Genomic DNA, 70,764 nt, shown 5'->3' with positions numbered 1-70,764 from the left:
ATTACCCAAATTTCCACCTAGAAAGGTCTTCCTGCTAAGATCTCAAGAAAAACATAGCTAGGAGTTTTTGTCATTTCTCTTTTGCACATACCTGAAGGTCAATGTAGCCATCATCTGTGCTGGAAAGCCGTGAGTATTTTACTTTACTACTGGGGATTCCAGTAGCTAGGTTGGTACGAGACGGCATCATAACACGGTAACACGGCTACGGTCTGCAACAAAAGGATGGTTATTTTCTGTAGGTGACTAATTATTACAGGCAATGACTTTAGGAGTTCTGGGCTGCCTTGTCATACTGTACCTCACAACATAGGTTTCACTGTTCCAATACAGTGAAAACCTCAATTCCTTATCTACTCTGGTTTGTCCCCAGTAGTTTGTCATTGCTATCAATGACAGCCAAGACATTCACCAAAAACTACACCCAGTTTATTTTTACCATCATTGTTCCCTGCCTCTTATTTCTCCCAGATACACAGAGTAGCTGGAAGAGTGGAAATTTTTATTCAGGTCCCTTGGATTTTTATTCATCTCATTTTTATTAATTTTATTCTAGATAAACTAAATAATGCTACAAAGCTCTGGATTTACAAATAAAATTTGGAAATGGAATTGGTTTGAAATCGTTCTATCAATGTCTGCTTCACCAAGGTAGAGCCCAATGGGACTCAGATGAGGCTACTTCTTGTTGCTCCTTCTAATTTCCAGTGAGAATTACTCCGACTTCCACCTAGAATTTTATCAACTCCATTGTAGTGCTACCTTTTTTCCCTGCCCCTCTTTGCATATACTCTTTGTAACTTTGTGGTTTGTCAGGAAGCATAAGGAATGGAACACATTCTTATCAGTATTTTGCCTGTTTCTCCTGGAGGGACATCCTCCACCCACCCACCATTTTTCTGGCAGTGTGGTGATTTGAACTTAGGCAAGTGTTCTACCACTAAGGCATACCTCTAGACTCTTTATGCACCAGCTATTTTAAGCTAGGGCCTCACTTCTTGCCCAGGAATATACCTGGACTGTGATCTACCTATTTTATTTTAGATTTCCCACAATAGCTGGGATGACAGGTATGTACCATGACCATCCCTGGCTTCTTCCATTGAGGCTGTTTCCCTGCCTTTTCTGCCTAAGGCTGGTCTAGAACTGCACTACTGCAATTTCAAGTCTCTCCTGAAGCTAAGATGACAAGCTGTGCTATCACACCAGTGATGGCTTGAGAAGGGGTCTCCCTAACTTTTCTGTATGGGTTGGTCTCAAACTTTGATTGACCTGTTATGGGCAATTGAGTGTGAGCCATTTGAACTTGGCTTGCACTCAGGTCCCTTACTTTCCCACTCAAGGCTAGCACTCTCACTTAAGCCACACCTCCAGTTCCAGCTTTTTGTTGGTAATTGGAGAGAAGTCTCTAAATGGTTTTGAGCCATGATCCTAAGATCTCAGATTTCTAAGTGTCTAGGATTATGGGTGAGACCCACCAGCAAACTCAGCTGACATTCTTTTAAGACAAAAGGCCTGCAAAATTTCTTGTAAATTTGTGTAACATATTAGTAACTTCAGATATACCTCCCTTTCTGTCTCAACCAAAAGCAATTTCACCTTCTAGACCGTGAAGCTACATAAAAACACTGAATAAAAGTTTGGTTATTGTTAAAAATATTTATAGTAACCATGAAACCTCAGCTCTCATCTAGCTTGAGAGTTGGGAATACTTTACAACAATGACTTAGCCTAAAGAAAACTAAGTACTTCAATTAGGACTACATAAAACAACAAAACAAAGGTGAGCTTTTTCTTTGGTCTACTTCTGATGAACATCATCATAATGGCAGTATTCAGTCTTGGTTACTTGACAGGCATTATTGTGCTTTCTAAGTAACTCCAAAAATTAGCAAGCTGCTATACAGTTGTCATTTCAGTAATGCTAATAATCCACATGCTTTTCTAAAAGGAGTTCAAGCCAAACACTGGTAACTCAAGCCCATAATCCTAGCTACTCACAAGGTTGAGATATGACCATAGCCATGAGATGCACAGGCAGTTAAAGTCCATGATTCTCTTATCTCCAATTAATCTCTCACACACACGATGTAGACTTGTGGCTCATGTGATAGATCATGAGCAGTGAGCAAAAAAAACGCAGAGACAGCACCCAGGCCCCGAGTTTAAACCCCAGGATTAGTACACACACATAAGATTTTTAAAAAAAGGGTTCAGTCTACACTATTAGATTTTTAGTGTTGTGATCACAATGACATACCTCTTTAAATTTTAAAAAGTTCATAGGGTATGTGAGATTTTTAGGATATTTAATCACACCTGATTTATATTAACCTTTTTAAAAAAAGTTAATGTGCCACTCGCCGTATATATACGAAACAAAATCACAGTGAGATGGGTTTTTTCTTAAGGAAAATAATTTACAAAGAACGGAAAACTCAAAACGTAAGAGTATTTTCAAAGTATCGGTCTAAGTTTCCAACCGGCTTTTTGCCAGCGCAAACGCAACACCCTTATTATCAGCACCAGGGTGCTATCAAAGAATTATCAAACCATCAGTAAACCCAGAGCCGCTTCTGGCCTCTAATCCTAGCTACTTAGAAGGCTAATTATCTGAGGGCTGTGGTTCAAAGTCAGCCCAGGAAATAAAGCCCGTGAGACTCTTTACCTCTAGCCGGCGCAAAGCCAGAAGTGGAGTTGTGGCTCAAGGGGCAGAGTGCTGGCCTTGAACACAAAAGCTAACGGACAGCTGCCAGACTGAGTTCAAGCCCCAGACAGACAGACAGACGGACGGACAGACAGACACAGACAGACAGATACACACACACACACACACGCATGCATCAGGGAAGCGCCTGGAACAGTGCCTAGCATTAAGAGCCTTTACATACACTAATTTTCTGCCAGTCTCCAGAGGTTGCCAGGGACTGAAAAAAGACCCGACGAGAACTTAGACGTAACACAAGCAAAACTGGCTTTTGGGCGAGGCCAATGGTGGCTGCGCAGGCAAACGCATCACACCGAGGCCTCAAAGCTGCTGGCAGGGAAGGCGCGTCCGCTCCGACTCGCTACACGCCCGCTTTACCGGAGCGCGGTGCCAGGACGCCCGCGCGCGGGGATCTCGCTCACCGTTGCCAATCGAGGCGGGCCGGGATGCATGTCACGCACCGCCTGCGGCGCCCGCCTAACTGCCGCTCGGACACTTACGCCAGCGCAGCCTATCGCCGGAAGTCACATGCGGGTGGAGACGCGCCGGAAGTTGCGTCACGGGAGGCGCCGACGTTTCATAGGCTTCCTGGGCAAGTCGCCGGAAGATCTTTCGCCAGGGTTGGCGTCTTGCGGGAGGTGTCGGGGCATGTCCGAGTTGTACGATCTGAGGTTCAGAAGCCATTTCTCTTGCGGCTGGTGGGTGGGTCTCGAGGCCCCCCCGCCCCCACCGCCTACCTGGGTCATAGTCGGCCCTCATTACGTAGTTCCTTCCCTAACTGCTGGGTCACGGCTCAGTTTAAGTCCCTGTGGCTGAAGTGAAAGTACCTAGACTGCCAGAACCCAATCCCTTTCCTGTGGAAGGCACAGCACTGTGCTGTCAGCACTCTACTGCGGTGGCCTATTTTCCCTCTCTTGGTTATTAGACCTCCTCAGCTAAGAGAGTGGTTTGCCCAAAAGGGATTTTTTTTTTTTTGCCAGTCCTGGGCCTTGAACTCAGGGCCCGAGCACTGCCCCTGGCTTCTTCCCGCTCAAGGCTAGCACTCTGCCACCTGAAACACAGCACCCCTTCCGGCTTTTTCTATATATGTGGTGCTGAGGAATCGAACCCAGGGCTTCATGTGTACGAGATGAGCACTTTACCACTAGGCCATATACCCAGCCCCCAAAAGGGATATTTTAAGTACAAACTTTTCTGAAAGATCAAGTACAATTGGATGAGTTTTGACAAACGCATAATCTTGGAATCGCTACCAGTCTAGATAAAACATTTCCATCACCCCAACAGGTTTCCACCAGTGCACCTTCGCAATTGGTATCCCGCACTCATTGCCATAGTAACTACTGGATGTGGTTAATGCTAAATAAGCTAGAATTCAATCCAAGTACAAAATTAGTTGGCCCAACAAGATTGTGACTTTACTGGCAGTAGTTACCAGTTTTTTTTGGTGCGTGTTTTTTTTTTAAACAAACGCAGGCCTTTGGTCTCAACATCCTTGAAATTTATGCCAAACAAGAATTTTCATGATCGACAACCAAGTTTCTTAAGTCCATCACAGATCTACCAAAGCTTTCAAGATGGGGGGGGGGGCGCGCATTAAGCCTCTGTAAAGTGTTAATCTTGCTAATTAAAAAACACAAGTGACATACTGTTCCTTTTCATTCTACTTGGAGATAGAATAGCAAAGTAAGTTTGGTAATGAACTCATCCAACTCACTGGTCACCTACTGTACTTGAAATACTTGGCTGGGTTTTTTGTATTTATGCCAAATTGCTCTAAGCTGGAAAAAAATACATTTACATAAAAGGGGATAATTATAGTCCAAATGAAGGCACTGTTCAGTGACATTTGAAATCCAGGTAACTTTATTTAAATTGGAAAACACTATGACCCTTTTGTTATACAAAAATCACCAGGAATATTTCTAAGTAAGGTAAAATGATTTCTAGGTTAACAAGATTTGACTTTGGATTTTAATTTTTAAACAAACTCGAGAAATGGAGCAAAAAATAGATATTTACAAAGCAGTATCTACATATGTACTCAGATACAAACTTGGTGACAGGCAAGACTTCAGTAGGTGCTGTGTCTCAGAAGCAGTTCTTAAAGGTTGTAATTATTTTCTTGGATTTTATGATTGCTTAAGATCCTTCTTCGTCCTCAATCTTGGGAGCCAAATAGTACTTCAAATGTCCCATGTCAGCAATTTTATACTCCACAACTGAAAGAAAACAGTTCATTACTGAGGAGTGTCACATATACTACCTAAAAAAACAATGTTCAAACTTACTAGATTATCTTACCAAGAGGTACATCAGCAGACATACTGAGTGTCACTGTAGGAGAGAGTGGAGTGGCTTTTGTAAAGAAGTTCAGATACCTCAGTGCAAAAGTTAGCTGAACTGGCTCGTTCATCTCTATGGCAACCTACAGGAGAAAATAGGATTCATTATATCGAAGAAGTTGCATTCCATTTAATTCATAATATATATTAGAAGGCACACCAAAAAAAACTTTACTACAGGGTGCTATTAAACTTTGAAGAAAAAACAAGCATTAGCCCCTTTCCTATATGAAATGTATTCAAGCAATCAAGTATATGTGTAATAGAAAAGCTGCTCTTCAAGGCCTTGGCTGTTCACAACTCTAATACACTCTGCTAAATGTGAATGCTACTATATTTCATCCTAGTGGTCTGTCCTATTAATTCAGTCTTCTAGGTACTCTTAAAAAGGTATGTTTTCTAGCCTTAGCAATGAACCCCCCTCATTTAAATTTTAATTTCCAAAGCCTACGACTAGGTATCAATTGTCACTTTATATCTTGTTTTTCTACTTTTGTACACATAAAACGAATCTAAGGACTATAGGCTTTTACCAACTTTTACCCCCTAACCATATATATTTATTGTTTCTAGCCTGTCCTCATTCACTTGGCAAAAGCAGTCTATATCCAGAAAGCTAAAGGCCAGACACTAGCATTTTAATCCTATCCTAAGAACATTTTGGTTTTAACTCACAAATTTATTTTCTATGTTTTGGAAAAGTGTTGAATTTGCACTCCCATTTCAGACATCATTTTAAGTTAGATGACAAATCACTTGCAGAATTCAACAGAATCTTCCAACTTTCAAATTACTTGCAATGCAACTGTTTATTCTTTAATATTAGCAAATAATCTAGTGCCAAACAGTAGTGCCACCAGTGGTCTTGCAGAAGTTTCTATTTAAACAGAAAACTATAGTACTTACAGCTTCCTCCTCTTTATCAACAGTACTTGTTTGTGACAACTTAATATTTCCATTTCCAAGTTCTCCACTTGCAGAAAATTTCACTCCATCTTTTGCACAGGATATTACAACAGCATCTCCAATATGACTGAGGTCTCGGCATATACGTGCAAATTCACCAGAAGGCATCTTTATCACACAGCTGTACTCTTGTTCCTAAAAAATAAAAACATTTTTAAAAACTAATTTAGCTGGGTACTAGTGGCTCACGCCTATAATCCTAGCTACTCAGGAGGCTGAGATCTGAGGATCACAGTTCAAAGCCAGCCAGGGCAGGAAAGTCTGAGAGTCTCTTGTCTCCAATTAACTACCAGAAAATTGGAAGTGGTGCTGTGGCTCAAGTGGTAGAGTGCTAGCCTTGAGCTCAAGAGCACAGGGACAGCACCCAGGCCCAGAGTTCAAACCCCATGACTGACCAAAAGAAGAAAAAAAGACAAAAAAAAAAAAACCCCACAAAAAAAAACCCACAAAAAACTTGTGCTCTCAGTTTTTCTTAAGATGCTCACAACTTTAAATAATCCTAGATACCCAGGAGGCTGAAATCTTGAGGATCTGAGTTCAAAGCCAGCCCAAATAGAAACTGCAAAACTCCCACCTCTAGTTAACCAGCAATAAAAGCTGGACTGGAGGCATGGCTCAAGTGGCAGAACACTAGCTGCAAGCAAGCTGGGCTAAGTGTGAAGCTTTAAGTATAAGCTCTGGTACTGGCCTCCACCCAAAAGCTGTAATTTACAATGTAATACTTTTTAATTACACTAAACTTGTAATCTCTGAACACATTCAACTATCCAGGAACAAGAGCATCCTTATCATTCTCCAGAGCTAAATCAAGAGGACTTTAGGATATGACAGAATGATGGTACAAACATACTCATCTGCTTTCTAAAAGAAATGGATACATTAAGCATCTTAAACACCCCCAATGTTTTCCCTTCCCTTTTATGTTAATAAGAACCTTAATAAATGTCTCCTAATGTAGCTTTAAAACTACTTAGAACAAAAAACAAACATTCCACAAAAAAGAACAAAGAACTCAACCATGTCTGGAAGGGTAATGCAAACAGGCAGCTGGCAACAAGCAGTGATTTTGGTAGAATCCTGTGGTTTAGTAAAATGACAAGCGTCATTCAAAATACTAAAAGCCCACTTTGAAACATGCATGCAGCAGCAGTCTTCTACAAAAACCTATTAGGAAGTAGGCATTGTATTACACAAACCATCAGTATGTAAGTAAGATATGTGCAGTGTGTCCCTCAATTAGAAACTGATACTCACTGGAATTCCAAGTTGTTCAACATCTAAGTCCATTAGCTTCATTTCATAGTCTGAAACTTTCTCTTGATCTACCAAAAGAAAGCAGATGTTACTGAAGAAAAGCATGTGTTCAGAGCTAATTTATAGCCATCCAAAAATTCTGAGAAACACTGCGCTTTTCATTTTCTGTAACATAACTCCACTAAAAGGGTACCACTTACTTGGTGCTTCAAACACTAGTGCCAATGTGTCTGCATTATCTTCAGCCCTTAGTGTAATGATGTCTTCATTGCCAGCACATTTTAATATTTTGGACATGCTAGAACACAAAACATGGGGTTTAAGATCAACACCAGCTGCTCAAGATCTAGATTTCCAGATAATTACAAATGATCATTTTCATCTGTAAGAGGAACTGGTGAGAAGGGTACAAGTTCTTTTGGGGGAAGGTGTATGTGTCCTATGGTTCTGGAATGAATGCAATGGTAGTATTTAAACACTACGCCATCAAGCTAGAGACCAAGTACAAACCCCAGTACCACCAAAAACAAAAGCAAAAAAAGCCAAGAAAGCTGAAGCTAGTAAGCCCATTAAACATGCACATAGCTATGTTACTCCTAAATGGCACTCTCACAGACCTTATGTTTTTGAGACATAGTCTTGCTCAGAGGCTATACTAGCCTTACAGGGGCCAGCCTCTGGCCGCAGCCTCTCCAGTGCTGGACTACAGGTGGCAGCTTTCTCACAAATAGGTGGTACTAGTTGGGTGGTGATCTGTTAAGGAAAAGCCATTACCCTGGATAAATTTTACACATGTTCAGAATGCTCACTGTGACTCCAATGAAAGGCTGGAAACAACGTAGGGGCCCTATAAATGGTGACTAGGGACATTCTCATTAGAGCAACAATGAGGACGAAGGTTTGCCATCCAGGCTGCTAGCATTTAATGAACTAAGAACACAGAAACAGTATTTTCCCCCGCCACCTCGCGCTTTGTGATTTTGGCGCGGAAAGGGCCGGTCCCCAAGGTTGCCAGCGCGGGCTTTTTCGGAATCGCGGGCTCCGCTGGGCCCCGCCCCCGGCATCCCGCGCCAATGAGAAAGCACGGATAGCCCACGCCAGCCAATGGGAGCCCGGGTCAGACGCTCTCCCGCCAAGAGCCGGCCCTGGCGAAGGGCCAGGGCCCGGAGCCCCATGACCCCGGAGCTCACCTGGTGAGGTTCACGCCCATGGCCAGGTTGCGGTCGCAGCGATACGTGTCGAAGCCTTCGGAGCGCAGGGTGAGCTGCACCAAGGAGACGTGTGACGAGTCCATGCTCTGGAGGTTCACGCCCCCGGAGCTGATGTCCCAGCAGGCCTCGTTGATGAGGTCTTTGAGCGCCTCCAGCACCTTCTTCAGGATGGAGCCCTGGACCAAGCGTGCCTCGAACATGGTGGTGGATCCGCAACGACAGCTACACGGATAAGGAGTGAAGCTTGCCTAGCTGGCTTAGGCTTCCCGGGGCTCCGAGCGAAGGCGACGGAAGCGAGAGTCAGAACTGGGGAGACAACCCGTCGCTGCGCCTGCAACCGTTTAATGCCGCCGTTCTCGCAAACGCGCGCTTCCCGCCCCTGCGCTCGTGCTCTACGTCATCACGTTGGCCCCGCCTACCATGTAAGCGGAGGAACTCTAGGACCAATCGTATCCCTTGCTTGCACAAGGGCCGCCCTATCGAACACCCATTGGAAGATGAGTGCAAGGCAGGGCGGGGCACTCGGGTAGCTAGGGGCCCGCGGCCTGGCCCGTGGCGTCCAGTTCTTCTCTGGCTTTCTTGTTTCCTAGGTGCGCTTCTTTCGTGCTTCCAGGCGTCCTGTGGGCAGGCGCTAGCTGGATCGCCGAGACCCAGTTTTGCGGTGCCTCCTCGGCTTCCCACTTCCTAGCAGTTTCCAGCTATGACTGGGAAAGTGAAACGGAAACGAGCCGGAAAAACACGCCTGGGCTTAACCTGAAGAGTATCATTGCTCAAATACGCACTTTATTTTTGCGTTCCGTTCCCTTAAAGGTTATCTCAGGCTGGGCGCGGGGGCTGGTGGCTCACTTCTGTAATCCTACCTCCTCAGGAGGCTGAGATCTGAGGATATGGCGGTTCGAAGTCAAAGTCTGTGAGACTTACTTCCAATTAACTAGCCAAAAGCTGCAAATGGAACCGTGGGTCAATTAGTAAAGTGCCAGCCTTGAGCAAAAAAGCTAAGGGATGGCGTCCAGGTCCTGAGTTCAAGTTCTAGTACCAGATCTGCCTTTTAACACCTCCAACCTAATACTCTTAAATTCTATAAATGCCTTAGTTACAAAGGCAGCTCATAAAGTACTTAATTGTATGTCACATACAATGAAGAATATTAGTACCTCTCAAAAAGATAATATCCCATGACATGTCTGGGTGAGGTACTGGGATCAATTTTCAGCACCAAAAGGTGTCTGCAAAATGAGTACCCTGTGATTTGGTACTTAACATAAATGTTAGCAATCGGGTTGCATGCATTTATAGACCCTCATTTCCCCAACCAGAACACCAGCCTCACCCATCTCCTAGTCTATTGGCCCCTTCAAATTTTGAGAAGCCTAAAGCACTGCACTGACAAGTACAATTCAGGTTTAACTGGCAAAGAACATAAACTGATTTAGATTGTATTGAGAATTTTGTAGGAGGCCACAGATTTGGACCAGCCACTAGCACTGGGCCCAAGAGACCAAATAATTATAGAATTTAATGATAGTAGCTGAGTTTTGATTGGTTACAGATGGTCTTGTAACCCAGGAGCTAATAAACTGTAAGCAATTAGTTAAACTGACACTAATTGCTGGTTGATTGACAAGGCTATAGCCAATTAGATGCTTGCTAGTTCTTGTCTTTTTAAACTTTCATTCTTTTCTCTCTAAATGCTGTTTGATCACATTGTTAGCCTGAATCCTCAGAACCTGCTTTGTTTCAGGGATCTCCCTGGTTGATTCTTTTTGTGTGTGTTGGTACTTGGGGCTTGAATGGAGAGCCTACAACCTCAGCTATGTATTTGTGCAGTGTTAAAAAGGATGAAGGTCAGAGTTTGGGGCTCTTCCAAATATGTTTTCCTGTGACTTAGATGCACTGTTGCAAGAACTTGAGAAAGTGCTCATAAAAATCATGAAGGGGCTTGGAATGTGGTATAGTGGTAGAGTGCTTGGCTTGCATGCATGAAGCCCTCAGCACCACATAAACAGAAAAAGCTGGAAGTGGTGCTGTGCCTCAAGTGGTAGGATGCTAACCTTGAGCAAAAGAAGCTCAGGGACAGTGCTCAGGCCCCGAGTTCAAGCCCCAGGACTGGCAAAAAAAAATCATGAATACATAATGTCCTCCTGGAAAGCTTAGAAATTATGCCCAACCCACAAATCAAAATTGTGGAAAGGGAGCTGGGGATATGGCCTAGTGGCAAAGAGTGCTCGCCTCATCCACATGAAGCCCTGGGTTTGATTCCCCAGCACCACATATACAGAAAATGACCAGGAGTGGTGCTGTGGCTCAAGTGGTAGAGTGCTAGCCTTGAGCAAAGAGAAGCCAGGGACAGTGCTCAGGCCCTGAGTCCATCCAAGCCCCAGGACTGGCAAAAAAAATAATAACAACAAAATTGTGGAAAGGAAATTGCAACTCCTCTTTGAAAGTGTCTCACATAGTTGGATTAACATAGTAAATAAAGTGGAGTGTCAGTAGTTCAAACCTAATCTTAGCTTCTTAGGAGGCTGAAATCTCAGGATCGTGGTTCAAAAGCACTTAGTAATTACTAACAGCCACAGCTTGGCAAAGCAAGGGAGGCTGAAGTTCGGTTTTACTCCTTATGTGACCTTCTGTAATCCTCCCCTTCTCCCTTATTTTAAGTTTGATTTTGAGACAGTATCTACCTAAATTGCTCAGCCTGGCCTGTGTAGCCTAGCTTGGCCTCCAATTTGTGATGCTTCTGTCTTTAGCAAAGTGCTGGGATTACAGGCATGAGCCCCACACCTGGCTTCATACCTTCCTCTTAACTAGGTCTTTCTGTGAGGCTCCCAAAGACAGGGCATTTTGAACATCCAGAAACTTAATAACTATGGGAATGGGAATATGGCCTAGTGGCAAGAGTGCTTGCCTGGTATACATGAAGCCCTAGGTTCAATTCCTCAGCACCATATATATATATATATATATATATATATATATATATATATATATATATAGATAGATATATATATATATAGATATAGAAAAGGCCAGAAGTGGCGTTGTGGCTCAAGTTGGCAGAGTACTAGCCTTGAGCAAAAAGAAGCCAGGGGCAGTGCTCAGGCCTTGAGTTCAAGCCCCAAAACTGGCAAAAAAAAAAAGTAATAACTAGGGCTGGGAAGGTGGCTTAGCGGTAGAGTGCTTGCCTAGCATGCGTGAAGGAAGCCCTGGGTTTGATTCCTCAGCACCACATAAACAGGAAAAGCCAGCGTGGTGCTGTGGTTCAAGTGGTAGAGTGCTACCCCTGAGCAACAGGAAGCCAGGGACAGTGCTCAGGCCCTGAGTCCAAGCCCAAGGACTGGCCAAAAAAACCAAAAAACAAAAACACACACACACACACACACACACACACACACACTACTTTTGATTGAAAATCATTAATTATTTTAAGATATGTGCATTCATAATGATATGGAAACACCATTAATCACCACGGATATTATTGCTAAAACGAGATGATGGGAAAGAATCAGCATTTGTCTTTTCTGTTAGTGCCTGTCCTGGGGCTTGAACTCAAGGCCTGAGCAGTGTCCCTGAGCTTTTGTGCTCCTCTGGCATTCTACCACTTGAACCACAACACTACTTCTTTTGGTGGTCAGTTGGAGGTAAGAGTCTCACAGACTCTTCAGATATAATATCTTTAGGATTACAGGCGTGAGCCACTGGTGCCCAGCTTTAATCAGGTCTTTAAATTTAGGGTCCGACAAACCCTCCTGAAGTGTGTGCAGGACGACAGATGAAGACAGCAAGTACGCACCAAGCTAGACCTCTGGGTGGCGCCTTTCACCCTCAGCAGCCTCAAGCGCCTTGGGAACTCGCGGCTGCCAGCCGCGACCTGGTGGGAACTCCCATTGGCTAACTCTTTCGGAAACGCACGCTTTTCCCCGCCCTCCTCACGCTATTACCCAGTGCGCACCTCTTCCTTTCTCTCCGTCCCGCCCCCATCGCTCCGCCTCGCTCTGGTATTCGCGCCATTGGCCGATAGCCCTGGCGGACATGGCGGCGGTGCGCCTGCGCGCTTGCTCAGAGCCCTCTTCCCTGGAGGAGGAGGAGGAGCCCGCGGCTGAGGCTGTGAAGAGCACACTGCGCGGTGCTCCGGTGAGAGGGCGGCGGCGGTCCTGGACAGGGCCGAGCTCTGAGACCCGCAGCCGGGCGGCGGAAGGGCCGCTGCGGAGCCGCGCGAGCCGTTCGGACCGGACTGAGGAGCTCCGCACAGCGGCGCTGAGCTGCCGGTTCTAGAGGCTGCGTTGCCGGCCCGAGGCGACGTCGCGCCGAGGTCTCCAGCATGACGGAGTTGAGGCAGAGGGTGGTCCGCGAGCCCGACGCACCTCCGGAGGACAAGGTGGGCGCGGCCCGGGCTCGGGGGGCGGAGGGAAGCGTGCAGCGGGCTAACCTCGCCCGCCAACCCTGGGTCTGGGCCACCGTGGCGCCGCGGGGGTCCGCAGCTCCCGAGCGGCGGGCACTCTGTGGGTCGGGGTTGAAATGACATCTCGGGGGGCACAGAAGGGAGCGCGCTGGGATGGTGCTCGGCTGGCGTGCTCCCAGGGCGGGGGGGGGGGTGTTCCCCATCTGCCTCTCCAGGTGGTCCTCAGTATGTCTCTGAGAACGGCTTAGCATCACCCTTTTAAAATGCGATTATCATTGTGATTACTGCTATGGTGATTCTCATCATTTGGGGTGCGGAGATCGAGGCCATTGGATTTGTCTCCTGGGAGATTTGAACCCCTCCTTGGAAGTTAAATCCGTAGGGTATAATCAGAGAGGTTTCTTGACTCTCGCAGTGAACCAGCCCCGTTAGTCAGCAGGTGTTGGAAGATCTTTCAGTGGTGGGCTTGATTCCTGCGCCTAGTGTGGGCATCGGTGGGGTGAAGGAAGAAGGTAAGGAGGCCATCTTGATAGGGACATAGCCAATTACGGGGGTGTGTGTGGGTGCACCGCTTTGGTTGGAGTGCAAGGTTTGTGTGTTCGGGTTAGTTTAGGCATTGAATGCCACCAATAAGGTTTGGCCCTTTGTGATAGTTTTTTTGCTTTTCGAGTTAGCAGTGGCCTGGAGCATCTTATTTAAAAAATTCATCACGCAGTGTTGTGTTGAATAGACAGGCCGAGTCTGGGCCAGAATGATGGAGACCCATTAACTCTGAAGTTGCCAACGGATGACCTGCACATGCAATCTTTGGCCTACATGGTCTTACAACCAATACAAAGATTTCTACTGTCAGAAATGTCTTGTCTGTGACATTGGAGGATCACTCACCACATTGTCACTTGATTAATGTTTTTCTGGAGCTTAGGATCATCTTTCCCCACCAGTTCCGATCGCCTTATACCATGCCCACAGCACCTGTTTATCAAGTCTGTTTGTTTTGATTACTATTTAAAGGGACCTAAGGAGACTCAGGAAAGAAGCAAGCACAAGATGTAGTGACTGGATGTCACCATAGCAGTTTTACTAGAAGAGATGCATGTGTATGCGTGTGTGTGTGTGTATCTGACCTGGAGCTTGAACTCAGGGCCTGGGTGCTGTCTGTCCCTGAGCCTTTTTTTCTCAAGTCTAGCACTCTACCACTTGAGCTACAGATCTACTTTTGGCTTTTGGGTGGGTAACTGGAGATAAAAGTCTCATGACTTTCCTGCCTGTGGTTGCCTTCAAACCATGACCATTAGATCTCAGGCTCCTGAGTAGCTAGGGTTTTAGGCATGACCTACTGGCCTTGGGCTGATAATGGGAATTTTGTTGTTGTTGTTGTTGTTGTTGTTGCCAGTCCGGGGCCTTGGACTCAGGGCCTGAGCACTGTCCCTGGCTTCTTTTTGCTCAAGGCTACCACTTTGCCACTTGAGCCACAGCGCCACTTCTGGCCATTTTCTATATATATGTGGTACTGGGGAATCAAACCCAGGGCTTCATGTATATGAGGCAAGCACTCTTGCCACTAGGCCATATTCCCAGCCCCTTGATGGGATTTTAAACAACTTTTTGTTACTGCTTTTGACAGTGGATCATGTTAAGGGAACTGCACAACTGAGTTTTAGAATATATTTAAATGTAGAGCTAAGGTACAGATGAGAGTTCCTTGCAGGGGTGAGGTATTTTGAAGTCTAAGCCTCCTGTTGGAATCTAATGGTGTGGCCTGGGAGATCTCTATTCAATCCTGCACATGACTGATGAGTAGTCAGATCTTTGAAGATTTAACCATGTTAGATCATGTTAGGGTGAGATCATACTTCTTGTTACTGAGACTCTGTGGATCAAAAAAAAAAAAAAAACTCACCAGGAAACAAAAAATGTAATGAGGAGAAAGGACAAATGATAGCTGGTGGGCTATACTTACTCCCCCCCCGCCCCAGTCCTGTTGCTTGGGACTGTGGGTCTGAGCACTGTCCCTGGCTTCTTTTTTTGCTCAAGGCTAGCACTCTACCACTTGAGCCACAGCGCCACTTCTGGCTTGTTCTGTGTATGTGATAGTGAGGAATCAAACCCAGGGCTTCATGCATACTAGGCAAGCACTCTACCACTAAGCCACATACCCAGCCCCTGCATTTATTTTTATTTTATTTTTTTGCCAGTCCTGGGCCTTGGACTCAGGGCCTGAGCACTGGTCCTGGCTTCTTTTTGCTCAAAGCTAGCCCTCTGCCACTTGAGCCACAGTGCCACTTCTGGCCATTTCCTGTATATGTGGTGCTGGGGAATCAAACCCAGGGCTTCATATATATGAGGCAAGCACTCTTGCCACTAGGTCATATTCCCAGCCCTGTCATTTATTTTTTAAAGTATTTATTATTTGTTTAAAGAGGTTTTGCCATAGTATTTCACATATGCATGTGCTTTGATCAGAATGACCCTCTCACTTATTCTCACTTCCCCTCCTGTAGACTGATTATAACTTTGCTATCCATGTTTTAGGTAGGGAGGACATGAGGAGCCATCCAGCCAAAGGTGCCTTAATACATCTGCTCTTAAACCACCTATACAATCAAAGGACGCCTTGTTTATGAGTTCTGCTAGGTGCAGGCTCTTCCTAAAATACAGCAATTATCCATTTTGTTAGTCTCTTGTGGGCCATTAGCTCCAAGGCAGTGAGCCCTTTACTCTCTTATTTAGTATATCTAAATTGTCATATATGGAAATTTTAGTAAGAGTACATTAAAAAACTGTGAAATACATTATTTGTTTTTGTTTTTTGGCCAGTCCTGGGCCTTGGACTCAGGGCCTGAGCACTGTCCCTGGCTTCCTTTTGCTCAAGGCTAGCACTCTGCCACTTGAGCCACAGCGCCACTTCTGGCCGTTTTCTGTATATGTGGTGCTGGGGAATCGAACCCAGGGCCTCATGTATACAAGGCAAGCTCTCTTGCCACTAGGCCATATCCCCAGCCCCACATTATTTGTTTTTGATGAATGTATCTATGTGTAATATTTTTTAAATTGGTCTTATTGGGTTGGGAATGTGGCTTAGTAGAAAAGTGCTTGCCTAGCATGCATGAAGCCCTGGGTTCAATTCCTCAGCACCACATAAACAGAAAATGGCCAAAAATGGCTCTGTGGCTTGAGCAAAAAGAAGCCAGGGACAGTGCTCAGGCTCTGAGTTCCAAGCCCCAGGACTGGGGGGAAAATGGACTTACTATATTTCCCACTTTGGAGAAAAATCTACTCCCATAATTCTGGCTTTGTCAATATCCTTGTGTTGCTATCTAAAAACCTTAGAAATAACAGTTCCATTGAATTGTTATGTCTTCTTAGGGAAATGAATTGTGAAATGAGAACTAGCTTACTTCATAGTAGAAGAATCCAGAGAAAATTCTCAGGTCAATTCTTTAAAAGTGCTAAGGACATATTTGAAAGAATCCTCAAGATGTTACAGTTGCTTGACTGCTGTGACAAACCTGCTTTGTTCATAGATAATCACTAATATCAAAATAATCTGGAAAATGTGTTTACTTATAAAAGTCTAGAGCTATTTTTGTTATATTTAGCATCCTAGGGTGGAATTTTTAAAGCCAGTTGCTAATAAAGGAAATGTTCTCTTCTGGGATCTGTGCTTATAATTTTAAAGTCCCAATGCACAGCCAAGTTGCCAAACTAAGAAACTTGGAATTTAAGCTTTAGTAGGAATGGTCATTTTGCTTAGACTTGTTTTTTTCCAGTGCCATTTAGGAAACAAAAGGATGAATCTGGACGGGACCAACAGATCAGCATCTTAGTGGGGAGGGGGGTGCTTTGTAGCTTAAACAGCTTATTTTCATTAGAGACCCTGGGTTCCACCCCCAGTACTGCAGAACTACCCCTCCCCCATACCCAAACTTAAAAAAAAACAAAAAAACAAAAAAAAAACCCCAGAACTTAATTGGGTTGACATTTTAGATTTTGTTTTGCCTTGAAGTTAAATAGAAGTAAGATGCTGAAGTACTACTTATATTAGAGCTTTAGCTGAGTGCGGATGGCTCATGCCATGAGATTTGAGGTTTAAAGCCTGACTAGGCAAGAAAAGCTGAAAGATTTTTTTTTTTTCTTTTTTTGTTGGTTGTGGGGCTTGAACTCAGGGGTACTGCCTTTGTTTTTTTTTTTTTTTTTTTTGGCCAGTCCTAGGCCGTGAACTCAGGGCCTGAGCACTGTCCCTGGCTTCTTTTTTCCTCAAGGCTGGCACTCTGCCACTTGAGCCACAGCGCCACTTCTGGCCATTTTCTGAATATGTGGTGCTGAGGAATCGAACCCAGGGCCTCATGTATACGAGGCAAGCACTCTTGCTACTAGGCCATATTCCCAGCCCCCGGGGTACTGCCCTTGAAGTTTTTTGCTCACTTTGCCACTTTGAGCTTCCACTTCTGGTTTTCTGGCATTTAATTAGAGCTAAGAATGTCATGAATTTTCCTGCCAGGGTTGGCTTTGAACCTCGATCCTCAGATCTCAGCCTCCTGATTTTTTTTTTTTTTCCAGTCCTGGGCCTTGGACTCAGGGCCTGAGCACTGTCCCTGGCTTCTTCCCACTCAAGGCTAGCACTCTGCCACCTGAGCCACAGCGCCCCTTCTGGCTGTTTTCCATATATGTGGTGCTGGGGAATCGAACCGAGAGCTTTATGTGTAGGAGGCAAGCGCTCTTGCCACCAGGCCATATTCCCAGCCCTCAGCCTCCTGATTAGCTAGGATTATAGGTATGAGCCACTGGTGCTTGTCTGACGCTGAGAGATTATTGTTATTATTATTATTTTTGGCAGTTGTGAGTTTGAACTCAGGGCCTGGGTGCTGTCCCTGAGGTTTTTCCCTCAAGGCTAGTGCTGTACCACTGTTAGCCATTTGTCATTCTAGTTATCTGGTGGTTTATTTGAGGTAAGAACTCAGGGATTTTTCTTGCTTGGACTGGCTTCAAATCACAATCCTCAGATGTCAGCCTCCTGAGTAGCTAGATTTTCAGGTGTGAGTCACCAACATCTGGCCCAGGCTGAGAGATTCTTACCTTCAAGATAACCACCATAAATCCAGAAGTGGAGCTGTGTTTCAAGTGGGAGAGCTGCTAGCCTTGAGCAAAAAAGCTAAGGGACAGCGTTTAGGCCCTTGAGTTCAGTTACAAGTGTATGCAAGTGCGGGTGCACGAGCACACACACAAAATCAAATATTAAAGTTTTACTTGTTTGAAGGCTTCCATAGTGAATTGATGAAACCAGTATGGAGAGAGACTAAATGACATCATCGGAAAATTTGCTTATTTTTTTGAGGTAGTCTCACTGTGTAGGCCAGACTGTCCTAAAAACTCAATCTACCACTTCTAAGTGCTGAATATACAGGTGTGTACCATAGCACCCAGCTAGAAAGAATTTAAATTTTAACTGAAGACACTGATTAAGATTATGGACCTGTGTTTATAAGGTCCATTTCCATTCTGGGCTCTGCCTCTTACTAGCAGATTAGGGACCTCTAAACTGGGAGAGAGAAAATATAAATGTGCTTCATAGGGCATTTGAGTGGATTCTATGCGTGTTATGTCAGTGATTGTTGCTGCTGGTTGAAATAGATGTTTGTAGGAAGGTGATGATTCAGTGGTCAAGTTGTGACTATTTGGAGTAATGTCAAATTCATTTCCTTTTATGGAAAGTTTTATTGAAAGTGCTTGGCCTGTGAGTTGTCTTCAATTCATTTTCTTGATTAATTTTTTGGTACTCAGATGACACGCCTTTATTTTTCAAAGGATCACTGGGTGTTACTATATGCAATTACCATTTTTTTTTTTTCCCAAGCCCTGGGCTTGGACTCAGGGCCTGAGCACTGTCGCTGGCTTCTTTGTGCTCAAGGCTAGCACTCTGCCATTTGAGCCACAGCGCCACTTCTGGCTGTTTTCTATATATGTGGTGCTGGGAAATCCAACTCAGGGCTTCGTGTATGCGAGGCAAGCACTCTTGCCACTAGGCCATATTCCCAGCCCCTGCAATTACCTTCTTATGTAACATTAACTGTAATACACTTTGAGACTGGTGAATAATTTAAATGACTTTTTGATAGATTTTTTTTTTTTTTTTGCCAGTCCTGGGGCTTGAACTCAGGGCCTGAGCACTGTGCAATCAAACCAAGCACTCTACCACTAGGCCATATTCCCAGCACTTTCTGATAGATTTTGAGAGTAAGCTACTGAAATGATAAAAATCTTATTTTAAGAATTATACCCAGATGCTGGTGGCTCATGACTGTAATCCTAGCTACTCATGAGGAAAGTCTGTGAGACTCTTATCTACAATTAACCACCACAAAACTGGATGTTGGAGTCATGGATCTAAGAGATAGAATGCCAGCCTTGAGCAAAAAAGCTCAGGGACAGTGCCTAGGCTCTGAGTTTAAGCCCTATGTCTGGCAAAAAAAAAATTCTTGGGCTGGGAATATGGCCTAGTGGTAGAGTGCTTGCCTCATACACATGAAGCCCTGGGTTCTATTCCTCAGCACCACATATATGGATAAAGCCAGAAGTGGCACTGTGGCTCAAGTGGTAGAGTGCTAGTTTTGAGCAAAAAGAAGGCAGGGACAGTGCTCAGGCCCTGAGTTCAAGTTCCACGACTGGCAAAACAAAACAAAACAAAAATTCTTTTCAGATGCAGAGTGCATTATTTCTTTTAATTTTTTTTTTTTTTTAAACACTGAAGCCAGGTGCTAGTCTCCTGTAATCCTAATTGAGGTTCTATGCTAGCCTGATCAGGAAAGTCTGTGAGACTCTTATTTCCAGGTAATTACCAAAAAAGTCAGAAATAGAGCTGTGGCTTAAGTGATAGTGTGTTAGCTTTGAGCAAACAGAAAAGTCTCAGGGACAGTGCCCAGGCCCTGAATTCAAGCCTCAGAACTAGCACACACACGGGTAAATTGCTCCTGTTAAATGCTAGGACTAGAAGGAAACTAAGAGGTTATTATTTTATAGAAGAGTATACCACAGCCTAGAGAATTTAACTCTCTCTTTTTTTCTTTTGTATTCTGGGCTTAGGGCTTGAACTCAGGGCCTGAGCTCTCTTTGAGCTTTTTTGCTCAAGGTTTGCACTGTACCACTTGAGCCATAGCTCTACTTTTCGGCTAGTTTATTGGATATGAGTCACATGGACTTTGCTGCCTGGGGTGGCTTCAAACCTGGATCCTTCAGATCTCAGCCCTCTTGAGTAGCTAGCCCAGGTGTGAGCCACCTGCTCAGCTGAGTTTTTCTTGTTCAGCCTTACACAGCTGTTTAGATGTAGATATGTCAATAGTATGACACTCTTCTAATTGTCTTTTTTTCCCTCTCATGTTATATAATACTGCCTTCAAGTATAGAATTAATTCAGATTTTAAAAGCCTTTGCATTAAGCTGGAGATACAGCAGATTACTTGCCAAAACCAGTAAATACTGCCAGTACCACCAATACAAATAAACAAAAAAATCCCTTCTGCATTGATTAATTTTGAAATAAAAGCCCAAATATTACCTGTTTTTCTTATGTAGGTATGGATCAGAAAAAAATGCAAACTACATCTTTTAGAATATTGAATGTAAAAACAGTGTCAGTAGTGGAAAACATTTTTTTGATATGGCTAGTGATTTGAAGCCCATCCCTAGGAGTGGTCATGGGGGCATCCTTGAATGGAATTCCAGGGAGAGCACAAGATGTGGTTCAGAGTTTCTTGAGCAGCTGCCTGGATGACATGCCCTTTGGGTGATGACACCTGGTGCTAGAATCATTTGTTCTAGCACTTATCAGCCACTCTGATCCATACTTCAGAACCTTCTCTTATTCCAGCCAGCTGTACAGTGTCCTAATCTTCTTTCTGTTTGCTTCTTTCTTGGGCTTTTCTTTCTGCAGTGATGAGGATCAAACCCAAGGCTAAACTTTCTACCACTGATATATATATATATATATATATATATATATATATATATATATATATATATATATATTTTTTTTTTTTTTTTTTTTGCCAGTTCTCGGCCTTGGTCTCAGGGCCTGAGCACTGTCCCTGGCTTCTTTTTTGCTCAAGGGTAGCACTCTGCTACTTGAGCTACAGCGCCACTTCTGGCTGTTTTCTTTTCTTTTCTTTTTTTTTCTGGCTGTTTTCTATATATGTGGTGTTGGGGAATCAAACCCAGGGCTTCATGTATACAAGGCTAGCACTCTTGCCACTAGGCCATATTCCCAGCCCCTGAGCTATATTGTTAGACTTTTTTTTTTTTGTGACAGTGTGGCTATATAGCTTGTGCTGGCTTGAACTAATGATCCTTCTGTCTCCACTTCTCAAGTGCTGAGATTACAGGTGCTCCTCACCACACCCAGCTGAGAATTTTTTTTTTCCTGTCAATTGTGGGGCTTGAATTCCAGGTCTGGATGCTGTCCCTGAACTCTTTTGCTCAAGGTTAATGCTCTACTATTTGAGCCACAGCTCCACTTCCAGTTTTTGAGTGATTAATTGGAGATAAGTGTCTTATGGGGACTTTTCTACCCTGGCTGGCTTTGAACTGTGATCCTCAGATCTCAGCCTCCTGAGTAGCTAGGATTACAGATGTGAGCCACCAGCACCTGGTGAGAAATTGTTTTAAAATGAATCTTGCAAAAAATTTCATCATACAAACAACATTTTTTTAAACTGTTGGAAATGGTTTTGGTCAGTATTACGATTTTCACCCTTTTGAATCATTCCTAGGATCACATAAATGGAGTATAAAAGTCATCCATATAGCTTGGCAACTTACATTTGCTATGACAGCTTTCAGGCCTTGACTGGGGTCCTAGAGGCTATGTGGGTAATAAAGTACAGCCAACCATTCTTATGGTTTGGAAAAGGGACAGACATTAACTGCCAACTGTTAGTTTTGTCAGGGTCTTGTTGAGTGAATACTGATTTGTTCCTGGCATTGAGCAGAGTCTCTGCCTTCCAAGTCTTGTCACTTGGTGGCTTTTTTTTTTGCCAGTCCTGGGCCTTGGACTCAGGGCCTGAGCACTGTCCCTGGCTTCTTTTTGCTCAAGGCTGGTACTGCCACTTGAGCCACAGCACTACTTCTGGCCGTTTTCTGTATACGTGGTCCTGGGGAATCGAACCCAGGGCTTCATGTATACAAGTCAAGCACTCTTGCTACTAGGCCATATTCCCAGCCTTTGGTTGCTCTTTTGTTGGGGAGGTAGTAAGGTACTTCCACACTATCCCTGTTAGCCAGCTCCCTGTGCCAGTTACTGATCTATGTCCTTAGATTGTTTGCCCAACAATAAGGATGGCATTGGACCTGCAAAATTGCATGACCTTCTAAAAACAGTTAAACTTCAATAGGTTAACTAGGGAGTGACTGGTTTGGAATTTGAAGGGAGGAAAGGGCACCCTTTGAGGCCTCCTTCCTCCTGTCTGCTTCTCATTAGAGGCATCCCCCATGCCAGGCGGTGGTGCTCTTAAGTACTGTTATCTGTGAAGGACCTGCCCTGCCAAGGTTAGAAGTTCTATCTTCATGCCTATGGTATTAGCTCCTTTGTATCAGGGTCCCCTCAGGGACATCTTGGGTCTCCTCTGGAGACTGTGCTGATTTTTTTTTTTGTCAGTCATAGGACTTGAACTCAGGTCCTGGGCGCTGTTCCTGAGCTCTTTTGTTCATGGCTAGCATTCTACCACTTTGAGCCACAGCCCCACTTCTGGTTTTCAGGTAATTAATTGGAGATGAGCCTCATGGGCTTTACTGACCCTGCTGGCTTTGAACCATGGTCCTCAGATCTCAGCCTCTTGTGTAGCTAGGATTACAGGCATGAGCTACTGGAGCCCTGCTCTTTGCTGAGTTTTTAAAAGAGCTTCTAGTACCTGAACACTCACTGTTCTTGGATCCCTGACATTTAGGGGACAATTGTCATGGATACTAGATACCCTCCTCAGTGGGTGGCTTTCAGAGCTGTATCCTCATTGTCCTGTGGTTTCAGTGGTCAGCAGCACTTCTAGCTTCCTCAGTTGGTGCAAACTCAGTTTACCTCAAATTTGCTTCCCCTCCCCTCTCTCACTCCCTCTTTCTCTTTGGTGTTACTGGGGTTTGAACTCAGGACCTGTGCTTGCTAAGGCATGTGCTTTACCACTTGAGTTATGCCTCCAATCCTTTTTGCTTCTCTTCTTTTTCCAATAGGAATGGCTATGTTTTCTGTAGATGGGTTTAGTGTAATTTGCAAGGTTGTTTCATTGTACAGACCTTCAGTTTTGTTGGGATTCTCACTTCTTGCTTGCATCCATCATTCAGTGTGTCAGATAGTAGTTGAGAGTTTCTCCAAGGTTTCAGCAAACAAAGCCCTATTTTCCCCAAACCTTCCAGAAGCACACACTTAAACTGTATTTGTTTTATTTTCTCAGCTCTTCAGTGTGTGTGTGTGTGTTTGTGTTTCCCTCCCTCCCTCCCTGCCAGTTCTAGGACTCAAACTCTGGTCCTATGTGCTATCTTTAAGACTTGCTCTCTACCATTTGAGCCACAGAACCACTTCTGACTTTTTCTGTCATTAACTGGAGATAAGAGTCTCATGGACTTTCCTGCCCAGGCTGGCTTTGAACCATGGTCCTTAGATCTCAGGCTCTTAAGTAGCTAGGATTATAGGCATGAGCCACAGAACCTGGCTGGATCTACAGTGTATTTTTTAACCAACAAAAGGGTGATTCTTTCATATCTTTGTTCTCTGCCTATTCTGTCTAAGACCATAGTTTCAGCATAGTCTCTGAGTTCAAACCTCATGACTGACAAATTAAATAAATAAAAATAAAATAAGTTAAAAAAAAAAAAGACCAGGGCTGGGGATATGGCCTAGTGGCAAGAGCACTTGCCTCGTATACATGAAGCCCTCGGTTCGATTCCCCAGCACCACATATACAAAAAATGGCCAGAAGTGGCGCTGTGGCTTAAGTGGCAGAGTGCTAGCCTTGAGCAAAAGGAAGCCAGGGACAGTGCTCAGGCCCTGAGTCCAAGGACCAGGATTGGCAAAAAAAAAAAAAAAAGACCATAGTTTCATTCCTTACTTGTACTCATTGACACCTCTGTGGGGTATTGAGGTCAAAGCCTGGGCCCCATCTGCCTTTTTTTAAGAGGAGATTTTGAGTTTAGGGAGACCAAGCTGATGTTACAACACAGAAGCAGGCAATTTCAACACTTCGTAACGGTCCCTACTCCCCCGCCCCGGTTTGGCTTGTGAGGTGGTAAAGGGTAGAAGTGGTTCCTCTTGATCAGTGACGCCTGCAAATTCCAGGTTTTGGCTTGTGGCCTCAAGACAGGAGCTAAGAATGAATCCTGGGAAGTGCTTGTGTTTGGAGGTGGGTGATTGAGGAGGAAAGAAGTCAAGGTCAAGATAGGAGAGCAGTGAAGGAGTCAGGAAGAGTGGTGTGCTTCCAAGGCCTAGAATGTTTTGATAATGAGGAAAAGATTAGTGTCACATGCCATGGAAGTGCAAGAGGAATAAGTAGAAGACATAGTTTAATCCTGTCCTGTGTGCTTCCCACAACAACTTGGGGTTTATTCTACGCAAGAGACTGTCATTTTGGAAGTTGATGGACCTAAATGGTTTGGGTTTTGTTGGTTTTTTTTTTGCTCTTTATTCTTTTTAAAACGTATTCATTTCTTTATTGTCAAAGTGGTATACAGAGGGTTTACAGTTTCATACATAAGGCAGTGCGTACACTTCTTATCCAACTTGTTACCTCCTCCCTCATTTTTCCCCCTGCCTGACATAAATGGTTTTTTAAATTAAATTTTATTGACAAGGTATTGTGCAAAGGGGGTACATTTACATAATAGGGCAGTGAATACATTTATTGTGATATGTTACATCCTCATTTTTCTTTCCCTTCCCTAGATCAGGTAGGCATATATACAATATTCAGTGTACCAAAATCATATGCAGTAACCACTTAGGGTACGCCACAGGAAATTCACCGAGAACTTTAAAGATAACGTCCACAGTAGAATCCTCCTGTGTCCTTCTCTTGGAGTTGTTTTTGCTTATCCTTGTCAACATAAATGTTTTGAACAGTAAACTTTTATATATACACTTGCTGTTTAATGGATTTTTGCCAAGTTCTTATACTTTCACGTCTTGATTCTTCTATGAAATAACTAGCACTATGTGTGTTTATAATCTGTTTCATTAAATATTGCAACAAAATCTTGGGCTTCCATACCAAAAATGAGTCCATACCTTATTTTATTTTATTTTTGCCAGTCCTGGGGCTTGGACACATGGCCTGAGCATTGTCCCTGGCTTCTTTTTGCTGAAGGCTAGCATTCTACCTCTTGAGCCACAGTGCCATTTCTGGCTTTTTCTGTTTATGTGGTGCTGAGGAATCAAACCCAGGGCTTCCTTCATGCAAGCACTCTATCGCTAAGCCATATTCCCAGCCCCCATACCTTCTTTACTTGCAGTTGACTAAAAACCAAAGATCAGGGCTGGGAATATGGCTTAGTGGTAGAGTGAGTGCTTGCCTTGTATGCACGAAGCCCTGGGTTAGATTCCTCAGTACCAAATAAACAGAAAAAGCCAGAAGTGGCGCTGTGGCCCAAGAGGTAGAGTGCCAGCCTTGAGCAAAAATAAGCCAGTGACAGTGCTTAGGCCCTGAGTCCAAGCCCCAGGACTGGACACACACACACACATACACACACACACACACACACACACACACGCCCCAAAGATCATAAAAAAGATGGAAGTGTGTTTTTCCTCTCATAAAAGCCGTTTGGAGATTGATATTCCAGCAGTTTTAAATGCAAAGGATTCAGGTTTCTCTGTCTTTGTTTTCTCATCCTGAGTATATGGCTTCTACCTCCTATGTAGGTAGAGTAGTCTTTGACATGTCATCCTCACACCCATCTTTCAGTAAGCAAGTATTAGGGGTGGAGAAAGAAGAGGACTGCTCTTTTTCCTCTGATGACACTTCCTTAAAATGCAGTTGTTTCAGGTCTGGGAATGTGGCTTGGTGGTGGATTATCTGCCTAACATGGGTGAGGCACTAGGTTTTGTTCCTAGCACTCCTAGTAATCAAAACACTTTACCTGAAGCAACATCACAATATTTCTGCTTACATCCTATTGGCCAAAACTCAGCTATGTGTCCTTTGCTTAGCCGCAAGGGAAGTTGGAAAGTGTTCCTTCTAGGTGATCTTAAGCTTAACTAACCTATTACAGTAGAAGAATGAATGTGGGGGATAACCAGCAATCTCTGAAGACTTCTAAAGGCCTGAGGATGCTTGTTTAAAAACTATAAAAGTTGGGCATGGTAGTACATGATAAAATCCTAGTACTTGGGAGATTGAAGCAGGAGGATCTTCAGTTTGAGTTCAGCTTGTGCTACATTGTGATGACCTGTCTGGATAAAACAAGACAACTCAGAACAAGAACAAATGAAAACAATGCTTTTCCTAAAGAGAAAAAGCACAAACAAAACCAAATAAACATCTCCAAACAAACCCTGATGGGAGATCTTATGAGGTAATAAAGAAGAAGAGCTAGAAGAAAATAAGCACTTAGAGGCATGAGATCAGACAGTGGGGCTGAATAGGAAGGGGGAGGGGTGGACTGTTTGCAGGTTTGGAGATGGCGAAGGGGGTTGGGTACAGGCTCAGTAGAGCCCAGAAGAGCAATAGGCCTTAAGAGTCTTGGTGTGCAGTATATAAATGTTGGTATACAGTAGCTTCATCTCAGTGCCTCCCCAGAAAGCCCAGTTTTACTTTTATAAAATTAGAGAGAAAAGGGGCTGGGGATATGGCCTAGTGGCAAGAGAGCTTGCCTCTTATACATGAGGCCCTGGGTTCAATTCCCCAGCACCACATATACAGAAAATGGCCAGAAGTGGCGCTGTGGCTCAAGTGGCAGAGTGCTAGCCTTGAGCAAAAGGAAGCCAGGGACAGTGCTCAGGCCCTGAGTCCAAGGCCCAGGACTGGCCAAAAAAAAAAAAAAAAGTAGAGAGAAAAAACCAAGCCCTCAGCTCTATGTCTCTCATTGCCTAATTTTTGTCTTTTAGCCTCGTAATAAAACAGCTGTGACTTTTATCTAAAGTGATGATCTTGAATTTTTAAAAAATTATGTGGAAATGCTCTGAGGCCAGAATCACAAGTGGTTCTGCTTTAACAAGACCTCTTAGGATACAAATTATCCTGCAGGTGGTTCTCTGTCTGGCTTCCAAGTAGAGGTGTAAATTTCCTAGATGTAGCAACAGTAACTTGCTGAAGGTGTCAGGTACCTTAGGGCTGGGATGAAAAGCCAGGTATGGTGCTACCTGAGGACCTGATGCTGATGCCATGGTTTTCTGAACAGCTTATTACTTGAGGCTGTTTTCCCTGGGAAATGAGTCAGTTATTTGAAAATACAGCTTAGTGGATGGCCTTCAAAACCAGAGGGTTTTGGTGGAAAAATAATCAAAGGATATGGTTGAGAAATAGGTCTGTCTCAGCTGACTGACTGGAGTTCTGAGAGTGTCTGATTTTTTTTCCGTAGACTCAGCTCTGAAGGCATAGATCACAACGCTCCTCTAGTTGTTCACTTGTAGGTTGATAATGTCCTGTGGAATTTGGGAGTGTGAGGGTAGTTGGGGGTACCCATGAGTCCTCTTTCATTGTTAATCTTTTAGCTCCTTTGGATAGTTTTCTCCCTAAAATTGGATCTGTGCTGATATCTCCTCTCCTGTCATTTTGGGAGAGCAAAAGTCATGTAAGCTTTGTTATCTTACAGGGATGCCAGCCAAACACCCAGCTTTCTCTTGAACAATTGCCATTTCATCTCCTTTCTCTTCCACAGAATTCTCTGAATAGGGAAATTTTAATTTGCACCTAGTGGTCTGTAGAAAATGTGCCACCAGGGGAGTAACTATTTTGAGAACTTCTGACTGAGAATTTCTTCCACAGGCTGCCTTCTCTTGTAAGGACTTTCATTAGACAAGGGCTTACACATCTTGTACCTAGATCTTGGGGAAGAATTCTCTTAATTATTGTTCTGGTGTTCTAACCCATCATATTTACATTTCCTATTGACTTAGAGTTGTTGCTATTATTATTACTGAAATGGAACCCTTTGCTATGTGCTGTAAAATGTTCTCAATTTATAGTTTGAGTGTTTTTGCATCAGAAAGAGTTTAGATTATTTTGTTTAAACCTATTGGTCATCTTTATTTTAGCTTTTTCTTTCTTTCCATTTTTTCTCTCTCCTTTCCTCCCCCCCCCCCAACTTTCTTTTGCCAATCTTGGGGCTTGAACCCAGGGATTGGGTGCTATTCTTAAGCTTCCCCCCCCCCCAAAAAAAAAAAAAAATCTGGCTTTCTACCATTTGAGCCACTGTTCTGGCTTTTTTTTTTTTTTTTTGGCCAGTCCTGGTCCTTGGACTCAGGGCCTGAGCACTGTCCCTGGCTTCTTCCCGCTCAAGGCTAGCACTCTGCCTCTTGAGCCACAGCGCCACTTCTGGCCGTTTTCTGTATATGTGGTGCTGGGGAATCGAACCTAGGGCCTCGTGTATCCGAGGCAGGCACTCTTGCCACTAGGCTATATCCCCAGCCCCATGTTCTGGCTTTTTGATGGTTAATTGGAGATAAGAGTCTCACGATTTTTTTTCTTGCTGGGCTGGCTTCAAATTCCAAGTCTCAGCCTCCTGTGTAGCCAGGATTACAGGTGTTAGCCACTGACATCTGGTTTTTTGCTTTTTCTTTTTAATGGCATGGGATTGAATTTACTAAGCAGCATGTGCTGTGTCACTGAGTTGCATTCCCCCAGTCCCTATTTGTCATCTTTTTTCTTTCATCTTTCTTCTGATGATGTGCTTAGAAATATAGTTCCCACACCATTACGCATGTAGGTATTTAACTTAGCTGTTCTTATTTTTTAATGTTTGTTTTTAATTTCATATCTCTTTCCAGTTAAATAATTGTTTTTTATTTTATAGATGAAAAAGATGAAGTCTCAAAGTGACTTTATTTCTCACAAGACCACGCAGCTTGGGTTGTTTTTCCTTTTCCCTGTCAATTTTCTTTTCCCTGAGGGATGTCTTCAGAAAGTCATTTGTAACTGTTTTTGGTTTATTTCTAGTTTTGCAATCCCTCTTAATTTGTGTATAAGATCAGTATTCATTAAGTAATACAGATTGTACAAGATCAGTATTCATTAAGTAATACAATTTAGTGACTTCTTGAGAACTGAGAACATTTCTGTTTTCGTGAATATGACTGAGGTAACAGTACTCTGCTGTGTGTATAGATAGGAAGCTTTCATGCATTCATCCTCTGGACTCCTCCCAATAGTATGAAACCCCGCAGGGGCATAGAATCAGATGTGACCACAGCTCCCAACGTTTGTAATAAAGCAAAGTACCATGCTGATTTGCAGTGCCTTCCCTTGCCTGTTGGCCTTGCTTTTGGAGAGATTGCTGCTCACTCCAAACTTAGGCCTCAGTACTGAGCTGTTCTGCATCCCTAAGCTCTTCCGGTTGAGACATCACTGCTTCCACCAGAACCTCCTGGAGTAGATGTGCTGATGTCCTACAGCACATGCTTCCAGAAATTTCTGCTCTAGTATTGACACAAGAGACTGGCTCAGGCTTTGAAATGTTTGCTGATTTTTATTTTTTTTTTTTTGGCCAGTCCTGGGCCTTGGACTCAGGGCCTGAGCACTGTCCCTGGCTTCTTCCCGCTCAAGGCTAGCACTCTGCCACTTGAGCCACAGCGCCGCTTCTGGCCGTTTTCTGTATATGTGGTGCTGGGGAATCGAACCTAGGGCCTCGTGTATCCGAGGCAGGCACTCTTGCCACTAGGCTATATCCCCAGCCCTGTTTGCTGATTTTTAATGTTTAGTTCAGGCTTAGTTTGAAGAGCCTTGGCCTTCTGGATTTTTTTACTCTTGGTAGACTTCTATGGGAGAGAGGCAACTTGGAAGGACTTCTAAGGCAGCTTTGTGCCAGGTAGTTATCAGCCATGGGGATATGGCATGAACCAAACAAGTCTCTTCTATGTGGAGTTCATGATCTGATAGGGAGATGAGCAAATGCATAATAGTGTCAGGCTCTAGAGATGTGACAAAGAATGAAGCAGATGTTTTTTGTTTTTTCCTTTTTTTTGACTTGGCCTCATGGTATTGCTTAGTAGGATCATGAACATGCACATTCAAAAAACCTTCCCACTGCTGGAGGGACCTCAGATGCTCACCGTCATGCTTTGCTTGGCGTTTTTCAGTATGAAGGAAGGAGTTTCAAGTGATAGCATCTGAAAGGGCTCAGAAGCTAACACTTGGCTCAGATGCAGACAGATGTTTCTGGAGTATCTCCCATTATTCAAAGGAAGTAAGTGGAAATGTGAAGACCTATGCATTCTCTAGGGCAAGATCAAACTATTTAAAACTCCAAAAGGCTTCATTCTGCCTACTTATTCATTATTTCTGGGGATACATTAGTGTTGTTGGGAAGTACAGCTCATTACTACCTTGGATTCTGTGGTTGCCTCGTGGAGGCTGTTCCCACCCCAAACATCTTCTGGAAGAGTGAACATGTAATGCTTCTAGTCATTAGTTGCTTTTCCTACACAAATGCTGGCAAACCAGTGTTGTATGCCTTGTAGAAAGATGTTAATGAATTTTATTTATTAAAAAGAAAAAGAAAAACTTACTGAGCTCTCAAGGTAAACAAAGATGAATAGACAATTCCTACTTGGGGTGGTGTTGAAATTGCAATTATTGAAAGTACCCTCTGGGTGTATATTGTATGGGGGGGTACATATATCATTCTGCAGGAACTTCATTAGAAAAGAGAAAGTGGGTGAAAAGGATGGTGTGCTAGCCTTCTGGGACTGCTTTAACATAATTGCAATTTGAGTGCTTTAAAACAATGGAAATTTGCAGGGTGCCAGTGGCACTTGTCTAATCCTACCTATTCTGGAGGCTGAGATTTGAGGATCACAGTTCAGAGCCAGCCTGGGCAAGAAAGTCTGTGAGACTCTTTCTCCGCTAAAACTCCTGAAAAAGCCAATGTGAAACTATGGCTCAAGTGGTAGAGCCCTAGCCTTGAGCAAAAAGAAGCACAGGGACAGCACATAGTTCTTGAGTTCAAGCCCCAGAACCAGCACAAAGCAGCAACAACAACTAAAACAGTGGAAATTTATTTTTCATTTCTGGATGCTGGAAGTCCAAGGTCAAGGTGCCAGCAGAGTAGGTATCTGGTGAGGACCTGGTTCACAGATGGCTTCTCATAATAAAGAGGAGTCTCTCAGATCTTCTCTTACAAGGTTCCTAGTCATCTTCCATAGCCCCATGTCCTACTACCATTACCGTGGGGTGAGGAGTTTAACAGAAATTTGGGGATCCATAGCAGGCCAGGATTTCAGACAAGATGAGGGACAGGACCAGACACTTGGATCACTTCTCTTAAAGAGCTTATTAGTGGTCTAGAGGTATAGCTCAGGGTAGAGCACCTGGCTAGCAAGCCTAAGGCCCTGAGTTCAAACTTCATTGCTACAAAAAGAAAAAAAGTTGGGGGTGGGGGGGGGGAGAAAGGAAGTGGTGCTGTGGCTCAAAGTGGTAGTGATAGCCTTGAGCAAAAAAACCCCGTAGAGCTCAGGGATGGCACCCAGGCCTGAGTTCAAGCCCTACAACCACCACCACTAACAAAGTGTATCCTGGCGCCAATGGCTCACGCCTTTAATCCTAGGGAGGCCAAGATCTGTGGATCACGGTTCAAAGCCAGCTGGGACAAGAAAGTCTGTTAGACTCCCATTTCCAATTAAGCACCAGAAAACTGGAAGTGGTGCTATGGCACAAAGTGGTAGAGTGCTAGCCTTGAGCAAAAAAGAGCTCAGGGACAATGCTCAAGTCCCAAGTTCAAGCCCCATGACCAACAAAACAAGCATAAACCCTAAAACAAAGCAAAGATCCTTTAGGTTATTATTATTATTGTTGTTATTATTTTGAAAAAGAACCTGAACTATTTCACTAGAATTTTTCAGTTTTTTCTGGGTTATAATAGAATCTGTATAATTTTGTATTTAACTGGTCTTCAGGACATTGATTTTCAGCCTCTAAGACTATTAACAATGAAGTTAGTGAAACATAGGTAGAATGTACAAACCATCAGTATATTTCCCAATTCTTTGTTTCCATAGCAGGATGAGAACTTGGCCCATTTCTGAGCAGGTGGATGTATGTTTGTGGGGGCATGATAGGAATTTCATACTCTGATGATCTTCCTGTCTCATGCGTTTAGAAGTAGCAATGACTGTTACCAGAAATGTGTGGTGTTGTACAGGGCTTTTCTTTGTTTTTGTTCTCTCTCTCTCTCTCTCTCTCTCTCACTCTCCCACGCTCTCTCTCTCTCTGTTTCTCTCTCTCTCTCTCTCTCTCTCTCTCTCTCTCTCTCTCTCTCTCTCTCTCTCTGCCTGTGTGCTGTCCCTAAGCCTCTCTGTGCTCAAGGCTAGCACTTTAACACTTGAACCACAATGCCATCTCCAGCTTTTTCCGTGTATGTGGTACTGAGGAATCGAACCCAGGGCTTCAACTGGGCAAGCACTCTACACTAAGCCACCTTCCCAGCTTGTTTTCTCTTTTGAGAAGAAGGCTTTGCTATGTTACCCAGGCTGGCTTTGAACTTGGAATCCTCCTACCTCATCTTTCAAGTACATACTTGGGTTTATAGGCATTCCCAACACATCTGGGCTTATGCAGTGGTTCTCAAACTGTGTTCTCTGCAGGTGGGTTGAGGTTTTCCCTACAAACAGTTTTAATGATCAATCTTACATCAGTGACTTCAGTATTTCTCCCTCAGTACCAGTACATATGCATATGTAATATGCATATATATACACAAGTACACAAACACACACACACACACACGTACATTTGTGTCTGTTCTGGGGCTTGATCTCTGGGCGATGCCCCTGAACTTTTTTGCTCAAGGCTAGCATTCTAACACTTGAGCCACAGCTCCACTTCCCCAGTTCCCACTTGTTTCCTGTTCACCCCCACTGTCAATGACTAAGATGAAGTTTGGATGATATCTTGATAAAGCATGCAGGAGATACATATCCTAGATAAAGAACAAACGAATGAATACTACTCAGGAGACTGAGGTCTGAGGATTGTGATTTGAAGCTAGCCCAGGTAGGCAGACAAATCCATGAGATTCTTTTCTCCAACTAACCACCAGAGAAGTGTCTGTAGTGGCAGAGTGCAAGCATGCCTCCCTGAGTTCAAACCCACCAATGGGTTTTTCTCTCAAAGGAAAACTCATTCTGCATTGCTGCTTTCACAGTTTCTTCTGTAACAAATTTGACAGTTTGGGGATAGAGAACACTGTTAATTCCATGTTCTTAAGGGAGAAATATTAGAAACTATTTGACTGGTTTTTTTCCCACGACTGTTATTCCTGAACCAGAGATACCACACTAGTGACAATGTAATATTCCAACACAGTAAACTGCCCCAGAGTGCTTGCTTTTCTATTGGGACAGGGTAGGTTAGGATGTGAGACATCAGGGACATCATTTTCATGTCCAATTTTTTTTCTAGGAATCTTTGGGTGACAGTGAAGCAGATGCTGGGTGACCATTTATGAGTGGGGCTTGTCACATAAAGAACCCAGCAGCTGTACCTGCTTCCCCTTCCTAGCAGAGGTCTAGGTTGCACTCATGACCCTGGTTGTGAGACTGCAAATAGCTTTCTCTTTTACATCTTACTAGATCCTTTGGCTGTAGTTGACATACTACTTATTTAGGGAAAGTCTAGTTCTAATAAAGAGGAAGCTGAAGAAAAGCTTCCTTTTCTAATGAGTCTGAAGATTCCTTTTTCCTAAGTATACAGAGATGCCTGACTAGGGAACTGATAGTAGGAGGACCTACTGGATCCCAGCAGGACTGCTCATTGTTGTTGTCTTTCCTGTTATTCTAGATGACAAGAGGAACATAGAACTGTAGGCAGAGCCTCCCACAGGTTTATATAATGTCTGTGGTGGTGATTGGTATTTCTGGAGGCTATTTCTGATAGTTTATGCTTGCTCTTTTAGTAAACAGACGCTTAATGTCAGATGTTTTACTGTTCAAATAGAGTATTGAGAGGACAGATTTCTTTGTAAATTCTTGGCTTAGGGTATGAGATTGACATTTTTTTGTTTGTTTGTTTTTGTTGCCAGTCCTGGGGCTTGGACTTTTCATCTCAAACATTTGCCATTTGGAGGGGTAATTTGGAGGGGTTGGGAACTTTCCAATTCATTCTCTTAGTTCTATATAAACACATAATAAGTTGTTACAAACTCTGTGCACCCTACTGTGCAGCAGAACTTTAGAACCCATTTGTTCCTGTCTACTTGAATTTCAGAATGCAGTAGCTAATCTCCCTCTATCCCCTACTCTGCCCTTTCTAACCTCTAGTGTCTACTAGTCTACCCTCCCTTCCACTTTTACAGAAGTATAAGTAAAAATATGTGGTATTTCTGAGTTTTGTTTGTTTTAGTTAACATATCCATCTTGTAGAGAACAAGATTTCATTCTTTTTTTCCTGAATACTATTCCGTGGTACATATCTACCATATTTGCTATATGCACTCACTTATTTTTGAATCATTCTATCATTCTAATTTTTCCCCCCAGTCCTATGGCTTGAACTCTGGGGCCTGGGCTCTGTCTCTGAGCTTCTTTTGCTCAAGGCTAGCATTCTACCACTTGAGCCACAGCACCACTTTTAGCTTTTTCTGAGTAGTTTATTGGAGATAAGAGTCTCACAGCCTTCCTGCCCAGGCTGGCTTCCTCAAATTTCAGCCTCCTGAGTAGCTAGGATTACAGGTGTGAGCTACTGGTGCCCAGCTTCAAATCTTTTTTTTTTTTTTTTTATCATTTAGGATACATGTTGTCCAAATTTCAAAGAAAGATGAGTGAATGAGGTATCTGGTTACAATGTAATACTTGCCCATATAATATTAAGAGTGCAGGGATATAGGATGGCTAGGGATGTAGGTCAGTGGTAGAGTGTTTGCCTAGCATGCATGAGGCCTGGGGGGTTCAATTCTCAGTGCTAGAAAAAAATAATTTGCTGAAGAGTATAGTCCAGCTCTGCCTGCCACTTCAGTAAGTCCTAGATTTCTGATCATTGGCTGCGACCACTTTATGCCCATGGTATGAGACCTAGTGAGTGGCTTCCATGTTCTCAGTGCTAGATGCTGGAGGTGCAATGTGAGGACTTGGACATAGCTCCCTGTTGCAGACATACATGCTGGTCCTGGCAAGACCATATAGTATGGGGTGTGGATTTGAGGAAGGGCTGATACATGTAGAGTGGTTTGCAGACTATTCTGGTGGAAACTCATAAACAAGAGGCCTAAAGGTAAGGAAGTTCAACCTATTTCTGGTCCTAGCTTTAGTTCAGAATTATTGAAAGAGACAAGGCTGGGAGGTCAAATAAGACCAAAATTTCCCAAAGGGGCTTGCATGTCATGGAAGAGTTTAGATCTCTTATTTGGGCACTAGGTAGATCTGGAAGTGGTTCAGGATGGGAGTAACATGAACAGGGTTTTTTTTTTTTTTTTTTTTTTTTTTTTTCTGGGCAAGTCCTCTTCCTGTAGTGTTGAGCCTGAAGTGGGAGTGAATTCAAGACTGGAGGCAAATACCCAGTCAGGATGTTGGAGTCGCCATAGGGGGATGATGTGGGCTTGAGATAGGAAATTACTGAGGTGATGAGGAGACGTAAATGCGGTTGAAAGTAGACTAGGAGGTGGCATTAACAACTTGGTGATCTAGGGGCCAATGGAGAAGCCATTGAGGATAATGGCCATATTTATCTCACTTGAAAATTCAAGGGAAAGGATACCATTTGGCTAGACAGGTTACACAGAGGGAGGAAATGGTTTTAGGACACATGAAAAGTTGAGGTGTCTGAGGAGACTTGGTAGGCATTTGGTTGTATGGGTCTGTAGCCCAAGAAGAGACAGTTGAATTCTAGGGGTGTAGCCTAGAGATTGAGTGCTTAAAAATAATAAAAAGACAGTTGAAGATATGAAAGTGAGGTTATTTGGAAAGTGGGTGGCAATAGAATAAGAAAGCTTGGGACCAGTCTCTGAGGAACCCTCAAATTAAGGGATAGGCTAAGGAAGAAGAGCTGTTAAAAGGAAAGCCAGCTGGAGAGGGAGGTAGGAACAAAGAGGATGTGCTGTTTAGAAGCCAAAGGAAGCGTGTTTCTTGATAAGAGCATTGAAAGTTGCTAAGAGGTTGAATGAGTAGATTGAATCTTCCTTGGTGTTCAGTGATGAGGGCATTGTTAAAGATGACTTGCTGTGGTCTGAGGAAAAATATACTCAGGAAAGGTGTGTCAACAGCTCTGCCCAAAGTCTTTCGATGAAGCAGAGAAGAAGGTTCATTCATTGGATGAGCTGTCAGAAGTTTATTGTTGAGTTGGTTTACCTTAGCTGGTTGGAAGTAAGGGCCTATGGGGAAGGAAGTATTGAGACAGAAGGGAGATAACGAGTGGAGTGAGTATCTGAGAGGTGGAGGAAAGGCCATGCATGGTGAGCTTCCAGTGAGACTGGCTGGCCTGGAACAGCTGTCCCTTCCTGGGAAGGCCCTTTGTAAGCAACCTTGTCTGCAGGCAAAACCAAACAACTAGTTAGGTTTTAAAAGGCTGAATGTGCCACACATACTGTGTGAACACCGTTGCCTGTTAGAGGAACCTGAAATGAAGCAGTTCACTGGGGTAGTTGAATGCATTTTCTTTAGATCTCAGTATTGATAATGAGGATGTGTATGGCCATATTAAGTATTTACTCAGTTGAGGCTCATGAAATAGCACCCCAAAGTATGGCACTTTGACATGATGAGTACTTTGGACTAAGTTTCGGAACCCAGATCTCTCTGATCCTCCTGTGCCTGTCTTATCCCTCTGGCTCTCCAGAAATTCAGGGAGGGGCTTTCTCTGAACTACCTCTATAAATACTTAAAGGCCTTCCAGAGATTCTCAGGGTTGGGTCCTTTGCTAGGTACCTTGTTAACCAGGGGAGATGCATCATGGCATAGATGGACCTTGTTGTAGTCATCACCTCCTCTCAGGTCTCAGCCTGTTCATCGTTTTGGTAATTGTTTACTCTTCCCATTAAATTGCCTACATTCCCCCCCTTCCCACCTTCTAATAAGAGGAGATAGAAGTCTAAATCTCATGAAGTTAGCACTCATTTTTGTCTTTGTTCCTCTTCCTTGCAGGTAATACATTCTGTATGCCTTGGTTTTGCCAGTCCTGGGGCTTGAACTCAGGGCCTGAGCACTGTCCCTGCCTTCTTTTTGCTCAAGGCTAGCACTCTACCACTTAAGCCACAGCACCACTTCTGGCCTTTTCAATATATGTGGTGCTGAGGAACCGAACCTAGGGCTTCATCTATACGAGGCAAGCACTCTACCATTAGGCCATATTCCCAGCCCCTCTGTATGCCTTTTCTTTTCCCCACCTCCTGCCTCAGCCTCCTGAGTTCTGGGAGAAAAGTTTTATTGTGCTAATCTGTTTCATTTTCAGTCCCTGCCCCTCAGCAGGCTCACTTACCAACTATCTGAGGGGAGAGTAAGTCCCTTTACTCTTAACTGATCAGAGTAGATCTCTGCCTCTTAGATCCTATCCTGTCTGTAGACAGTTGAACTTGTCAAATAGGATTAGCACTAGAAGGAGCTAGAAGTATTATTTTGTTATTCCTGACACCATACAGAGGTAGGTATATCAGTTCTTTTGTTGGTGTTCTTGTTGATTGCAGGGCTTGAACTCAGGGCCTTGGCCTGTTCCTGAGCTTTTCTGCTCAAGGCTAGTGTGTACTACTTTGAGCCAAAGCTCAACTGGTTTTTTTGTTTTTGTTTTGTTTTTTGCTGAAGAATTGAACCCAGGGCTTCATGTATATGAGGCGAGCACTTTACCACTAGACCATATTCCCAGCCCTCAACTGGTTTTTGGTGGTTAATTGGAGTCTTACTTTCCTGCCTGGGCTGGCTTCAAACTGTAATCCTCAGAACTCAGCCTCCTGAGTAGCTACCAGTGCCTGGCTAGTTATTTCTTTTTCCTTGTAAAAACTAAGATGGAAGTGGGGTGCTGATGGCTTATGTCTGTAATCCAGCTACTCAAAAGGCTGAGATCTGAGAATCGCAAGTTCGAAGCCAGCCCAAGCAGAAAAGTCTGGGAAACTATCTATCTCTGATAAACCACCAGAAAACCAGAAAGTGGCACTGTGGCTCAAAGTGGTAGAGTGCTAGCCTTGAGTGAAAAAGCTCAGGGACAGTGCCCAGGCCCTGAGTTTGAGCCCTATGACCAACCAAAAAAACAAAAGACAAAAAAACACCCTCAGATGGAAACTACTTGGCCTTTTCATTTTAGAGATATAGGAGTTCCTAGTGATTGCTAAGGATTCTCTCTTCTCTGGCAATTTCTTTCTTTTTTTTTTTTAATATCTATTTGTGCCATTTATTTCTACATTCTTTTTTTTTGGGGGGGTACGAGAGGTCTACATCTTGAGATTGTAACTCAAGACTGCAGCCATGTTTATTCTTTTTTTTATTATTATTAATTGAACATAAAATTTTTTTTAGAAGGTGTTGTGCAAAGAGGGTGCAGTTACATAGTAGGGCAGTGTGTACATTTCTTGTGATATCTTACAACCTGTTTTTCCATCTCTTGTCTAGGTCAGGTAGACCCATATGCAATATACAATGTATCAAGCACATATACAGTGTTCACAGACTTGGTCTCTACTGTCTCTCCATCTCCCTTTGTTAACAGTCATATATCAGGGAGATCATGCCCCTTTGTTTTCTGTGTTCTAGGCTTGTCTAACTCAACATTATTTGTTCGAGTTCTGACCATTTCCCTGCGAACAACAACATTTCACCATTCCTAATCGCTATGTAGTATTCCATTGTGTATAAGTACCATATTTTTTGGATCCATTCGTCTGTGGAGGGGCATCTGGGTTGTTTCCAAATTTTGGCTATTGTGAATTGTGCCGCGATAAACATGGAAGTACAAATGTCCTTTTGATATCTTGGGTTTTGCTGTTTAGGATAGATGCCTAGGAGTGGTATGGCTGGGTCATAGGGTAGGTCTATATTGAGCTTTTTGAGAAACCTCCATACTGTTCTCCAAAGTGGTTGTACTAATTTGCACTCCCACCAACAATGGAGAAGGGTTCCTCTTTCCCCACACCCCCTCCAGCATTTGTTGTTGCCTGAGTTCAGAGTATAGGCCATTCTTAACTGGGGTGAGGTGGTATCTCAGGGTTGTTTTTATTTGCATTTCCTTTACTAGCAGGGATGTTGAGCATTTCCTCATATGTTTCTTTGCCATTTTTATATCTTCTCTTGTGAAGTCTCTCTTTAGCTCTTTGCCCATTTCCTAATAGGTTTATTGGGCTTGGAGGGGCTTAGTTTTTTGAGTTCTCTGTAGATGACAGATATCAGGCCTTTGTCTGTTGCTGTGCTGGTAAATATCCTTTCCCATATCGTTGGCTGTCTTTCTATTTTGGTGGCTATGACCTTAGCTGTGCAGAAACTTTTTAATTTGTAGTAGTCCCATTTGTTGAGTCTTTCCCCTATTTGTTGTGCCCCTGGGACTCTATTCAGGAAGTTCCTTCCTGTGCCTATAAGTTCTAGAGTCTTTCCTACTCTGTCCTTCAGTAGTTTCAAGGATTCAGGTCTGATATTGAGGTCCTTGATCCATTTTGAGTTGATCTTGGTGCATGGTGATAGGCTTGGGTCTACTTTGAGTTTTCTGCATATGGCTGCCCAGTTCTCCCAGCACCAGTAGTTGAAGAGGCTATGTTTATTCCATTGTATGTCTTTAGCTCCTTTGTCGAATATCAGTTGGCTGTAAGAGTGCGGTTTTATTTCTGGGTCTTCAATTCTAATCCACTGGTCTTCCGATCTGTTTTTATACCAATACCATGCTGTTTTTGTTATGATGGCCTTGTAGTAGAGCTTGAAGTCTGGTATGGTGATACCTCCTGCACTATGTTTTTTGCCTAGAATTGCTTTGGCTATTCTAGGTTTTTTCTGGCAATTTCTGTCTCAGGGATCAATCTTAAGCTGGAGAGTTGATTGCCCTGAGAGTGGGCCACTAGGCTTAAGATGGCAGGTTTGGTATTTAGCATAAAGGTTAGCCTTAGACTGATGTCTTTGTTCCAGGAAAAGGTTTGTACTTTGCATATAAAGCAGTGCAAAAATAGTTTAAGTTAGAGATGATAAGTGAAATGGTGAAAGGGTGAACTGGATTGGGAGCATAACCAGCCAGTGAACAAGATGGAGGGAACAAGGATAAGATGGGATGGAGAGAACCACTTACTTCTTTTCCCAGGTTTGAGGTCCTATTGGGCACACATGAAGGGAATAGTAATATCTACAGTTTTGTGGATACAAAGTGCAGCTGGCATGTGAGGTGTCAGGCAAGGCTAATTCTACTTACCTAGAGGCCAGACATCATGCTGCCAAGGGCCTCAGTTCAGCTCTGACCACACACATGCTTTAAAAAAAAAAAAAAAAAAAAAGATCTGACCATGGTTGTTTGTGGTGCCACAAGGAGAGCTTCAAATGGCTGCTGCTTTTGTAAGCCAGGGCAGACATTTAGGAAATCCTTATACCCAAGAATGAGTAGAAGGAAATAAGGTGTGATTTCTACCCAGAGAGTAATAGTGGAAATATGGTATATATTGTGGGGCTGAGCAAGGTCCCTTTCCAGGGGCCTTGATACCAGAAACACTTCACATATTGTCCCCTGTCCCACCCTGTATCATCATCATGTCTCCATTCCCCCCTACCTTTCTTGGGTGATGAGTCAGGGGAGGTGAGCTGGAAGCTTTTTTTTCCAGAGCTGAGGACCGAACTCCGGGCCTTGAGCTAGCCAGGCAGGCGCTCTTCCACTCAACCAGATCCCCAGCCCTATGAAAGCTTTTTGAGCATGACTTTCTCTAAAAGTTCTGATGGCTTTTGCTGGGTTCTTGGCACCTTTCCATGTGCTATCGCTCTTAAGTGCCTCTCAGCCTTTTCCTTAAAGGGTAGCATCTTTGGGAATTGAGAGGAAGGGCGCCTCCACCGGAGCTTTTTTCCTCCTTCCTTTCAGAGCAGGCGCTGTTTCCTGTTTACACCAGCAGCATCATCCTCTTGGGAATGGCTCAGGAACTATGGGGAGGATGGGCTGTGGTTGAGTTAGGATCTGAGAGGGCTTGCCCTGCTCAGCATCTGCTGGGTCTTGTGAATTAGAAAGGAAGGAAGAAGGAGGGGTCCTGGGAGAGGGCCTTTTCCAGCTACCCTATGCTGGTTTCAGAGCTGGACCTCCTACCAGCCTTCTACTGCCAAGTATAGAGCCTAAAGGAGCAAGGGACGCAGGGACTGGGTCAACTAGGAGTTGAAATGGGTGCTGTGAAACTCTCAGTGCTGTCTGGGTACTTGGGTCTAAAGAACGAATTAGCTCATTACCTCACTGTTCACCAAATCTTGGGTGCTTGCTGTATTCAGGCACTGCTCATGCAGTGAGAAATCACAATGCCAGACAAGTATATTTTGTTTTACCATGCCCCACTTTACAGATACCTATTAAGGTGTATGTAAGTGCACCAATGTGTGCATTACAAAGCATACAAGGAAAGAAAAATGAGGATAAGTAGAAATAAGCTCTGGTATTTCCTCCCACCACTCCACAGAGCAGAATAGGGCACTGTTGCTTTAACAGATAGCCTTCATGTGTCAGACACCACTTCACACATTAGTTCTCAGCATTTTTGAGCTGAGACTGCCTGTGTGAAAGGGGGAAGCCAGGCAGGCAAATGCTGGGCTAAAGTAATTTTTCAGTTGTCAGACTAGGAAGGGGTGCCCAGGCTGCCTGTGGGTAGGTTTTTAATGTTCTTATGTGTGCTATTGCCCTCTATGTGGGTAGGTCACTGGGAACCTACTGTGGTAGATTACCGTGTTCAGTACCTTTGCAGTTTTCATGGATTTCCACCCTTGTTGCACTTGACTGCCTCCAAACCAACATCCCTAATGTTTGCCCCACCTGGAAGACAGGAGAAAGGAGCTTGTGCTCTGGGTATGGTGAGCATCAGAGCTGTCTCTGGTTCCTTCTTCTTGGACTGGCTGCTGTTGATGACTCCAGAAAGCTGGCTTAGACTTCTGCCTGTTCTGCCATCCACTGAAACAACAAACTGATACTCTCAGTGCTTCTGATTCATGGTCCAGAATGGACCATTTTTCGTATATGCCAGAACTTGGGTCAGAGCTTCCTTTTTTAAGCTGTTTTTTGGGGGCCTGTAAATTAGCTAAAAGCAAGAGAAAAGCTGGATGCTCAATCCTCCCACTTTGTATCTGTGTCCTTTGATTTGAGTCATTCTCTCCTCTAGTCAATTTTTAATCACCTTGGGCTTCAGGAAGAGCAGGGTTCATTAATTAGCATCTTGTGACAGAAGGTCAGACTGCCCCTCCAGGCAGACAGTGTCTTGTAATCCTCTTGAAGAGAACAGCCAAAAGCTGCAGATTACTGTCAGGCCTCCATGTCAGAGACTAAAGTAATGTGACATGAGACTTTTAACGTTGCATATATTTCCCTCTTCTTGCACCCAACTCTCTTGATTTTAACCTGAGGCCACTGTCTGTACCCTTGAAGATGGCTGGAGATGTACTTCTCACGACTGCCATGGAAGACATGTCACTGTTTGGCCTATGGGAGAGAATGGCTGGACCTAGCATGGGACTCCTGGACTTTGGACATTAATCTTACTTTAGACCCGCTGTAGAAGTTGCTGTCAGCACTCAGCTTCATTTACCCAGCCTTTGCCCATGGGCTGTGGATGGACCAAAACCACATGTCTCAGGATTCTTTGGAGTTTTATGTGCCCCTGACCTGCTCCACATGTGTGCTAGGGATCAGGGGCTAGAGAGAGAGCTGGCTGACTTGCCTCCCTCCTCCATTCTGCCTTTTCTCCTCACAGGGATCCACTCTTTCATCCTCTTTGGTTTGTCTCATCTGTGGGAAGGAGGTGGTGTGCTTAAGTGTTGATCTTTTTTTTTTTTTTTTTTAATTTTTTTTTATTATCAATTGAACATAAATTTTTTTTTTTTTTACAAGGTGCTGTGCAAAGAGGGTGTAGTTACATAGTAGGGCATTGTGTACATTTCTTGTGATATCTTACAACCTGTTTTCCCATCCCTTGTCTAGGTCAGGTAGACCCATATGCAGTATACAATGTATCAAGCACATATACAGTGTTCACAGACTTGGTCTCTACTGTCTCTCCATCTCCCTTTGTTAACAGTCATATATCAGGGAGATCATGCCCTTAAGTGTTGATCTTTGACTCAGAGGGTGCCTCTGGCCTATTTAGGAGGTGAGGAGGACAGGTGGCTCACTTAAGGACCAGTAAAACCTAAGAAATTAAATCATTCAGACTTTCCTCAGGGCTCTTATTTCTTAGTCTTGTCTTAATCACCCAGAGATCTATAAAAACAGCAATCATGGCAACCTTGTGTCAATTCTCTTCTGCTTTGTGCTTCATTCAGGATGTTCGTGTGTATGCGTGGAATCAAGTTGGGAGGCATGGAGCTGGGCTCATAGTTCATAAAAGGCCCTTGGAAAATTCTGACACTTTTAGCTTGAGGCTGGAGCTGTTCCCCCCCACCCCCAACTTCAGGCTGTGTTCTTGCCCTTCCCTGCCTGAGGGCTTGTCTCCTTGACAACAGGATGGATAAGTTAAAAATAACCTTGTGCTGGGCCTTTTCTGTGTGTGAGTGAATGCCCTTTCCCCTACTGTGCTCAGGCTGTGCTTAGGGCTTCTAAGATGCTCTTCTAAGATGCTCATCCCTGGGAGCTTTGCAGAGTCCAGGTATTACATTTTAAAGCCCTTAGTTTTAGCCATCAGAGCTAGATATTGGGAAGCATTATTACCCTGTATATTGGTTGTTGCCAGTCAGGTATGAGGGTAAACGTTAAAATCAAGAACATAAAGCTCTTCTGAATGTCTGGAGGTGTGGCTGTGTTTCAGAATTTCTGGTGTGGTGGAGTGGGACACAGCCCTGAGTGGAGTTTGGTTATCTCTCTTCAGGGAATGAGGATGGAGCTTAGTGACAGCACACTAGCCTAGCATGTGCCAGGTGGTAGGTTCCCTAGTCCTATTTTCCCCACCCCCAAGATAATATCTATGGTTGTTGAAAAGGGCCCTTAATGGGCCCTTTCATAAGACAAGAATACCTTGTCAGAGCCATCTGGCCCAGCTGTGGCTTTTTCCTTCCCAGTGAGCCTCTTTCCATAGGCTTTACCAAACCAACGGTACCAGCAGGTCCTACTAGCTAAGGCTTTCTATGTTACTGTCTTGTCATAGTTGTAAACTTAGAAAAGCCCTTTCATGAGTTTTTTTTAACATGCATAGGATTAATTCCTCTTGCCCTAACACCTACCTCCCTCTCCCCACTAGTGAGCATTTTGCTGTGGACCAGGCATGGGGAAATGAGAACAAGATACCATGGTTCCATTTTTGGGGAGTGTATAGTCAGTCAGGGAGACAGTTATAAAAAAAAAGTCTCCATTGTAGTTAGTGCTGAAAGAGAAGAGGTTTGGGGGTTAGGTGAACCTAGGCTGGGAGAACATGTTTGTTTATAAAATACTGGTAACATAAAGAGCTTAAAAAGAGTGGAATGCACTACAAAAAAATTCTGTGAAGCTAGGCATAAGTGGCTCACTAGATACTCAGGAGGCTGAGATCTGAGGATTGCAGTTCCGAAGCCAGCCCCAGCAGAAAAAGTCCCCATGGGACTCTCTCTCCAATTCACCACTCAAAAACTGGAAGTAGAGCTGTGGCTCAAAGTGGTAGGTTGCTAGCCTTGAGCAAAAGAAACCAGGGACAGCATCCAGGCCCCAAGTTCAAGCCCCATGACTAACCAAAAAAAAAAAAAAAAAAAAAATCCCAAGAATTGGTAGCATAATGGTAGAGTGCTGAGTCCTTTCTGTCCCATCATCTGACTGTGCCAGGCCAGGTTTGGAGTACTTCACACAGATCTGTAACAGACACACACTTCTCAGTTTATTTAACGTTTTTGTTTTTTTCATCATCTCTGTTTCTGCCATGTAGGAGTCAGAATCAGAAGCAAAGATTGATGGAGAGACCGCATCGGACAGTGAGGGTCGAACAGAACCAGCTCCTCCACCAACCTCCATAGATGACACCCCAGAGGTCCTCAACAGGGCCCTTTCCAACTTGTCTTCAAGGTAACTATCCTGGCTCAGCATCCACGTGTCAGGGATGACTCAGGGGCTTAGGGCTTCTGGTTCAAGGCTGGAGTTTACTTTACCTCTTGCACATACATCCACGGAGCGGTTTTTAGTTATCCAGGAAGAACTTGGAACGATTTCAACTTAGGTGAATTAGTTCTTGAGAAGCTGTTCTTTCTAACACCAACTGTGCAATGGATGAGAAACACAAGTTAGAAGACCCCAAAGCGTTATTTGAAAGTGTTCCTGTGTGTGCCTCCTAGCTGACCCTTTGTGAGGGTATTTGCGCAGTAGGTATGGTTGTGGAGTCTAGAGCCACACCCCTTGATTCACATCTTAGGTATAGCATTTGTGAGCTCTGTGGCTGTTTCCATTTCCACAGTAAAATAGTAAAATCCTATGTATGTGTCAATTAGAAAAAAGTCCCATTTTAATGAAAACTTACTTAAAATAAAACGAAACATTTAAGTAGTTGTATTGAGGGTACATTTTCCCTATTTGTTTATTTGTTTTGTTTTTGTTGCCAGTCCGGGGGCGTGGACTCAGGGCCTGAGCACTGTCCCTGGCTTCTTTTTGCTCAAGGCTAGCACTCTGCCACTTGAGCCACAGCGCCACTTCCAGCTTTATTCTATATATGTGGTGCTGAGGAATTGAACCCAGAGCTTCATGTATACAAGGCGAGCACTTTACTACTAGGCCATATTCCCACCCCTATTTTCCCTATTTGTGATAGCTGTTGTAATATTATTGTCACTGTGATAATTCTGCTGCAGGAAAAATGTTATTTATAGTCATTTTTTTTTCAGTTAGAGATAACCAGGAACAATACTTACCCTGCTTTTGTTTTCTTCTGGTACTTTCCCCTAACGTATAACCTGGGTGTATTTTTCTGTGGGCTATGGGATACGTGCTGTGTTTGGTTATGGAGAGGCATTGGTGCTACTGGTCCCGCTCATCAGCATGTGATGGTGCCTCTGTCATGGTAAAGGAGATGCTCTGGAAAGGACTGAGTTTAGGACCCCCCAGCCTCCAAGAGAGCCATTTCCTTTGGATTTGTTCTTCATTTCTTTCTGGGCCCCTAAATACTGTTTTTCTCCTTATGCTACTCTCTCACCTAGATGGAAGAACTGGTGGGTGAGAGGCATCCTGACTCTGGCCATGATTGCATTTTTCTTCATCATCATTTACCTGGGACCAATGGTGTTAATGATGATTGTAAGTGCCACTTGCGTGCCTTTTAGGCTTTTCCTGCTGGGTTGTCATCGGTGCCAGTTGTCAGGTTGGTTTTGGGGATCAGTGGAGCCCCAGGCTCCTCAGGACACATTTCTCTCAGACTGTCTGTGACCTCTTACCTGTTGATAGCTAACTGGAGTATTATTGGCATTTGTTTGTGGTTAAAGATGTCTCTTTTTCAAATTGAATCTGTTATTACAGATATTTGGTTCAACTGTGGTCCTGTCTATGTCTTTGTGTGACTCCTGGTTTTGTTTCTTGTTTTTCTGGGGCCTCTCCCAGGGGCTTAGTGAGCCCTCATTGAGAAGCCACAGTCCACAGCTGTTTTCATTCTCCCCAGTATCATGGACAGGACTACATGACAACAGCTGAACGCTGAGCAAAGCAGTTGAGGTCTTTTATATATTTATATCCAAAGGTCAAAAGGGATTAGTTGAGTCCTGGACGGTTCTAGAATAAAGTTAAAACATCAGAACTGTGCATTTTATTATGAGAGATTGTTTGTTCCCTGTGACATAAAGGGGTGCATATGCTTTGTGGAATGATGTTAGAAAGGAAAGAAAAGGAGAGAAGAATCATTGCAGGACTGATTTTTTTTTCTTAAAACAGTTTTTCTTGAAGAACTATGATCACAAGAGTGCTCTAATTCTTCTGTCTTACAGGTGATGTGTGTTCAGATTAAGTGTTTCCATGAAATTATCACTATTGGCTATAATGTCTACCACTCCTATGACCTGCCCTGGTTCAGGACCCTCAGTTGGTAAGCTGTCTGGCCCCATAGGGCATCTTAATTGACTTGGTGATGTGTCTTGTGGCAAGTATTTACAGCAATCGTGGATGGAGGTGGGATGATCATCATAGACTTACATAACACCTTTGAGCCTGAGTCTTTCATAGGCCAGATTATGTGGTGTTTTTAGCAACTACTGGGAATCTGTACTGTTCCACAGAAGAGAACAGATGGGTTGTATCTGTGGTCAGATTTGCCTTGATATTAGGATTGATTAGGATCCTGGGGAACGGATAGTATTTCCTCCTCCATCACCAGTGTCTTCTTCTAGAGGAGTGTATTTTTCATCCTATAGTAGTCCAGCACCCCATTAGAGTCATCTTGGGTTGTCAGGTTCTGGTGCTGCTCTCTCTGGAACTTGGCTTGCTCACTGATAAAACAGAAAGGTTGAGACTTCATCCGTCATTTTCAACCTGTGGTGTTGGAGCCCTCGTTCCTTGGTGTTGCTTGGCATTCAGTGCAAGTAGGATGGGACTGAAAGCACAGGATATGGGCTCCTCCAGGACTCAATAGAAGCAAAATAAAAAACTGTGCTGCAGACAGTGTCCAAGACCCCTTCCTAACCTGAAACTCTGCTTTGATGGCCACCCTCTTCTCATGTGGTGGCATCTGAGCAGAGCCTTGTACAATGCTGAGAAGACTTGGGGCAAATGCAGATCTTTCTATCCCACCATTCTGGGACACAGGGATTGATTTATGATGTAGTGGGCTGGACAGTAGTGTTGGGTGCCCCAGCTCCTTGATCATGAGCAAAGGAGCAGACATGTTCCTAGTTAGTCCAGTCATACCTTTCCCACCATGCTTCTCTCTCACTCAATGGCACAGATTGCCTCCTAGCCTCCATATGGACCTATAGTGGCTCTAGGTTTCCTTCAGGGCTGTTCTAGAGCTGTGGTCTGAATTATTAATATACTCAGGAGGCCTGATGCTTAGTTGTGCTCACTTTCCATTGCAAGTCTTTTGCCACTGACAAAAAATAAACCCACTATGTTTGTTTTTTTTTTCTTCTTCCAACTTTACAATTGAAAAAGAAAAAGGAAAAACAAAAGGCCGGAGGAAGAAGCTCTATTCTCCCCAGGATCCTTACTGAGGGAGGGGATGGCCCTGTGTGGTCCCCGCTGCAAAGGGGAATGAGGCTTGGATTCTCCTGTCACTGAACTCCAGTGGAGGAGTGGGGATCATTAAATGCAGACTTAGTACTAGTTAGTGAAAGAGTGCCAGCGAGCCAGGCTTCTGAGAAGGAGAAGCCGTGAGATGGAGTCTAGCTAATCACCTAGTGAAAGGAACAAGTACTACTTGCTATAGAAACAAATGTGGGAGAAATAGATAGCATGTTAAGATCATGCAGAGGTTTTTTTTTTGGGGGGGGGGAAGAAAATGGTATTTGAACAAGCAAAAGAGGATGCTAAGAGGATGTTCCAGGCAAGGAAGAGGCTAAAGCAGAGCAGTTAATGGCAAAGCCAGAGTGAACTTTTTTTTTTTGGAGAGGGGATGGGATTTGAACTCAGGGCCTCATGTTTGCTAGGTTAAGTGTGCTACCACTTGTACCACTTCATCCAGCTCCTTTTAGAGTTATTTTCTAGACAGTCTCACGTTAGGTCTGGTCCTGCCTGGACTGTCATCTTCCTATTTGTTCTTCTCCCATGTCACGGGGATGACACACACAGCACAGCACCCAGCCATTGTGCTTCACTATAGCTGGAGGAGAGGCACATATCTGCTCTTTATCATTGGCTAAGATAGACTCTTGTGACCTTTCCTTACCATGGCTGGCCTTGAATGGTGATCTACTCCACTTCCCAAATAGTTAGGAGTGCAGGCTTGAGTCATCATGGCAGCTGCAGGTTTTTTTGTTTGTTTCTTTGTTGTTGTTTTTTGTAGGAGTGGAAGGTTCCTTTGGGAAGAGTGGGGATGAGCCCAGGGAGCAGGACAAGGCACATTTTGGAGAGTTTGGAGGTTAGGTATGGAAATGCCACATTAGGGGCAACAACTGAGTCCCATATTTGTTAAAGGGTGAATGAATGAGAGGTGCAAATTCAAGACAATCTTTTATAGCAATGATGTCAGAATGGAAGCAGAAAACTAGTTTGCTAGTCCATCTGCAAGCTGTTTCAGGGCCTTGAGGCAAGGCGGGCTGTTGCTCTTTCCTCCTTGGAATTTCTGATGGCTTTGTAGAGGAGCGTGCATGTGCTCCCACACACTGCCTTGTCTTCATTTCCAGGTACTTTCTCTGTGTGTAAACTATTTCTTCTATGGTGAGACAGTGACGGATTACTTTTTCACTCTGGTCCAGAGAGAGGAGCCTTTGCGGATTCTCAGTAAATACCACCGGTTCATTTCCTTTACTCTCTACCTAACAGGTATGCAATAAGTATTTCACCAGTTCTTTTATTGTTATTGTTTTTATCTGTCTCTTAAGTAGTTGGGAAATTCCTTGGTTAGTTTTCTGTTGTTAACTCTGACCAGGCCAGAGAGTGAACTGACATCTTTTCCTTTTCCCCTCCCCTCCCCTCCCCGCCCCTCCCCTCCCCTCCCCTCCCCGCCCCTCCCCTCCCCGTCCCCTCCCCTCCCCTCCCCTCCCCTCCCCTCCCCTCCCCTCCCCCTCCCCTCCCCTCCCCTCCCCTCCCCTCCCCTCCCCTCCCCTCCCCTCCCCTCCCCTCCCCTCCCCTCCCCTCCCCTCCCCTCCCCCTCCCCTCCCCTCCCCTCCCCCTCCCCTCCCCTCCCCTCCCCTCCCCTCCCCCTCCCCTCCCCTCCCCTCCCCTCCCCTCCCCTCCCCCTCCCCTCCCCTCCCCTCCCCTCCCCTCCCCTCCCCTCCCCGTCAGTCATGGATCTTGAATTCAGGGTATAGACTCTGTCCCTGAGCTCTTTTTGCCCAAGGCTAAGGCTCTACCACTTTGAGATACAGTGCCACTTCCAGTTTTCTGATGATTAATTGGAGATAAGAATTTCACAAACTTTCTTGTACAGGATGGCTTTGAACTGCTATCCTCAGATCTCAGCTTCCTGAGTAGTTATAGAATTACAGGCATGAGCCACCAGTGCCCCACATTACTAGCTCTTTTCTTAATAAGCATCTCTTTAATAAGAGAAATAGGAGCTAGGGGAGTGTAGTGTGCACTTGTGGGGTTGGCTGTCTGTGCCACCTAGGCTTGTGCATGGCCTTGTCCTGACTCTTCTTGGTAAAGATGGAATGTGACTGGAAAAGAATCATCTAGTCCTGGGCCATCTAGTAGAGTCATCTTAGCAACATCCTTGAGAGGCACTGCACTGTCATAGAAATGGTAGCAGATTTAGGTTTGAAAAGCTGCAGCCTCAAAGGACTAGCAATTTAAATAATCTTTCTGAGTCTCTACTAGCCTTTTTGTAATCTGGAGCAGAAACAACTAGGCTATTGTAATAGTTTTTCCTTCTGATTGCTAACTCTTCTCTGGGTCTTGAAATTATGCACAGTTAACAGCTGCAAAGGCATTAGTCAAAGGATCACTTAACACAGTTTAAGGAAATGACAGAGAAGGCAGAATGTGAATCATTTTATCCTTTCTGCTTCTCCATCTAGGATTCTGCATGTTTGTACTGAGTCTGGTCAAGAAACATTATCGACTGCAGTTCTACATGGTGAGGAGTGTGTTTGTGTGTGTGTGTGTGTGTGTGTGTGTGTGTGTGTGTGTGTGTGTGTGTGTATCTAAATTCTGGGTCTAGACACTGTCTCTGAGCTTCTTTGGCTCGAGGCTAGCATTCTATCACTTGAGCTACAGCTCTATTTGTTGCTTTTTGGGTTTTTTTTGGTGGTTAATTGGAGATAAGAGTCTCATGGATTTTTCCTGCCTGGGCTGACTTTGAGCCACAACCTTAGATCTCAGACTTCTGAGTAGCTTAAGGATTACAGGTGTGAGCCACCAGTGCCTGGCCCTGTCCAGATTCTTAATTTACTTGAAGATCTGCAGAAACTGATTAGTTTATGACAGCAAAACCCTTGGCCTAACTGGGCATTGGTGGCTCTAAATACATAGACCCAGCCATGCTTACTTAATTCATGCCCAGCACATTCTTTCCACTAGGCCTCTGAAAGATAAGGCATAAGCTACAATGTTAGTCATTGTTTATAGATACTCTGATTCATCATTACTTTTCTGGTCATTTTCTACCTCAGCTTGAGAACATCTCTCTGATTGCCTCAAGAACTCAAACACTAAGGAAGTTGAAAATACACAGGCTTCAGAGCATTAAAGAATTCGCTCTCTAGGGGACTATATGGTTCTCCTTTTATTGGGGATGGGAGTAGTGACAATGTATTCCTTTCTGAAGCCTGGTTCATACCTTTTCACTTTCATTAGGTCACATACAAAAATACTGTTTCCTATTTCTTTCTTTTTTTTTTTGCCAGTCCTGGGGCTTGGACTCAGGGCCTGAGCACTGTCCCTGGCTTCTTTTTGCTCAAGGCTAGCACTCTGCCACTTGAGCCACAGTGCCACTTCTGGCCATTTTCTGTATATGTGGTGCTGGGGAATTGAACCCAGGGCCTCATGTATACGAGGCAAGCACTCTTGCCACTAGGCCATATCCCCAGCCCCCAAAAATTACTGTTTCCTATTTCTTAGCAGTATTCTATTTGTTCTTTTGATTTTTATTCTTTATTTTGTTTTTGGTCAGTCATGGGGCTTGAACTCAGGCCTGGGTGCTGTCCCTGAGCTCTTTTTGCTGAAGGCTAGTGCTCTACCACTTTAAGCCACAGCACTACTTCCAGTTTTTGGATGGTTAATTGAAGATAACAATCTTACAAACTTTCTTGCCCACGCTGGCTTTGAACCAAGATCCTCATTTCTCAGCCTCCTGAGTAGCTAGGATTATAGGTATGAGCCACCATCAAGCACCCAGTTATTTATTCTCTTATATTTTCTATTTATTCTATTGATCTTTGAAGTTACTTTAGAGATATAGTTTATTTTTCTTCTTTTGCAGTTTGGCTGGACCCATGTAACATTACTGATTGTTGTAACCCAGTCACATCTTGTTATCCACAACCTATTTGAAGGAATGATCTGGTGAGTGATGGGATAATATCCCTTTTAATTTTGTGAGTGTTTATCACATGTAGGGTTAGAGCCCCTGCCTTACCTTTCAAGTCAGTGCTTTTTACCTTCAGCCCATCAGAATCTCCTGCAGGCTAGTTACAACACAGATGGCTGATTCAGTAGGTCTGGAGTGGGACCTGAGAACTTGAGTCCATTACCAGGTGATGCCTAATGTTGCCAGTCAGGGCCCAAACTGAGTATAAAAGTGCAACTATATGGCAACATATAGTGAACAGCTGTGTGTATGCTACAGCATGTCAGCTCCTGAGGATAGCTTTTTTGGCATTGTTTTTTCTTTTCTTTTCTTTTTTTTTTTTGCCAGTCCTGGGCCTTGGAACTCAGGGCCTGAGCACTGTCCCTGGCTTCTTCCCGCTCAAGGCTAGCACTCTGCCACTTGAGCCACAGCGCCGCTTCTGGCCGTTTTCTGTATATGTGGTGCTGGGGAATCGAACCTAGGGCCTCGTGTATCCGAGGCAGGCACTCTTGCCACTAGGCCATATCCCCAGCCCCTTGTTTTTTCTTTTCAATATATTCTTTAGTGGCTGGGAATATGGCCTAGTGGTAAAGTGCTCACCTCGTACACATGAAGCCCTGGGTTTGATTCCTCAGCACCACATATATAGAAAAAGCCGGAAGTGGTGCTGTGGCTCAAGTGGTAGAGTGCTAGCCTTGAGCAAAAAGAGGCCAGGGACAGTGCTCAGGTCCTGAGTTCAAGCCCCAGGACTGGCAAAAGAAAATTATATATATATGTGTAATATATATATGTATATCCTTTAATGGGCTATAAGAACACTGTTACTTCTTTTTTTGTTTTTTTCCAGTCTGGGCTTGGGACTGTGGGTCTGAGCACTGTCCTGGCTTCTTTTCTCTACCTCTTGAGCCACAGCACCACTTCAGGCTTTTTTTGTTTATGTGGTGCTGAGGAATCAAACCCAGGGAGTCATTCATGCTAGGCAAGCACCCTACTGCTAAGCCACATTCCCAGCATGACTGCAATTTGTGAATGGCATAACATGATAGACTTCTGAGGTATTAACAATTTGGTAGAGTTGATCCTCACTTTGATTTATTTCCTAGGTTTATTGTTCCCATTTCTTGTGTCATCTGTAATGACATCATGGCCTATATGTTTGGCTTTTTCTTTGGTCGGACCCCACTCATCAAGGTATGTGAATACCTTAACATGGATCACCACAAGGGAAGGGAATGCTTTCTATATGAGGAGGTCAGCCTGATAGAGGAACTGTGTTCATGTTTTCATATCACTCTTGGGGCACACTGAGAGTAGTATGTTGATTATAAAAGAAAAACCAAAGGAAAAGCCAACTGTGGTGGGTACATACCTATAGTCCCAATACACTGGGGCTGAGCAGGGAGACTGGAAATTCCAGACCAGCCTGGGCCATGTAATGAGAAAAGTAAAGGTTAAAGAAAGGAAGGTCAAAGGAAAATATTGACAACTTTCTTTTAAAATGTTAAAAGAAATATAAGAAAATACAGACTATTTGGGAGCTTTGATCTGTATTTGAGTGTTAACACTAGGTTATTTTGTAGTTTTACAATAAAACCATGACCATTTGAAACAAAGGAAATTGAAGGGTATAAGGTGAGGAACAGGAAGCCATGTTTGAGGGGAATTTAGAATGGAAATTTAATGATAGAAATAAAAGTAATCATCTTTCAATAAAAAAAACAGAGCTACTCAAACTGCCTTTGCTAATAACAACATTCTCTCTGTCCACAGCTCTCTCCAAAGAAGACCTGGGAAGGCTTCATTGGGGGCTTCTTTGCCACTGTGGTGTTTGGCCTTTTGGTAGGTGGTGGCTCCTAGCTGGTAGGGTAGTAGACAGAGGCCTTGCAGCATTTTCAAAGACCTGTGCTGGGCAAGAGATGCCCCCCTCCCCCAAAAGCTGGGGACACTGTCCTTCTAAATGGTGACCTTGCTCGAAAGAGGGGCTTGAACCCAGAACACTCCATAGCTGGCATGACAGCTCCAGCGTTCCTTCCCCACCAGTGTTCAAGCATGGTCTTGGCAGTTCAGGGGACAGCAGCTGTGTGTACTTTGCAGACCCCGTCAGGCCTAGACACTCAGCAGGCAGTATTGCCCTGGCCTTCAGCATTTCAAGATCAGAGTGAAGTGAAAGATACTATTCCAGCCCTGATTTTTCTTTTTTTTTTTTTTTTTTTTTTTGCCAGTCCTGGGGCTTGGACTCAGGGCCTGAGCACTGTCCCTGGCTTCTTTTTGCTCAAGGCTAGCACTCTGCCACTTGAGCCACAGCACCACTTCTGGCCATTTTCTATGTATGTGGTGCTGGGGAATTGAACCCAGGGCTTCATGTATGGGAGGAAAGCACTCTTGCCACTAGGCCATATTCCCAGCCCCCTGATTTTTCTTACTGTGACCCATGTAGAGGTGGACCAGCTCTTGCGAGGACCCCATTCTCTGCTTCTGACCCTTGGGAAATCTCCTCTCTTTTTAGTGTTGTCTGCTTGCCTCTTAGTGCTGACCTCCGTGACTTTATTGCTGTCCAGGCCTCTTCCTCCAGGCTGGCTGCCTTTCATTGTACCATTCCCCATGGTCTTCTCGAGCTGTCACTGAGTTTAGAGATGCTAAGCAAAACAGGCCAGGACTCCTCAAATATCTTACAGTTTTTTGCTCAAATTCCTTCATGTTTTCCCCTGGATTCTCTGAAAGTTTTTATTTTTAGATGATTTAGCCCATAGGTTGCAGTGAGTGTGGCTGGTGTCAGCCCTTCTGGCTGACTGGCAGCAACTTGTCTCATTGTCAGCCTCTCTGTTCTTCATCCTCAGCTGTCCTATGTGATGTCTGGATACAGATGCTTCGTTTGTCCTGTGGAGTATAACAATGACACCAACAGCTTTACTGTGGACTGTGAGCCCTCTGACCTCTTCCGCCTGCAGGAGTACAACATTCCTGGGGTGATCCAGTCAGTCATTGGCTGGGTATGTGTCACTCCCATAGGGCAAAGAGGTGGGATAGTGACTGCAAAGAGCAGCCCCCTCCACTGCCACCTGCCCTCCCAAACACTGGCTTCCTCCTTCCCAAAACTGTCACACTTAGAATGGAAGACAATTGTTCAAGCAGGTCAGGGTGAAGGTAGAATGAGATCTTTACCACTTACTTTGCATCATCTAAGCCAGTGCTTTGTGCAGTATATTTTGTGGGTTCCTAGAGAGCCCTGAGATCCCTTTAAAGGAGTCCAGGAGGCCCCAGCAGTTTCATGACAATATTGTGATGATATGGAAGCAGTGGTGGGTGAAAATGTGGCACCTGGGTGTGGGCTGAGGCTCTGGTACCATCTGGACCATCAGGGAAGCACCTGCTTCATGCCACCCCCACCCCTAGGGCATACAAGCACTCCTATGAATGTTCTTTTGTAATGTCCTTGGTAAAATCACAAAGGGATTGATTTTTACTAACTCTTGATCCTTGCATACATGCCATTTTATTTATTTTATTTTATTTTTTGCCAGTCCTGGGCTTGGACTCGGGGCCTGAGCACTGTCCCTGGCTTCTTTTTGCTCAAGGCTAGCACTCTGTCACTTGAGCCACAGCGCCACTTCTGACCGTTTTCTATATATGTGGTGCTGAGGAACCCGAACCCAGGGCTTCATGTTTATGATGCAAGCAGTCTTGCCACTAGGCCATATTCCCAGCCCCATACATCCCATTTTAAATCTCTGTACTGAAATGGGAAGTATGCATGATACCTTTCTGCCAAATGCTGAAGTCTAGTGTGTGCTCAAAAGGAAAGGTGTTTGCAGGCATTAGAATTGTGAACGGAACTAGCTATATTTCTCTAGAAACATAATTTTTATTTGAAAAGAATGAACCAGTTTTGACATTTTTCTAGGAAATAATGAAGCAATCCATCACTTCAGGGAAAATGACTGACAGCAATTGTTACCAATGATAAAATTTGGCTTTCAAGTGAAAATTAGAGTTTTGGGAAGCATGAATCTACCACTGTGAGCTTGTCAGTTTGTTGGTACTTACATGCAATTCTGATTTCTGCCAGTCATATTTTGACATTGAATAATGAAACGTGCACATTTGGGTGATTTGTATAACCTAGTAAACCATCCTCTATATTATCAATGCATTGTTTCATTCAGAATGCATGAAGGCCAATGGATTTTAGTGTGAGAGAACACAAAGGGATCATTAGAACTTAAGGTATTTCATATTCTACATTGCCCATAATTTTTAACAAACACCACTTAAATTTAAATTCCAGGGCTGGCTGGAATTATATCTATAATCCTAGTGACTCAGGAGGTTCAGTTTAAAAAGCTAGCCTGGAAAAACCTATGAGACTTCATGTCTAATTATCTAGCAAAACGTTAGACTGGACTTTGCCTCCAATTAGCCAGTAAAAAGTCAGGCTGAAAGTGCGACCCACGTGGCAGAGTGCCAGCTGGGAGCAGGAACACCAAGTGAACATGAGTTCTGGACTTCAAGCCTCAGTAGCAGCACAAAGTCAAGATTCTGGGCCTGAGGTCATAGCTGAAGTGATAGAGCATCTGCCAAGTATTCACAAGCTCAGAGTTCAATCCCAGTACTTCTGAAAACAAAAACAACCAGAAAGAGAGAGAGGGAGAGAGAAAGGGAGGGAAGGAAAGGAGAGGAGAGGGGAGGAAAGGAAAGGCCAATAGTTATTTCTGAAGCAGGGCCTAGTGATGATGGCATACTCCTGTGCTCTCAGCATTTGGGAGGCTGAGGCTAGCCCAAACTACACAGCTCGAGTCCAGCCTGGGAGACTAACATGACCCTGTCTCCAAAAGCAAAACAAGGAAAAGTTACTTCTGTAAACATAAGAAAATCAGACTTGTACACACCTTGACTTTGACTTTACCTTTTCTTTTCAGAAAACAGTCCGGATGTACCCCTTCCAGATTCACAGCATCGCCCTCTCCACATTTGCCTCGCTCATTGGTCCCTTTGGAGGGTTCTTCGCAAGTGGATTTAAAAGAGCCTTTAAAATCAAAGTAGGATTTTCCTCTCTCTTTCCTGTCATCTCCCTCTCTGCTTTTCTCCCCACCCTGCGCCATCCCTGTTAGCCACCACCACTTCCCAGCACCAGCCTATGTGGATTCTCCTTAACTCAAGGACTAAAGGGAGGTTGAACAAAAATACATTTTTTTCAAGAAAACCCAGTGATTGTTTTACAGTTGATTGAGTTTTGTTTCTTTGGAACAGTTTGTAATTTTATTACGTTCATGTCCGGCAATAACCTTAGCAGTTTGATTCAGTGTTTCTTTATATTCCCTTCAGCTGCCCAGCACAGCAGCCGGCCGCCCCCGACAGGTTGGCATTTGGTCATTGGCTGCCCCCAGGCTCATTCTCCTTCCTCTGTCTCCAATAGGACTTTGCCAACACCATTCCTGGCCATGGAGGCATCATGGACCGCTTTGATTGCCAGTATCTGATGGCCACCTTTGTCAATGTGTACATTGCCAGTTTTATCAGGTATAACTTTTCCACCTGACCCAACTTGGTAGATGTTTAGGTATGATGCAATTCTAGAATTTTATCTACATGTAAATTCAAGTGAAACCCATCTCAGATATTGAATGTGGTGATTTTTCAGTTGTTGCTGCTTATGGGTTTTCTGCTGTCCCCTTCTGACCTTTACTAGCAGAGAATCCAGAGATTAGAGCGGCTGCTTGGATAATCAGGCCCTTGAAGCTTCTGGTCCCTGCTCAGGACTGTTTCTTCATGTTCTGTTGCAGGGGCCCTAACCCCAGCAAACTGATCCAGCAGTTCCTCACCTTGCGGCCAGACCAGCAGCTCCACATCTTCAACACACTCAAGTCTCACCTGACTGACAAGGGGATTCTGACAGCCACCACTGAGGACGAGTAGGGGCCTCCAGGGCCAGTGGAGCAGGGACAGGACTGAGGGAGGGGCAGGGCTCCTAGGCAAGCCCAGTGGCTGTGACTTAGACAACAAGCTTCAACTCACCTTCTTCTTCTTCTTCTTTTTTTGGTAGGGTGTTTTTTATTTGTGGGTTTAAAAAAAAAGTGTATACAGTATATGTGTTCCTGATTTGCATTGTGAGTCAACTGTAGCTCTGAGTTGGAAAGAAGTCACAGAGGTAAAACTATTTGGACTTTTTAAACAATCATTGAGCAGCCTTGTAAGATGGATGCCCAGCTCAGGATGTCTGCCTGGTGGTTGGAGCCCGCATCCATTGTATCAGAGTGGATAGGCCTGTGTGTTCTACCTGTTCTGTGGCTTGCCCACCTGTGTGGAATGCAGGGTTTCCATGTATTTGTTGCACCTGGCAGCTTTCCCCAGGGCTTCTCTGGGGAGCTAGGGAGGGCTGCCTCCTGTAGGCCAGAGGGATGGAGGCTTGGGAAGCAGATGCGTATTGTCCACATTGAAATCCTGCACAGGGTGCGTAAGTTCTGCCTTCTTAGCATGATGTCATCTTCTTTCATCACAGACTGAAAGAAAGTTCCAGATTTTATTGTTTCCAGAAAGCACGAAGAAGTATTTATAATAGTCTGGAGGAAAAGACACACTGTACTGTTTCAAAAGTATGCAGTAGAATGCACTGTACCCAAGCCCTTTCCCATGATTCAGGCTCCTCTGTCTCCTGGAGGGCGGGCCAGTGGACTGCATCTTTCAGGGACGAGGCCGGAGGCCATTCGCATCCGTGCTGTAGACTTGCTGCTGCTGAAGCCTTCGTGGGGGGCTCTCCCAAGAGGCAAGGAGCAGGGGGCTTTTTGTTCACGCACCCTTTGCCTGAATGTCCGTGCCGCTGCTGTTTGTGTATTTTAATCTTGAGGCGAGTATGTGTCTGTATGTTTTGTTTTTAAAGTCATTTATTTCTTACAGTGAATGTCAGCGATACCACGACTTCTCCACTGAATCTACAAGTCCTGCTTAAGACTTTGGCCAATCCAACCTTAGAAGAGGCTTGGTTATTCTGAAAATTAAATGTATGCTTTTTATATAATGTGACTAGTTTAAATGTAGTTTGTATCTCACTGGGGGGACCTTTTATGTTGTTTGTGTAAGCTGTGATTTTTTTCCTTCCTCCCTAATCATAGGGGCGGTTGACTTGGGAACACAGATTCGTTCTTTGTCTGGCCAGTGAGCAGCTGAGCATGGGAGAGAGAACATGGTGACCAAACATGTTCAATCTCCATGCCACAGTTATTTCCATGGGCAGTGAAGGTGTAAAGACTTGATTGAGCACCTTGGTCAAGCGCTTCTGTGTGCTGTTTTTGTTTTAAGTTAGCCTCCTTGAAAGCTCACCATCAGCTCAGACTGAGGAAACCACCTCAGAGGGCAGAGCCTGGCAGGACTCCGGCTTTGCCACCCCTGTACCGTTGCCTGCATGGGTGTGGCTTGCAGCAGCTTCTTTTCCTCTCAGCCCTTACTTCCATTTCAGCCTCATTGCTTTGCTTTTCAGGTTCAAGGCCCTTCAAACACAATATGTTATTGCCAAAGGTTTCAGTTCAGCCTGGGGAGGAAGCCTCTTTTTCAGGGTCCCCATTTTCTGGGTTGCCTTTTAATTCCAGTAGTCCATGATCCTGCAGAGCAAATTTCTGTGAGTTGGAGCTCCTTAGGGGGATTGTCATGTGGGGAACCCTAAAAGGAAATGCTTTTTCATATGTCATCTCTAAGATGAGTCAGTGTCTCAGCAAGAATCCTTAAACAGTGATTAGCAGTGAGACTGTAATTTCCTGACTAGAGAACAAACTTGGCTCGCCTACTTGACCCAGATGGGCATCTGCACCCCCATGTGGTGTTAACTCCTTGAGAGCAAGTCTGCTGAGGTCCAGCAGCAGACCCTCCCAGTCCTGAACAGGACAGTGTTTAGGATGGAAGAGTCTAGCAGTAGCAGCTGAGACTTGTGATCTTTTGTGGAAGTGGCTAGCAGGGCATCTTAGGAAATAAAGCTGGATGCTCATTAGAGCTGCCAGCAAGAGGTCAGAGAGGCAGCTTTTATTTTATTTTTCTGATCTGGAATGCTTTCTGCCTGCCGAAGGAAGGAATAATTGCTAGTCAAGTAGACAGGAGAGCAGCACCACCTTGTGTCTGTATAGTAGTGTTGCTCCCATGTGCAGACCAGATCCCATGTGCCCATGCAGACCTGAGTAATCTGCATAACTTCCTTTAGGGAACCCCCTTTCCTCTTTTTCTATCGGTCAGAAATAAAATATGACTGAAACCTTGTGCCCTCTTTTGTCATGGCTTTGTGTTTTCAGAGATATTGGGTGGTCCTGCTTGAGACTTTTTGTTCTGTTTTCCAGTTTGTATTCCATTTCTCCTTCTCCTTTTTTTTTTTTTTTTTTTTTTTTTTGGCCAATCCTGAGGCTTGAACTCAGGGCCTGAGCGCTGTCCCTGAGCCTCTTTTGCTCAAGGCTAGCACTCTACCACTTGAGCCGCAGCACCACTTCTGGCTTTTTCTGTTTATGTGGTACTGCGGAATTGAACCCAGGGCTTCATGCATGCTAGGCAAACTCTCTACCACTAGGCCACATTCCCAGCCCCTCCATTTATTCTTAAAAGCTTTCTTAGGTACCTCAGGTGAGAGCCTTGAGCACATAACTCAGGAGAGAGCTTTCCCAGGGTGGTGAGGTGGTCGGGGCTTGGACCACCTCTCTCCTGCACACAAGGACAGATAGTTTCTCTACTCCTCTACCCCACTCCCACTCAGAGCTGTGGCATTTCCTCAGTGCAGGAGTTAGCCAGGTTGGATCGTCAGTTGCTGTTAGCTGAAAACTAGAGATGAACAAAGTGGTCTCAGAGACCAGAGCTGGCCATGGAAGCCTGAGGAACCCTGGTGTCCCCTGGTGAGATCCGCTCGTGACTGCTTACTCGGGACATCAGGTCTTCCCTTCTTACCCACTTCCAGCATCAGAAAGTGCACATCTGCAAGAGACTCCCTCCAGAGCCGCTGGCTCTTCCTTAATATTTATTAGTTTAGCTTATCCCAGAATTCTGAGTCTTGTGGGTACTCTAGTTTCACCACATTTAAAATGCAGTTCTATAAACTATGTGTCTATAAAATATGTGAAGTAGTCTCTTCAGAAGGGTGAATTGTAACTTTTAACCTTATACGGGTGGACTTGGAAATTATTTCTATGGTGTTTTACCACCACTGGGCTTCCCCCCTCCCCACTAAACAACTTATATTATGCAAGACATTTTCAGAAGTATATTTTTAAGGGAAACCACACAGATCCTGTGATTGGATCTAGGTGAGCTGCTGGATGACAGGAGCCTGATTCCCATGAGTTTCTGGAAATGTATGACTTGGGGGCACAGAGTGTCTTGCATAGAGGACTACTGGAGTGGCTGTGTTCCTTACAAAACCAGCCCAAGGTGGCTTTCATCATGCTACCCAATGTGGTATTTCACTGCAATGATCTCTCCCTATGTCATTAATACCTTGGGCACCGTTGTCTTTGATTGCTCAGAGGAAGTCACTTCTGAGTTTCTGAGTACCTTTTTTTTTTTTTTTTTTTTTTTTTTTTGCACATGCACTTATATGTGAGAGTGGAGGTGAGGGGGTGATTTCACTTTAACAGGTGCTTGCTCTTCACAGGTCAGGATGGGAAGGAAGGGCCCATGGGGGGCAATATGTCCAGGTCACTGTCATAAAGAAGCATCACAAGACAGTTAGCACTGGGTGGATCATTGGCCTTTTTGGAACACAGAGCTCTAAAGAGCTGCTGGCACAAACTCTTTAAGTGTTGTGGGCAGTTTAGGAGTACACTGTAGGTTTTTTAGTATGTGGGTGGTTTGTGATAATAGCCAGAATGTGTGAACTCTGGGGTTTTATGGCCAGTGAGTTTCAAACACATTGGCTGTTTGAAGTCTTCATCCCTTCTTCAAATGTGTCAGCAGGATCTTTATCTTCTGTTCTCTAACCATTGAGATACCAGTGGTGTATTCAGTAGTGACTGCAGTCATATAGTGCTTAATATGTGCCAGGCACAGTGCTAAAGGTTTGCATATAGTACCCTTTTAAGTCCAGAAAACATCTTTGATATAGGATATCACCCTAATTTTATAGGTGAGGAAAGTGAGGTTCTGGGAAAGAGGCTAAAAGCAATGGTTAAGAAGACAGGCTTCAGGCTTAGAAAGCCCTGGGTTACAAGGCTGCTGTCAGCTTCCTCCTGTGCCTTAGCTGGGTATGTGTACTTCATGAGATAATGGAGACATTTAGCCTAGGGTCTGGCACATAGTAAGCACTCAATAAATGGCCTGTTATTTTTGTTGAGCTCAGCTGGTAGTTTGACCCACACTAGAATAATGCCAGAGACTGGGTCCCAGCCACCACACTGCCAACACCCTGCACACAACCCAGTGTTCACAGTCTGGAAAGTGACCAGTGTCCTGAGAGAAAACATCTACCTAAAGGGCAGGAAGATGCTGGGAAATTCTCTGTTCAGAGGGAGGAGCTTACCTGAGTCTTGCCCACTTTGTGTGCTTATGATCTGGACTACTCACAGGAAAGGGGGTGCTCCCTCTCCCGTGGTGGTACCTCTGTAGTCAGTGAGGGCCACCTGTGACTTGTTTGGGACTAACTACACCCCATCCCTCCTCCTCCCCCACACACCAAGGATCACACCTGGCACCGTATAGATGTGTATGATTTCAGGAACCAGCAACTTCCCCTACAGGTGAAAGCTTTCAGATGCCAAGAACAGACTGCTCTGAAACTGTCCCATCAACCAGAAGCCTAGAAGCTCTGCCCACAACCTTGCATTGTAATCCGTCTGCCTAGTGTTCCATTCTTCAAAGTGTGAACCGGTGAGAACAGGTGATAGTAGAGGACAGGTGATGTGAACTGTCTGTCACCTAATTCCGGTCAGCAAAGATGAAATGGGTGATTGCTAAGTGAAGGGTGACTAATAGGCCATTCATTTGGTTGGTTGAATAGAAACGTGTGTGTGTGTGTGTGTGTGTGTGTGTGTGCGCGCGCACGCGCATGTGTGGATGTATGTATTCTTCCTTGTGCTAACAAGACCCATGAATTCTTAAGCCAGTTGGAATACCAGTAGCTTAGAACTATTTCTTGGCATTAGTGAGAGTTAAAGGCCCATTGTTAGAATTAAAATATCACTCTTTCCCTTCAGTTACTATAGAAGGTAGTGTTAAGGAAGCGAGTCAGGAGAAGGTAGTGGAAGATTTGGATAAGCAGCTGCCATGAGAGCCTGAGCCAGGCCTTGCACTAGACTTCCTCTTGCCCTTAGGGACCTGAGTTTGCCAGCCCTGGCACTTCCTAGCTATGCCACCCAGCAGACCCAGGCCACACTTTATCTGGAGATGGGAAGCTCCATGCTGGGTGGAGATTCTCGACATCAGACGGGCTGCCCTGCAGTGCTGCCCAGGCACGGGCTTGACTGCTGGAGGACTTAGCCTGTGCCCTGTGCCACAAAGGTTTTGTCACCTGGTAATGTATGCCATGTGAAATTGCTGTGTTCCTCCATGAAGCCATAGCTGGCCTTGGCCACTGGAGCACCTTTGTCTCACCTCTGTTAAGTTCATGGGTCTTGTTTTGCTCAAAGGAACACTAATCTGGAAGAGAGGCTCAGAATGATTTTTAGTGGGCAGAATGTGCACACGTGTGTTTGTGTTCTGTTTCTTGTAAATCCTCTGTTCACTGAGATTTGATGTGTTTCCATGTTTACCACACTGGGTGTGTGTGGCTGACTACAAGGGGAATAAGCTGAGCAGACACCAGGGCCCCCCAAAACTAAAGGCCTTGGAGGCAAGAGAGCGAATCAGAGATTAGAAGTAGCAATGTGATGTCTAGGGAAGTCCTGAGAAAGCAGAGGGGCAGACTGGCAGCAGCAGGAGGAAGGAATGGGGGCAGAGGTGGGCAGGAGTCCCCCAGCCCAAGATAGACTCACAGGCTAGGTATAGTGCTTGCTGGTCCAAATCTCATGTGGATGTGGGGACCAAGAAACAGCTCTGAATCCCATCCTGGGAGACTGGAAGCTTATGGATGAGCTAAGAGTTGATGCTGATACCAAACTTTAATTTCTGTTGATGCTTAATACCTTCCAAAAAAGCAGAGAAGGTCACTGTGGTGGACACGGGCCAGGGCATCCCCTGTGTGATGGGCGATTTCTCCGCCCTTTTTTGTGTGAAGAGACATGTTGGATTCAGTTCTCTCACTGATAAGCCAGGTGTTGAGGCTGTCATGGGTGAACTGGAAGCAGCTCCTGGGAGTGCGGTGTCCTCCTGCCATTATGTCTCCCCATATGAGCCTGTGCGTGGGCCCTCCTACTGGGCCACCTCTCTAACTTGGTGTTGCACTAAATTGGCGTTTGCCACAACTGATCTTTCTCTGTATTCTTCTGATCAGTGCTGAGCAACACACGCAGCTTATTTTTCAATGCAGTGTAAGAGTGTGTTATACTGTACATTGGAAAGTATTTACCTTATTTATATACCTGAATGTTCCTACTATACAAATAAACATTAAATTCTAGGTACTGAGTGTGTATTTGTTTGTTTTATTAATGGGAGAAGGGGGAGTGTTTTTGTTTCAAATAAGGTGTCACTGTGCAGCTCAGGCTGGTCTCAGACACCTAATTCTACTGCTTCTGCCTCCCAAGTGCTAGGATTACAGGTATGTCATGCTTTGAAGGCCGGAGGTGTCTGCCTGTACCCCCCAGCATTTAGGTTAAAGTTCAGACTTGTTAATGTAGTTTCTGAGGCCATCACGAGGTGGCCAGTTTGTAACCCACACACACAACCACGTTCTCATGGTGCCCATTCCTTCTTTGTTCATGTCTACCCTCATCTCCTGGCCTTAGCATGTGACATTTTCTGCTTGATTTCTCTTTTTTCCAGCTCTCAGACTGTGTAACTACTGGCTCAGGGGGTCCTTGTATACCTGACCTTGAACGGTGATCCCCCATCTCAGTTTCACATGCAGGTAGGATGACAGGTGACAGCCACCCTGCTCTGCTTTGGTTGAGAAGAGGTCTATGTATACCTGGGCATACCTTGATCCAACCTGATCACAGCCTCTGAAATAGCTAGGATTACAGGTGTGAACCACTGCTGCCTTGTGTGTGTGTGTGTGTGTGTGTGTGTGTGTGTGTGTGTGTGTGAGAGAGAGAGAGAGAGAGAGTGCACATGCATGTGTGTGTGCTAGTCCTGGGGCTTGAACTCAGGGTCTGAGCACTGTCCCTAAGCTTTTTTTCTTAAGGATAGCACTCTTGCTTTTGGGTAGTTAATTGGAGATAAGTCTCATGGGCTTTCCTGCCCAGGCTGGCTTTGAACTGCAATCCTCAGATCTCAGTCTCCTGAGAAGCCAGAATTATAGGTGTGAACCACCAGCACCCAGCTCGATGTATATATTTCTGACTGGTGAAATGTGAGGGACCCTGGAGTGTCTTACAGAACAAGAACTACCCTCTTGTCCTCTCTGCCTTCCATCCCTCAGAGAATGGAAATGTTCTCTACTCCCATGGCCTGAGTTCCAAAAGCTCAGGTGAAGTGTCTACTCAGCACAGCGAGGAGGCAATGCCGCCATGGGTCCAGCAGGGGGCGGTGGTGGATCAAGAGTGAGGGAGATGACGGGCTCCTAGTTCATCGTTCACTAGTGTTGTGACCTTGGACAAAATAATTGCTCAGCCTCTTCTTGGGTGAATGAAGTAGGAATAATTGGAAAAATATGCAATGCACTTGTCCAGCTCCTGGTGCTTGGTAACCATTTAAAAGAAAATATTTGTGATGTTAGCTTTCTGGTGTGGAAAGTGAATTTCTCAGGGCTGCAGGAGAAGGAACTCCGATCAACACTCTAGACCAGGAAAGGAACGGGAGGGGCCAGATGTGGAGGCTGAGGGTGTGCTCAAGAACAAAGGGGGAGGGAATGGAGTTTAACCATGGTGGAGTTTACTTACCTTGGGCACCCCAAGGCCAGCTGGAAGGGAATGCTCATGGCTTTGCCCAGAGTCCCAGCAGGTTCTGAGATCCCTCACAGACACACTGGTCTTTCTGCTTTGGCTGGGTAAGTATCTGAGGTCAATGCCAGACTTGTACTACTTACTACCTGGCTGGGTGGCCTTGGGCAGGTCAATTAATCTCTCTTGTGTTTTAGTTTCTATAGTTGTAAAAGGAGGGATAAAAAATACAGTACTTATCCCATGTAATTATTATAAAGATTAGACAAGTTAATGTTATAAAGAGCTTAGTTTCTGACACACCCAAGTTTTCATAAATAATAGATGCTGTCAATCTTTTCTCCAACCCCATCCACGCTATGGCCTGGTCTATGTGTGTGCTTTCCCTACCACCTTCTAGAAGCTTTCATTATGGGTGGGGAGGTGGCCTTGGCCCTGGGCCTCACTGTCCCTGAGCTGTTACACAGCTGGTGTGCACACCAAACTCTCTGTAGCCACCAGTCAAACCTTGTGTAACTTTTATCTGACCCAGGGCTGTTACCTGCCACTGCAAACACACTCAACTGACTGCGAGGAAAGTATTAAAAAATAATTCGGCAGAATCTTGTCAAAACAACTCAGACCCAACCACAAGAGGCTCCAAAAGACAAGACACCTTGAATATCAATAGGGTAATAACTGCAATTAGTTGCAAAATAGCAATTATTTTGAAACACGTGAATTCATCGTGATACCGAAACACCATTGATCACTACAGAAGGCTGGTAGTAAACATGCCTATTGTAAATAAAGGCAAAGAAGTGGCCTAACAAACTGTATCTTGGGTATCAAATACTACTTTCATAAAGAAGAGCCAGTTAGCAACCTTAGTAGTGGTTTTCACATTAGTAAGTAAGGTAACAGAATTAAGAGCAGGTATGCAGATTGCACATGTCCTTTGATTGTGTGATCCTTTGATTTATGACTAAAGTGCAGGGGAGAGTGGGGGTGTTTTTGTTTTTCTTGTGCCTGTCCTGAGACTTGAACTCAGGGTCTGGATGCTGCTAGCACTCTACCACTTGCGACACGACTCCACTTCTGGCTTTTTTTTTTTTTTTTGATTGTTAATTGGAGAGAGTTAAACAGACTTCTTGCCTAGGCTGGCTTTGAACCACAGTCCTCAGATTTCAGCTTCTGGAGTAGCTAAGATTAGTAGATATAAGCCATCAGTGTCTGGATGGTCTCTTTTCTTTTCCATTGCTTTTTATTTTTGATGGTACTGAGATTTGAGCTCAAGGCCCTGGACTTGGTAGGCAAGTACCCTACCGCTTGATCTATGTTTCCAGTTTCTTCTTCTTCTCCCCTTTCTCCCTCTCTCCTTTTCTCCCTCCTCTTCCTCCTCTCCTCCCCCTGCCCTCCCCCTTATTTTCTGATACAGGGCCTTACTGTGTGGCTCAATGTTTCTCTGAAGTCACTATGTAGCCCAGGCTGACCTTAAACTCTACATCCTTCTGCCTTTGCTTTCTTTGTGCTGGGGTTACAGGCGAGCCCCACCATGCTTGTCCTGGCAATAACTTACTTTGTTATCAAGCTGTCTTCTAAGTTCTAACGCCTGAAACCTTAAAGATCTGACCACATGGAATGTTCCCCTGTGCGCCTATGTATGCTAATTAAAAAACAAAACAAAACACGAGGGCTGGGAATATGGCCTAGTGGCAAGAGTGCTTGCCTTGCATGCATGAAGCCCTGGGTTCAATTCCTCAGCACCATGTACATAGAAAAAGCCAGAAGTGGGGCTGTGGCTCAAGTGGCAGAGTGCTAGCCTTGAGCAAAAAGAAGCCAGAGTCAGTAGGGACAGTGCTCAGGCCCTGAGTCCAAACCCCAGGACTGGCAAAACAAACAAAAATGGCATTTTGGAGATACACTCTAGAAATATTACTACCATTAGGGTAACAATATAATATTCAATCCCGAGTAACACACACATGGAGGGAGGGAGGGAGACAGAAGAAATCAATGAAATAGAGAATAAAAGAACTTGAGAGAAAATTAGCAACACTGAAAGTTTGGTTGTCTTTTCTTCCAGGATGGAGACTTGAACTCAAGGTCTGACATTTTCCGTAAAAGTCAGCACTCTGCCTCCTGAGCCATGCCTCCAGCCCCACAAAACTGAAAGTTTAGGCAGGGAATATGGCCTACTGGCAAGAGTGCTTGCCTCATATACGAAGCCCTGGGTTCAATTCCTCAGCACCACATATATAGAAAAGGCCAGAAGAGGCGCTGTGGCTCAAGTGGTAGAGTGCTAGCCTTGAGCAAAAAGAAGCCAGGGACAGTGCTCAGGCCCTGAGTCCAAGCCCTAGGACTGGCAATAACAAAAAACCCTGAAAGTTTATTTGTTTGAAAAGATCAACTAAACTGTAGAACTGTAGAGCTTTTTATCTAGAATAACTTTTTTTTAAAGGCAAGAAGATTTAAATTGCTAAAGTCATGCAGGAAAGAGAGAACATCATTACCATGACTAGATATAAAAAGATCTATAAAGGAATATTCAAACAACTGTAAGCTATGAGTTAAATAACAAAGTACATGAAGTCCTAGAAAGAAACAAACTGTTGAAATTTAGTGTTGAAACAAAATATGAACAGACCTATAACAACTAAAACTATCAAATTAGGGATATACTCCCCAAATAACTGCCATCCTAGAACTCTTTGACATTTTAAAACTAAATACATAATGAAAAATTGCTAATAATTCTTCACAAACTTTCTAGAAAATAGAAAAACATGGCTCAAATGGTTGAGTGCTTACTAGGAAGTGCAAACGCCCTGAGTTCAAACCAATACTATCAAGAAGGAGGAAGAGAATGAGAATTTCCAGTGCATTCACAGATACTAGTCAGTACTGTGCTGATCTTAAAACCAGACATGCATTACAAGGAAACTTTAGGCCAGAGAACTCATCAATAGAGATACAAAAAAACCTTCAAACAAAACCCATCAGCATACAAGAACATGTATATATGTGTGTGTACATATATAAATCATGCATTGCTGAATGCGGAATGTCTTGTTAGATGATGAGCTATTATTGAAGATCTTTGAATATACTTACACAAACTAAGATCACTACAGCATCACCAGGCAATGTAATCTTATACCACTATCATATGTACAGCCCATATGATCAGAAATACTTGACGTTGATGACCAAGTAGGATGGATGCCTAGAATGTAAGGTTGGTTTAATCAATGCATACAATCAACTTCACTATCACTTCAATAAATATAGAAAAATGGACAAAATTCAATGTTCTTTCATGATTCTCTCATGATCCAGGCACCAGCGGCTCACACCTAGGTACTCAGGAGCTTGAGATCTGAGAATCAATGTTCCAAGTCACTCAGGCTGACAAACCCAATAGACTCATCTCCATCTAATCACCAAAAAAGTCAGAAGCGGAGCTGTGGCTCAAGTGGGAGAGCACTAACCTTAAGTAGAAAAAAAAAATCAAGGACAGCACCCAGTCCCTGAGTTCAAGCCCTAGGACTGGCATACGCAAAGATTCAACTATGCAGAGAAGGGCTTGGAGCTGGTGTGTTCTACACTTGCTCCCAGAGTTGCGGAGCCCTAGTTGCCAGAGTCCTCTTAGTTCTAGTTGCCAGAGTCCTCTTAGTTCTTCCTGCCACTCATATTACTTTATTGCCACTTCCTGGTGCTTCCTGACATCTCACTTTGCATATATGCAAATCCTTGGCTCAGGCTCAGCTTCTGGGGAACCCATCTAAGACAAAGCTCCCTGGTCTTTTGCACAATTACCTAGTGAGGTCCTCATTTCCTGGGTAGCTTCTCGTTTTGGGATGGGTAGAAGTTCTGACCTTATCCTCCCATCCATTACTGGACATGTCCTACCAACCCTTTCTTTCCTCTTGTGGTTGGGCCCTCCTTTCCTTCTGCTTTCCTTCCATCAGTCTCCACTGTTTGTTCCCAAAGTCCCAGCAGACAATGCCAAAATTGTTATGCAGAAAGCTTCAGTTCTTTCTCCTCAGCTCCCTCATGGCTCTCAGCTGTGCCCACAAAGCTCTTCACATGCTCTACCAACCCTATCCATCAAGATGCTTGGAGAAACATTTCTCTGAGTTTGAGCAATTATTCCAACTGTGAGCATTTGAAGTGTGATTTCCACAGCACATTGAGTTTCATCTGCTCATGAGTCACTAAGAAGGCTGAGCACCATCACTGAAAAGTGCTTTTTCATTTGGGGCAAGTCATACTCTGTTGATCACATGAGTCATGACAGAGACACAAGGCAAGTAATACAAAAAATGTTCTTTCTTCCTGGGACTATTTTTAAAGGGTAGGATGCAGACTCTTGGTCTTATTTTAAAAATTGGTTTTATGTGGGGCACTGGTGGCTCACTCCTATAGTCCTAGCCATGGAGGCTGAGATCTAAGGGTGGCAGTTCAAAGCCAGCTTGAACAGGAAAGTCCATGAGATTCTCATCTCCAATTAACCACCAAAAAGCTAAAGGTGGAGCTAAGCTATGGCTCAAGTGGTAGAGCCTTGAGCAAAAAAGCTCAGGGACAGCACTCAAGCTCTGAGTTCAAGCCTCAGGACTGA

The 70,764-nt window shown here is 44.3% G+C and overlaps 3 protein-coding genes across 4 annotated transcripts in view; 1 reads left to right on the top strand and 2 right to left on the bottom strand.

Moving 5' to 3' along the window:
- The window catches only part of Tmem230 (transmembrane protein 230), a 9,928-nt gene extending 6,697 nt beyond the window's left edge, over positions 1–3,231 (bottom strand). The window contains exons 1-2 of one of the 2 annotated variants that reach the window (XM_048348838.1): positions 3,130–3,231; positions 92–212 (exon numbers count right to left, since the gene is read on the bottom strand). In XM_048348838.1, coding sequence (XP_048204795.1) covers positions 92–190 — 99 coding nt within the window. In that variant the 5' untranslated portion in view covers positions 191–212; positions 3,130–3,231. Of the gene's footprint in view, positions 1–91; positions 213–2,891; positions 3,034–3,129 lie in introns of those variants that run through there. The other variant, XM_048348839.1, reaches the window with a different exon arrangement.
- Positions 3,232–4,551: 1,320 nt separating this feature from the next.
- Positions 4,552–8,866, bottom strand: Pcna (proliferating cell nuclear antigen). The gene is made up of 6 exons (XM_048348836.1): positions 8,463–8,866; positions 7,473–7,570; positions 7,273–7,340; positions 5,959–6,153; positions 5,012–5,135; positions 4,552–4,929 (listed from the first exon to the last, which is right to left on the bottom strand). The coding sequence occupies exons 1-6, from the start codon at positions 8,681–8,683 to the stop codon at positions 4,850–4,852; spliced, it is 786 nt and encodes a 261-aa protein (XP_048204793.1). The 5' UTR covers positions 8,684–8,866; the 3' UTR covers positions 4,552–4,849.
- Positions 8,867–12,621: 3,755 nt separating this feature from the next.
- Cds2 (CDP-diacylglycerol synthase 2) lies at positions 12,622–60,469 on the top strand. Its single transcript, XM_048348840.1, is given in 13 exon segments — positions 12,622–12,861; positions 45,022–45,158; positions 46,280–46,376; positions 47,057–47,161; positions 49,406–49,544; positions 50,741–50,799; positions 52,144–52,226; positions 53,334–53,421; positions 54,001–54,069; positions 55,068–55,220; positions 57,147–57,266; positions 57,644–57,747; positions 58,011–60,469. Coding segments are annotated over 13 exon segments (1,344 nt in total). The 5' UTR covers positions 12,622–12,804; the 3' UTR covers positions 58,144–60,469.
- Positions 60,470–70,764: the final 10,295 nt, after the last annotated feature.

This window comes from Perognathus longimembris, chromosome 6 (genome assembly GCF_023159225.1).
Source record: "Perognathus longimembris pacificus isolate PPM17 chromosome 6, ASM2315922v1, whole genome shotgun sequence".
Taxonomy (NCBI): domain Eukaryota; kingdom Metazoa; phylum Chordata; class Mammalia; order Rodentia; family Heteromyidae; genus Perognathus; species Perognathus longimembris.
The sequence above is the reverse complement of the archived record's forward strand: the minus strand, read 5'-3'. Positions and strand labels throughout refer to the sequence as shown.

Bases quoted from the DNA above. Each gene is read 5' to 3' on its own strand.
- Pcna (XM_048348836.1), bottom strand. From the start codon at position 8,683: ATGTTCGAGGCACGCTTGGTCCAGGGCTCCATCCTGAAGAAGGTGCTG. The intron at 7,571-8,462 runs GTGAGCTCCGGG...TTTGTGTTCTAG, and splicing joins ATGGGCGTGAACCTCACCAG to CATGTCCAAAATATTAAAAT. The intron at 7,341-7,472 runs GTAAGTGGTACC...TTCTTTTGGTAG, and splicing joins ACTAGTGTTTGAAGCACCAA to ATCAAGAGAAAGTTTCAGAC.